This window comes from Lepidochelys kempii, chromosome 1, assembly GCF_965140285.1.
Source record: "Lepidochelys kempii isolate rLepKem1 chromosome 1, rLepKem1.hap1, whole genome shotgun sequence".
Classification (NCBI taxonomy): Eukaryota; Metazoa; Chordata; order Testudines; family Cheloniidae; genus Lepidochelys; species Lepidochelys kempii.
Genome location: NC_136380.1, coordinates 159175139 through 159240376, shown reverse-complemented (window position 1 = coordinate 159240376; position 65238 = coordinate 159175139). Strand labels below are relative to the sequence as shown.

The following is a 65238-nucleotide window of genomic DNA, read 5'->3' as shown; positions in this document are numbered from 1 at the left end:
TCTAAACTGCATAGTAAACCTGGGCTCAGACTGAGGGTTAAGCCCAAGCCCCCTACCATCCACACACAAATCTTTCTGACTTGGGCCAGAAAACCCTCAGGTCCTGAGCCCCAAGACTTGCTGTGATGTGAGTGCATACACAGGCAATTTGCAGTAGGGACACAGCTCAAGCCTGGGTTGCCAGACACGTTTCTGGAGAATCTGCTAACACTATCCCACAGTTCCTTTGGCCTGTGTTTTCCAGCCCTTCTATCTCAAAACTTCCTGTTTGATTCCCAGGAACTGAAAGTGACCTCCCGGTTCAGATACAGCTGCTTCACATTTAACCCTTCCTTTCCATGATGACTGCTTAACTGGAAACACAGTTAACCCTGTCTCACATTAGCTATGGCCAGCACTATGAAGAAGCCATACACCAAGTGCTCTGCTAGCTGGTCAGAGGTACACAGCCAGATTCTGGTTAATTTCTGGTGCGTGGAAAGCAAGACATTCAACTTCAGTTAGAGTGCAAGAAATGAACACGTATACAAAGATACCTCAGAGAGGCTCGCGGCTTTGGGGATTCACCAGACCCCTGTTCAATTCAGTGAGCAAGGCAAGTACTCAAGACTTACTACTGCAAAGTCAGGGATGATAACCACCGCTCAAGGAACTCCCCATCTACCCTGCCTCTTTTACAAGGAATTCAACCATGTACTGGGAACTTAACTGAGCACTGAGCCCTCAGTGGTGCATGACAATCTCTTGAGCAGGGCTGACAGTCCAGAAACTGTTGATTGTGAGGAGAGGGGCACAATTTAAAGGTTTGGAGGGGGGGAACGTGACCATCCCACATGTTTCCTCTGGATCTAGGACAGAGGTTTTCAAACTGTAAGGCGTACCCCCTGAGGGGGGCATGGAGGAACATTTGACGGGGAGGGGCAAGCGACGACACCGGAAGGCTAGGGCTGGTGATGCCAGACAGGTTGGGCCAGTCCTATGTGGCAGGGTTCAGGGAGGGAGCACCACGTCTACCCTTTGACTCACCTCAGTGGTTCAAATCCCCCCCTCACCCCCATGTCATCTCTGGCTGACACCCTAAAAGCACCCCCAGTCACAGGCTCCCCTGGAGGAGAGGCAGCAGCTGCTAGATGAAGCTAACAAAGTGACCCTGGTGTTGACACATGTCCCTGAAGAGGCTATGTCACTGGAGCAGCTAGAGCACATCCTGGATCCATATTTTGAGGACCTGTTTGAGGACAGCCCTGGGGACCAGCCCACAGCGGAACACACAGCCAAAGTGCTGTAGCCAAAGCCTGAGACTTGTATGTTTCTGCCACCATGTTTGTTATTATTAATATAGGAATGGGAGAGATTTCCAGGTTATGACCCTAGAAAATTATTATTACAAGCCAGGAGATGTAGCATGCTTCTGTTTAGTTCCCTAGGATCCTCCCTCCCGCCCCCACCCACCCCCACCACATGAGATTCAAAATGGACATCGGGAAGTGTGGGGGGAAATGTTAAACAAGCAGTTATGAAATTTTTACTAGATACACACTGATTGTTAGAAAGATGAGTTAGGGTGTTAATATTATGAGTCTTGCATACCCTTTCCTGCTCCTTCAGTTCACCATATAAATCGGCCAAGCTGGATTACCTATAGTACGAGTGCAAACAGTACTGGAGATTGTTTTAATTCTTGGCTGTGACAGTGCCCCCCATAAGGCTTTATGGAAATATGCTTATGAATGTGTATATATGACATAACTGGAATATGTTTTATGCTACATATGCCATGTAACATATCTCTGTAGAGGTTATGATCTACTGAATCTATTAATCCTATTTGTATGCATATATCATTTCTGTATTCAACGTTATGAATATTGGCGGTATACTTGTCTGATTCTAAGTAGGTTTTAGTGAAGCAGTTGGTCAGCTTCCTGAGAAAAGACTATTCTCAGTAAGTGCCCAGTCAAAAGGCCCTTAAGCCAACAATGAACTTGGAGACACCAATCCACATCTGGGCTTTCCCAGGAATGCGGCTTGGCTGGTAAGGAACTCAGTCATGCATGGACATGTGACTTGCCCAGCTGACTCCAAAACTCCATTTTGTAGCTGGACTTTGCATAGGAGAGAGGAGGGGGTCTCCACCCACAAGAGAAAGTCTATTTAAACCCCTGGGAGACCCCTCCATTTTGTCTTGAGCTGGCTAAAGAGAGAGCCTCTCCACCCCCAAAGATACCTGAAAGAAACTGGAACAAAGGAGAGTAACTACAGGGGGTATGAGTGATTGCTGGACTCAGCCTAGAGGGAGACTAGTCTGTAAAAGAAAGCTTACTGGAACTGGTGAGGTTTTTATCTGTATTCAGTTTTATTACCGTACTAGATATAGACTTGCGTGTTTTATTTTATTTTGCTTGGTAAGTCACTTTGTTCTGTCTGTCACTACTTGGAACAACTTGAATCCTACTTTCTGTATTTAATAAAATCACTTTTTATTTATTAATTAACTCAGAGTATGTATTAATACCTGGGGTGGGGGTGGGGGGCAAACAGCTGTGCATATCTCTCTGTCAGTGTTATAGAGGGCAAACAATTTATGAGTTTACCCTGTATAAGCTTTATACAGGGTAAAGCAGATTTATTTAGGGTTTGGACCCCATTGGGCATCTGAGTGTCAACTAAGTTGCTTTCAATTAAGCCTACAGCTGTTCGGGGATGTGGTTCAGACCTGGGTCTGGGTTTGCAGCAGGCTAGCGGGTCTGGCTCAAACCAGGCAGGGCACTGAAGTCCTAAGCTGACAGGGTAGGAAAGCAGGAGCAGAAGTAGTCTTGGCACATCAGGTGGCAGTCCCAAGGGGTTTTCTGTGATCCAACCCGTCACAATGGCTGTCTGTATTATGAGTCCAAATGATAACAGAGCGTGGTTGTCTGTGTTATGGATCCAAATGGCTGGCAGTTGGGTCTCTGCATGAATGCAGGGTGCTTGCAAGGAGGCTGAATTACATCTCCATGCTAAATCAGCATCTTGTTGATTTTGCCATGATTTTTCTCCCATTCCTGGCTGGGGATGCATGCAAATTTCCAACAGGGTAGGAACTCCAGATAGTCGGTTCCATTGTGGGTCACGGCGTATTTATTAGGACCGCCTTCCTAGCTCGCAAGCCACTTCCATCTCTAGATGTTCGGGGCAATCACTAGATGCCTAAAAACCTCCTTGGCATAGGCAGATGGTTGTTCTCTGCTGGCCTGGAACAGAAGTTCATGCTTCCACCACAGGGACCTCCAGAATAACAATGTCCTCCAGGGCTTGCTTTGACCAAAAGGATTGTAAAGCCATAGCTCATATGAGCCAGTTCCTCAGATTACCCCCACCCCTGGGAAAAATGGAGGGGATTTATAAATAATTTGTAACTGATTTTGCTATGTGTATTTTACTATGATCTGTGATAGCTTTCAGTGTGGGCAGTGTTTTGTGTGTGAATAAAATAAAACCAGTGATAAAAAGTATAATCCTTTTGACCTTGAATTGAGGCAGTCCCTGGCAGAGAATAGAAATGTAATTTATTCTCATGATCAGACACTAATGTGCTCTTCCATTTTACTTGCCAGGCCCTTCCACCTCTACAGGGCACACAAAAGGATCTAGGAGCCTAGGAGAATGAACTTTCTAGGAGGAAGAGAGTCAGAGACGAACTGATGGGAGACATTTTGGACAGAGCCAATCAGCAGACGGAGTACCAGAGATATAAGGTGCAGGATAGCTAGAAAAAAAGACAGGCTGCACAGCACAAGGAGAGATTGGCAGCACAGTTCTTGGAGCACAACTACAAGTTGAGGGAGGAAGACACAGCACAGTAGAAGGAGCTGTTCAAGAGGTTGCCTGCACTCACGGTTGCCAGACTGCAGGCTCCAATGCCAGCTTTACCTCTTGCTCCAGTCCCACACCTGAGTCCCCTTCACACTATCAGCCTATATAGCCTTTGGACAATTCTGGGGTTGGCTCGTCCATGTCACAAGCAATTAACACTAGTACAAAGAACAGTCAAAGGTACCCTGTGCATTCCTCCACTCCAGCTCAGCTACCCTCATATGCAAGATGCACCAAAAGGACCAAGGACAACAGAGGGACAGAGGACACCAGCAATAGTGAAATTGCTAAGCAGGAAATGGACATAATTTGGGTGTTTTGCACTCTTATACAGTGCATATTTACACGCACTGGTTACTGTTTTTTGCACTGCTTTTGTGTATTGTGTTCTGAGTTTTGATGGCAGGTGGTCTGCCTTTCAAGTTTTTACATTGCTAGTTCTTATTTAAATGCATGTTTAAAATAAAGTGCTTGATTTGCACACAAGTTTCATTAGCAAATTTAATTACATTTATTAAAGTGGAATGTCACCCCAGTGATCTATAAGCTGTGGGTAGCGCATGTCCAGTTTCTATAAAATGCATAAAAAATTCCATCCACCATAGTAAGCCATAAACTGTGTGATGAGGTTCATGAACAGTGTTTACAAAATGCATACTACGAATTCATAAAAACAATCTTCTAGAGCTGCCCTACATGCAGAAACAGCAAGATGAGTGTGGCACAATTAAAAATACTGTTTCATTCCCCTTCATCCATGGGACCATTCAAACATGTTATATGGGTGCACAGAGAATCCCTGCTTTTTGTTGCCCGTGGGGATCCTGCACCAGTAATGACAGGTGCACCTTCTGGCTCGGTGTACCAAGCCAGCAATCCAGCAGTGTTGTGAGTCCATTCCTGGTGAAATGGCTCACCTTTGTCCTCACAGACATTGTGTAGAGCACAGCAGGCTACAATAATGTGGACAGCATAGGTGACACTGGCATCCAAATAGTTTTGAAAGCAGCCCCACCAGAATTTCAATCTGCCAAGCACACATTCCACCACCATCCTACAGCTACTGAGCATGTAGTTAAACTTTCTTTGGCCCGACCCTCTGAAATCAGGGTATGGTTGCATAAGCTATAGTAAAAGGATGTCCTCTAGAATAACAGTGGGTGGAGTGACTCCATTTATAACAATGTCATTCAGCGGGAATAATATCCCAGCTTGTCCATGAAGGTATAGTCCCAATCTCTGGAAAACCTTTGTATCATTCACCCTGCCAGTGCATCCCACATTGGTGTCTATTGGTGTCCATGAACCTGCCTCTGTGATCAACCAGGGCCTGCATTACAATGGAGTAGTACCCTTTGTGGTTTATGTACTCACGTGCAACTTGCAGAGGGCAAACTATTGGCACACGAGTCCCATCGATGGCCCGAGCAAAGTTTAGAAAGCCTATTCTCTCCAAGACAGCAATTATTTCAGGAACATTGTTTATGCCCGCCATCTTTGGATACATCACCTCACAAATCTCTCCCACGACAAACCCCACAGTTGACTTGCCAACACCAAACTGGTTAGCTATGGGGTAGCAGTCTGGGGTAGCCAGCTTCCAGATGGTCATAGCTACTGGCTTCTGGAACAGCATGGCCTCCCACATGCATGTTGTCCTGACTCTAGAGGATCAGAGCAGGCTGATCACACAGCTCCAGGAACATCTGCTTTTTCATGTGAAAGTTCTAGAGCCACTGCTGGTCATCTCAGGTTTGCTTGACAATGTGAGCCCGCCAGTCTGTGCTCACGGCCCAGCTCCAGAAGCACTGTAAGGGGAATCTGCGGTTCTGGCAACAGGCATGAGCAAGATCAGTTGGGTTGCCACTGCCATGTCTGTATTCCTTCTCAAGGAGGTGCCTTTGGTTCGACATTGGTGAGGCCTCATTTGGAGTACTGTGTCCAGTTTTGGGCCCCACATTACAAGAAGGATGTGGAAAAATTGGAAAGAGTCCAGCAGAAGGCAACAAAAATGATTAGGGGACTTGAACACATGACTTATGAGTAGAGGCTGAGGGAACGGGGATTGTTTAGTCTACAGAAGAGAAGAATGAGTGGGGATTTGATAGCTTCTTTCAACTGCTTGAAAGGGGGTTCCAAAGAGGATGGCTCTAGACTGTTCTCAGTGGTAGCAGATGACAGAACAAGGAGAAATGGTCTCAAGTTGCAGTGGGGGAGGTTTAGGTTGGATATTAGGAAAAACTTTTTCACTAGGAGGGTGGTGAAACACTGGAATGTGTTACCTAGGGAGGTGGTGGAATCTCCTTCCTTTGGGGTTTTTAAGGTCAGGCTTGACAAAGCCCTGGCTCGGATGATTAATTATTGGGGGATTGGTCCTACTTTGAGCAGGGGGTTGGACTAGATGACTTCCTGAGGTCCCTTCCAACCCTGATATTCTATGATTCTATGACTGAATATATACCACCACTGAAATGTCCACTAGCGTCTCTCAGATGCTGTGCCTGAATCCTGAAATAAGAGTGAAAGCATGAGCAGGAGAAATTCTTCCACCATTGCTGGAACCATGTTGATGAATCCAGTTGCAGGGAGCATGCACACCCAAAAGTGACTTGGCTGGATGCACTGGTGGGCTAAAAACAATTCTCGTCAAGTCCTGTGGGATGGACAGATAAGGTCTCCCACAACAGACCATGAACCAAGCCCTAGAGTGGGCATAGCTACCAAGGGCACTAAGAGCCCTGGTATATATCCCAGAAACAACAGGGTCTGACTCGGATCTGTGTGGTGCAGTGTGGATGCATTGGCACAGGTATGAGACTCAAATAGCAAGGAGGTGTGGATGCCCAAGCACGAGCTTGGAAAGCATGGGTCTGCAGGCCTGGGTTCCACAGACCGGCATTTACTATGCACTGTAGACATACCCCTTGAGGCCTTATGTACCATGTAAGCCTCTCTGAAGACATGAAGAGTGTCTTATCAAGAGAACTGATGCAATTGTACTATGCAGTAGAGGCAAGAAATGGGAGAGGGAGAGGGGGAGAGGAAGAGATGTATCCCCTATGCACTGTATGGAGCCCAGCTCCACATGGGGAGAGGGGATGTTTATGAGGGGAAAGGCCAAAGGATTTGCCACTGCACAGATCATCCAATCCTTCCTCTGCTGGAAGGGAGGCTGTTCGAGATGCAAAAGCTACTCCAATTGATGGCTAGGGGAACCTCTTCAGAGTGCTTGACTGGTGCTGTGACGCATGAAAGAAGATTCCTTTCCTCTTTCCATCTCTGGAGATCCCTAGCACCCTTCAGGGTGGGTGCACTGGCGGGGGGCAGGGGGAGGGAATTTGACTGTCACAGTTCAGGGCAACTGCACCTCTGTTCCCCCTCTGTGGTCCCATGATGGCATCCACTCTAGGTTTCCAGTTCCTCAGTTATCACCTCTCTTGGGTTGAGATCCAAGTCCCTCTCCCTCCTGCCTGGGATTTTCCAGGCTACACAGTTCCATGCCAACACTGTGATAGCCCAGCAAGCCAGATTGTCTAAATGGTCTGTGCTTTGCTTTCTCTTCAAAGGCAATGAGCAGAGTTATTGCCAGTACCTATAAGTTACCACACAGCCCTTTATAAACAAGCACATTTATTCTTAAGGTGAAAGAATTACAGAGGGTATGTCTATACTACCCGTCGGATCGGTGGGCAGCAATCGATCCAGCGGGGGTCGATTTATCGCGTCTAGAGTAGACGGGATAAATAGACCCCCCGAGTGCTCTCCCATAGACTCCTGTACTCCACCACCATGAGAGGCGCAGGCAGAATCAACAGGGGAGCAGCAGCAGTCGACTCACCACACTGAAGACACCGTAGTGAGTAGGTCTAAGTACGTCGACTTCAGCTACGTTATTCACATAGCTGAAGTTGCGTAACTTAGATTGATCCCCCCCGCAGTGTAGACCAGGCCAGGGAAAACATATAAAAACAATGAAACTTCCTATGCACATGTTAAAAACTTACCAGAGGTCACTCATCAGTCTTATCGAGCATCAGGAGGCCAAAGTTCTTCCACCCCTTCCCAGGAAGGACTGCCCTTCAACCTTGGATAGGAGGTCCTGTCTGTTTGCAGATGAGAAAGAAGGCTCTGTTCATTTAACACAGGCTATTTATCCAAAAATCCTTTCTTTGTCTGTTGGTCTCTGGAGAATCCAGCTTGAACTACTATAAATGAAACTCTGCAGGTGGTGGTATCTCTCTGGAGGTGTTACAACCTGAGTGAATTTGCCTAATCACTCCCTGTTTTTAGTTCCTGGAGGAACTGTGGTCACTCTCCACCATGGAATTACATACAGTCCCTGGCCCACAATGATGCATAAATGTAATAGAGTAAGAGCCCCCAAAGACATTGCAGGAAATTCCCATGTTTGTAACAAATACATTAAACATTAAGGCTAATAAAAATCCATAAATATATGTAAAAACATAGTAGGCTCTCAACAGTCTACTTTTTGTGTAAATAACTTGGTTATGGAGTCTCATGTATGAGATGGAAGAACATGTCTGGTAGTGTAAAAATCATGAGATACATGTTTATCCTTCCATGTTACCCTCAGTGCAGATAGACACAGCATTCCAGTATCATTTGAATAAAATCAGCCTTTACAGATATGCTTTTTCACTGGTGGGCCTGTGTTGCCCAGGCAATAACTAAGAAAGTTGGAATACTTTTATCCTGAAAATACCTCACTTATTTGTCCTTTGTTCCTTGTCCAAAACTGAAGCAACATTCACCCCCAACAAACAGTTGTGCCGCATCTTTGAGAATTGTTTGAGAGTAAACAACCTCAGACGAATGCACAGGACATATCTTTTGCACGCATAGTGCAGGGTGAGAGGTTCGCACACATTAGGAACACTTACAGGCATCGCTTAAAACAGTGGTTCCCGAACTTTAACAACCTGTGAACCTCTTTCACTAAAATGTGAAATCTCGTGAACCCCCTCCTAAAAATGAATATTTCCAGGGATTTAAATTTAAATCTCCTCAATGTGATGCTAACAACCAACAAACTAGAAAATGAGAAGAGTGTCTCACCTCTCACTGAAGCAAAACAGCACTCCAGAGAAAATGACTTAGTATCGAATTACTGAGGCACCTTAACATTACTGCATTGACTACAACCTGGTTCCAGCTGGTTTGGCGTGCAAACACCTTTCCTTCCACCACCAGGGCCATCCCTAGGGGGTGCCCCGAGAGGGACAAATTAGCCTGGACCACCCCCCACATACAGCGTGGCCCCTGCTCACTCTGCCCCTCATGCCACCCAACTTCCCCTGTCTGGCAAGGACAGGGGTCCGAGCTGCCATCTGCGTGCCTGGGCTCCCAGCTGCCTCCCTGCCTGCGATGGGGCTCAGGCTGCTGGCCTCGCGCTGGGGTCTGGGCTGCCAGCTCCACACTCCATGGGGCTCAGGATGCTGGCCCCGCTGACTGCGGGGGCTCAGGCTGCCGGCCCCAACTGCCTGGCCCTCCACTGCATGGAGCTTGGGCTTCCAGCACCTCCACTAACCGGGGCTCAGCTGCACGTTCCGCAGGGCTCGGGCTGCCGGCCCCGCGCTGACCAGGGCTAGGCTGCCTGCTCAGCGCTCCATGGGGCTCGGGCTGTCTGCTCCGCAACTGGGTCACACCTGCAGCCTCCCATGCTTGAGGTCCTCTGGCCACCATTAAAGAAATTTTTCTGAGTAACCCCCTGTAACATTGTGTGAACCCCCAGTGGTTCGCAAACCCCAGTTTGAGAACCACTGACAAAACAATTAGGATGGGAAGGACCTCACCTCTGTCATCATCACATGACTATACCAGAGGAAGCTGTTGAGAGTTCTTCCCAAATATTTTGAATGATAACTCAATGCCTGTTCCTGTTATCCCTCCATTTTTTCAAAATTATTTTATGTCCCTGGGGGAGGCCACATGACTAGTGTAGTTTATGTTAAATTAGAGATGGTCCTGGTTTGCACAATTCAGATCTGTATCTGGATTCATATTTTTACTCAACCAAAGGCCAGGAACATTCACATATGGGGTTTTGGTTAATTCATTACAGGCATAGATCCCCTCATCAATGAAATCTGATCTGGATTTAGATTTGAAACACTACTGATTTCAGAGGGTTCAAACCAAGGGGTTTGGTTTGGGCCCATTTCTATTTGTAATTTGGGTTACAGGGCTTTTAACTGCTCATGGCATCTATCCATCAGCTTAGAGGAATATAATGTTTCCTCTTTAAATTCATTCTCCTCTTCCATGTGCTTCAGATCCTTCCATATGAAGTCAGGGTTTTCTTCACCTTTCCACCCTAATGCCAACGAACAGCTAAAAAGGTAACTGTCTGCCTAAACCACTTTGCATGCATAACTACAAATATAGTTAGACTTCATAAAGCTGCCTAGACCATATGAGATGACTGGATGGCTAACATATGACATTGAATTTCAAGGAAGCTTTCAGACACATATCCCCAGACCCCAAACTGTCCTATTTTCAATCCAAGTAGGTGCTCCTTGAAAATCTTTGAAACTTAGTTGAATTTTGGACATTTCTGGCCTACATTTTCAAAAATGTCCATTAATTATGGATGCCGAACTTGAGACAACGATATGTTTAAATTCAGGGCATCCAAGTCACTTTATGAAAATATGGGCCATCTGTTTTTATGCCCTTAATTGCTATCAGTGCCCACTGAAATGTTTCTGAAAATATAGCCCAGTGAGCAGCAGCTAGGATGTATAATGCAAATATATACTCTATCATCTGGAATCGTGTTTCCCTTCATTAGCATGGTCATGAGGGCTGGTTCAAGCAAATCTAGGGTCCCCTGCACATTGACTGTGGCCCACATTTCCAGAGCCTAATGTTCTGAACATGCCTTCCTGCCTCCACATGCTTCAAACATTGAATTGTGCAAACCGGGGTGTTGGAGACGGAAATATGTTCACTCCTATGAGGGACCAGGGGGAAGAGAATAAGTAGTGTTTCTAGAAATGAGGAGTATGTTTATGGAAGAAGTTATAGAAAGGTAGATGGAGGTTTCTTGTTACACTGGAAGAGGGAAACCCATGGTATGGCCAAGCCAACTGTGGTTCTGTGCGGATTCCAATTATTATCACCATAGGCACTCTGCGCATAAAGGGATTTCATGCCACATGGTGCTGGAGCATGAGAAGTAAACATTCCACTAACATTGGTAGCCTGGCCCCCAATGACCTGTGGGCCTCCTGTAGCCACTGGTTTGGTAGCATTGTCTGAACCACACCTAGTTGCCACCACCCAATGCAAGGTTGCATTCTTAGTCTTAACTAGTAATGCAGTGAACAATCATTAGAGCACTGATCAGTATGAGTTATATCTGCAATACTGTCAGCTTGCACAAAAAATATCTGAGCCTCTGGTTTATTTTTTATTCTTCTCTCAACCAGTTTATAGCCATTACTTTCTGGTTGATGTTATCAAAGATCCATTTCTCTTGCCCTTTATACTGCCCCCTGATATGTTAAGCAATTTGAACCTCCTAGTGATTTGTAAGCATTCTGGCATTCTTTGACAATATAAATAAGGGTATAAGAAAGTTTCCATACCTGACAGGTATATCATAGACTCAAAGGCTTTAAGGTCAAAAGGGATCATCATGATCATCTAGTCTGACCTCCTGCACATTGCAGGCCACAGAACCTCACCCACCCACCCCTGTAAAAGACACCCTAGCCTCTGGCTGGATTACTGAAGTCCTCAAATCATGGTTTAAAGACTTCAAGTTACAGAGAATCCACCATTTACACTAGTTTAAACCTGCAAGTGACCCCATGCTGCAGAAGAAAACAACCGCTCCCCCAGTGCCTCTGCCAATCTGACCCAGGGGTAGATTCCTTTCCAACCCCAAATATGGTGATCAGTTAGACCCTGAGCATGTGGGCAAGCCCCACCAGCCCGACAGCTGGGAAATAATTCTCAGTAGTAACTCAGAGCTCTCCCCATCTAGTGTCCCATCACTGGCCATCGGGGATATTTGCCGCTAGCGGTTGCAGATCGGCTACATGGCATTGTAGGCAGTCTCATCATATCATCCCCTCCATAAACTTGTCAAGCTCAGTCTTGAAGCCAGTTAGGTTTTTTGCCCCCACTGCTCCCCTTGGAAGGCTGTTCCACAACTTCATCCCTCTGATGGTTAGAAACCTTTGCCTAATTTCAAGCCTAAACTTGTTGATGGCTAGATTATATCCATTTGTTCTTGTGAAACATATCAATCAAACAACATGCACGCTTGGCTTTGATCAGCAAGATCAAGTCTAAAGGTGGGTACCTCTTCCCAAGGAAGAATTTATTTAAGTATTTGAACTGACACATTAGCGACAAAAGCCCAATTAATTATAACCTGGAAATAAACTCTTGTGGAGACTTCTCCTTTCACACTCCCTGTCCTAGATCAGATGCTGGTGGGCATGTTGGGCTTCTCCTCTCCCATTCCAACCACTCTCAGCTCCTTCCTCCACCCCTTCCCACTCTTCTTCTCTTTTGAAGAGCACTGCATCCAACTCTTCTCTCCTCTCCCATTCAATGCTGCTGTTATCAACCATCCACCCAACTCCTCCCCATCAGCCTTTCTATCTGATTTTGACTCCTGGCTCTTTCACTTCCTCTCCTCATAATCTCCCACATTTATCTTTGGTGACTACAGCTTCTATGACCCCATCCCATCCCACCTCCTCACTTCCCTAATGCTGACCCTCATTTTTTATATTACCCTTGTCCTCAAACTCTCTCTCCTCTGGTTCTTCCCTTTCACAATACAAACTTGCCTTAGTCTCTCCCAATTTAACAACCGCCCTTGACCCCCACTTACCTTCTTCAATTACTATCCCAGCTCCCTTCTTCCCTCCATTTCTAAGAACGTTGACACATTGTCTGCAATTGCTATCAGAAATTTCTCTCCTCCCATTGCATCCTAGACCCTGCTCCAGTCCAGCTTCTGGCTCTTGCACTCCACTGAAATGTTTCTCACAAAAGCCTCTAATGACTGCTAATCGCTTTCTAGCTAAAGCTCAGAATCAGTACTCCAGTCTCATCCTCCTTGACCTGTCAGGCACTTTCAGCACTGTCGATCATGCTCTTCTTTGTCAAACTTTGTCCCCCTTTGGCTTCTGTGCCTCTGTCCTCTCCCAGTTGTTGCCGTACCTCTCTAATTACTCCTTCAGTGCGTCTTTCAGAGGATCCTCTTCATCCTCCTTCCCCTCCAGCTTTCTGAGGGGTTTCCAAAAGGCTCTGTCCTTGGTTCCCTTCTCTTATCCCTCTATGTCTTCTTTCTGGGTAATTTCAGCTGCAAACGCAAATTCAGTTACCATATCTCAATGCTGACAATTCACAGATCTACCCCTCTACTCCAGATTCGCCTCCTTCTGTCCAAAATAAAATCTTGGCTCGTTTTTCTGGTCTCTTCTTGTGGCTGGCCAGCCAGTTTAAAATCACCATGGCCAAAATGTAACTTTTAATCTCTTTTCCCCAAGCCTTCCCAGCTATCTCCTTTCTCAACCATTGTGAACAACATCACCATCCTGACTGTCCCTCAGGCCTGAAACCTGTGCATCATCTTTGACTCAGACCTCTCTCTTGGTCCTCATCTCTAGGATTTATGTACAGCTTGCTCGTTCTGCCTGCATAGCATCTCTAAAACAGGGCTTTTCCAGTCCATCCACACAGCTAAAACTCTCATACAGACACTCATCATTTCACATCTCTATTATTGCAACATCCTCTTCACTGACCTTGACAAATGCACTCTTGCTCTACTTATATCTATTCAAAATGGTGCTGCAAAGTTAATTTTCCCAGCTCATCACTTTGACCATACTACTCCCTCTTTCCTTTTTGTCAGTAGATATTTGATCTGTCCTACTCTGCTTTTGCTCATATAAAAAATTAAAGCATTTCCACCTCAATGAAGTTTTCATATGGATGTCATTCAGTTTTTCTTTGGCACCTGCTCCCAAATACTCACATCTCTCAAATAGGTTATGCATCAGTGGCTCTTGGGAGCATCCCCCTAGGTCAGAAAATTGGTCTTTTAGTTTTGCTACAGTATCAGATTTGTAATACATGTATGGTCCAAAATGATATCCCAAAATAAACCAGTTATGCCCCATAAATATCATTGTTGACAAATGGGATGAGTTTTCAAAACAGATCAATCATGATATTTAACTTTGACAAATCATAATTCCATATTCTTTAATGCGGAGCTGCAAAGCCATATCTCAAAATGTACTGCTAACAACACTGGACTCGATGTGCAGTGCCAAACCGCAGTGCCAATAATCTTATGTGCCCATAATTCTCTTTGAAGTCATGAATGCAAATGAATACAGGATTGGACCCACTGTAGTTAGGAATAAATAAAATAGACAAGTATTAAACTACTGGCAAAATAATTTATTGATCTTTGTGTTCATCGAAAAAAATTGCTATTTCATCAGTTATTTTCAGAAGCTTCTTATCATTTCACCACATGAAAACAATTCACTTCTTTCTGCAGGAGCAGGGCTATCCATTTCTCACTCTCCCACATCTGGGTAAACAATCTGCTGCTAAGTGGTCCTAAGTTTGTGGACAGTTCCAACTGAACGACTGCTGGCATGCATCTGATTTAGAACTGCTGATTGTTTCTTTGGTACCCGTACATGGTGATGCAGGATCTAGGGAAAATGTTTCTGTTGCAATTACTTATAATTTATATGATTGTAGTGCAAAAACAGTGTGTTTTTCAGACTTTAGTATAGCATCATGTGTTTATAAAAACTAAATCAAGCCAGACACATTTGATTGATTTTGTTGTTTTTTTGACAGAAAAATGAACAGAAAGTAAGAGGGGAAAACAATAGATGGAGGACTATGAATAAAATGGAGTGTGACAGTCTTTGTACCCACACAGGCTCTGAATGGGTGAATATGGGGCTGATAGGCCAATCAACCCATCTGGTTGCACCTGGAAGGCTGGCCAGGCCCAACTAAACTTGAGTCACAGCTGGGGAAGGAGCTCGGTAGTTAGTATAAAGAAAGGAAATCTGAAGCAGAAAGAGGGTACTATCAGGGTCAAAAATGGATAAAGGACATATGTAACAAAAAATTGAGAGAACTACAAATTTTTAATCATGGGAAACCAAATTGGAGCTGGACAGTTAAACCCCCATCTGTGGAGTTGGAATTGTATGAAAAAACGAAGGAAAGAAAAAAAATCTTACATTATGATCAATGACATTTCTGAATCTATTTATGAAAATGGGGCCAGCTTTACCAAGTCAATCCAGATTCTACGGATCAAAAGATGACAGCGCAAGTAGAGTGGGAACAGCTTTCTGTGTTCCTAGTCTTGGAATCCAGAAATCTACAAGGATATTGAATTATATGACCATTCTCATGGCTGAACTAATGGGGAAAATGTTGGCACTAACCTGGATAAGAGATAGGCAATCAGCTGCAGCTGTCATTTTATCTGATCCTTGTCAGGTATTATGACAATCGGAACAGGTATTTTGGAAAGCAGAAATGTCATAAGTGAAATAATGTTCCTAACTACAGAATTAAACCAAGCAGGTATCTGTGTAACAATAGCATGGATTCTTGTGTATATTGGAATATCTGGAAATGAGACAGATGACAAAGAAGCAAAACAAGCTCTAAAAGTGAGAAGGTGGGTATCAAGAAACTCTTAAGCAGACAAGAATTTTAAAGTGTAGTCATGAAGGAGCTTTGAAAGGAATGGCAAGAACAATGGACTAAGGAAACAAAAGGATGAAGTTTTTATGGTGTATGCTCAGAAACAGAAGATAATACTATACTCCACAGCCAGGGTACAAAAAAAGAAGTAGTCATTTTTAGTGTTAATATTTAACGCACAATGACCTACTAAGCTATTTGTGTTCAAGAGACATAAAGATGTGCTGTGTATTGCGTGCAAAACCAAAGAAACTGTTGATCATGTTCTATGGCATTGTGGGCAATATTCTATGGAACGAAAGTTTCTTTACAAAAAATTTAGTTGACTTGAAATCAAAGATTTTTCTCTAAAAGGACCAATGAGAATGTCAGGAAAATGAAACAGTGCTTTGCTGTGTTTCCTTAAGAATACTAGACTGAATGAAAGGATATTAATAACATGGCTAAAAATGAATGAAGAAAGTTGAGGTCATAGCCTCATGTAATGAGGCTGCTCTGTCAAAAAAAACAAAGACAAGGAAAGAAGCTGCAGGGAGAAACTCTGCAATCACTCTCTGGGACTAGAGAGACCAGGAGGATGAAGAAGGAAGGCCAGGGGGACAGTTGGCCCTGAGATCCTCTCTGGAATAGGGAAGTCTGGCACAAAAGAGAGGAAGCAGCCCTGGGGATGGAGCAGGTTGTGTTGGTGAGGAGTCCTGATAAAAGGGCAGGATCAGGACTTCCAGGGAGAGAGCCCTGGGAGGTATTTAACTCAGGAACTATATAAGGGAAACGTAAGAGGTATGAAAGGTCAAACTCATGGAGGGCAGAAGTTGGGTTTAGTTATACTTTTGGTTTGGGATTTGTTGGGGGAATTCCAGGGGGAAAGTCCTGTGAGTCCTGGCCCTGAAAGAAGGGTGAACTTAGAGAGTTCTGTGGGAGAGGCGTGCTGACAGACTATGGTAGGCAGAAGTCCTAGAAGGCAGCAGCAAGGAGTCAGAAGGAGCAGACTGATTGCTGGTTATTGAGTCCCTGGACTGGAACTCAGTGCAGAGGGTGGGCTTGGAAGCCTTCCCACCCCAAGAAGGGGATAAGGACAGTTGAAAGCCCTGAGAGAAGGGATATAAGGACCACAGGGCTCAAAGTGGAGAGCTGAAGACCTTCTGTTGGACATTGGACTCTTATTTGTTCAGTTAGACTTTCTGTTACCAAAGGATGGGACTAAAACATGATGCAGCTGGAGGGCCGAGTCATGAGAAGAGGCCATCACTGCAGGACCAGTGACAGTTGGTAAGGGGTGCTCCACAGGAGAGAACTGCCATGCCACACTCAGCCACGAGGGCATGCTCTAGCAGAGTTCACTCTTCCACATGGTATACTTTACACCCTCTGACACTCAGTTTAGACTCCCCAAGACCTAGTTGCCTCTGCTCCACCTGAGTATAAAGGAGTTTAAGTTGGTGATATTTACACACTGAGGAACTGATATTTACAGGTTGTAAATTACAGTAGACCTTATTCTAATTTACATTTTCTTCTGACTTCTTAATATGCACCAACTCAGATTCCCTTACACAAGAATGGAGTGGGTATAAGAAGATCTAGGGAGAGTCTGAGTACAAACTGCTCTAACTTACACATCCTCACAGGGGACTTCTGGATTTGATGCATACTTGAATTTTTATAAAGCATTTTATACAGTTTCTCACACAACTTACTCTTTGATGAGGTTGGATAGGAAGACTTCAATGTGGATCAGAAAGCGGCTGAAGGGCTGTAAATAAAGGGTATTTATAAATGTCACTATACTGAGTTGGAGAAGTTGTCTAGTGGGGTTCCACAGGGATAGGTGTTACTGCAATTCTTATTTAAAAGCTATAGTAAACTGGAAGAGGGAATAAACAGCATGTTAATTAAATTGGCACAGTGAGAGAAGTACAATATGCCATTGAGGACAGAAATAACAGAAGGATAAGGAACATGATTCAACTTGGCAAAATAAAAGCATTGCCAACAATGATCCCAAACAGAGATACTCAAGGGAAGGAGAACTCTGTAAAGCATTAATAGCAACAGAGATTTAGTGGCTTTAGGATACATCAAATTAGACATAATGTCACCGTGCAATTTCCTGAGAAGTGGCTGCCAGTAGTGCAGACGCAGAGTGTGTCCTTTCTATTAGACAGAAGGCACTCAGCCTGGAGATGAAGATTTTTGACTTCGGCCCCTCTACATCAGGATTCTCTTGCAGTTGGTTCCCCAGAAGAATCACAGGGAGGATAACAAAGAAAAGAGAACATGGAACTAGGCCTCTGCTAGACAATCCCATTTTCCCTCCCACAGAGAACATTGGACAGGGGGACCATCAGGTGAAATAACTATGCTGACTCTCTGTTCCCCTCTCAAGGACTCGGTATCCCAAGCAGTCCCTCCAAAGTTTTCCCTAGACTGAGGCCCCACCCTACCCCATCCTCTGTGCCTTCCAGGAATCTGTGTATTTTTGTGCCCCTCAGCAGGCCCTTGTGCCCCTTCCCCTTTCCATTTTGTCCAAGGTGGATGATTTGCTTGGGGGAAAAAGACTGGGCTCAGACCTCAAAGATGTCTTCTCCTTCTCCTTTCCCTCCACCATATGTCCCCATCCATGGACTGAATGCTCCCTGGAGAGTTTCTTTAAGACTGGGATTATTTAATGTCACACATGGACTAGATTTTCAAAATTACCCTCATGGAAAAGAGCAGTAGAGAATAAACATTCTGAATTGCTCACCTTACAAGAGATGGGTAGAAGTGAAAAAGCATTACCAGTGTATCCTTTTATCTCTAAGATGGTTGAGACCAGCTTTGCATCCCCAGTTGGAATGGCCTACTGCCCAGGTGACCTACTAGTTGGATTTAGGCATTCAGGAGGTGTGGCTTTTACATGCTAAGATTAACTCAGCAGTTGCCTCCCATTCAAAGCAATATGGCCTATCTTTGGTCTCCAATATGTCTCTATAGGATGCCTTAAACAGAAGGTGGAGTTGGCCATTCTGAGAACGTTCAGGCTAGGAGGCACAAATAGGCATGAACACCTATGCCTCATGTATGTCTAGGGTGGCTTATTGAGATCCAGCCTGAGAAAGAAACCTACTTTAGGCTTCCCAGGCTTTTATGCCTTAATCTCTCCAAGCATCTCCTGGAAGTCAATAGACTGAACAACATGGCCCATTTCATCCACCTGGGAGCCAATAACCAGAGGCTTCTGTCATGGCATATAGAACTGTCTTTGAAGCTTAAATTCCTAGCTCTTGCCAATAACAGGCAATCTCATGGAATCAGAAGCTCCAGGGGCTCAAAAGCAGTTACTTAGAAAAAAAATTGGGGGGTTAAATATTTCACTTGCTGAAAAATGCAGTTTCGGTCACGTGGAAACGATTTGTGAATTTGGCACAAATTCACCACATAATTTCATCCAAGAAAAGAAAATTGGGATTAAATTCACAAAACAACCAGAGGAGGAGGTATTGCTGCTGCCCTTTATAACTTTTAGACCAGTGGTTAGGGTCCTCACCTGGGACAGGGGTTCGAATTCCTGCTTCCAGGTGAATGCCCTACCTACCAAGTTGTTGGCTATACTGAGGTGAGTTTCTCTTAATTTCTCCTGTTGAAGCTTTTCCACTTTGTGTAAATATTTAACTATTCATTGGAGCAGGGACTTAAACTTTTGGGTTTCCTACAGCCTCGGGGAATGCATATAGAGTGCTATAGAGTCATTCTCAGGCACACATTTTCTCTCTAGGTCCAATGATTATTCAAGTAGTGAAACAGCTTTAACAGGAGAGATTGAGAGAGTGACCCCATCCCAGATCAGCCAATAGTCCAGAGCAGGGATTTGAACCCAAGTCTCTCCCTGCAAAGTGAGTGCCCTAATTACTGGTCTAAAAGTTATGAGGGAGCGCAGGGGCACAGCACCTTCTCCTCCAACCATTCTGTAAATAGAGCCCTTTAAAAATGCCTGGCAACAAAACATTTCAGCTGAAATGACATGTTTTGTTTGACCTGAAATGGATTATTTCAAATTGCTGAAAATTTTGGATTTGTTTAGATTCAAATTGATTTCCTCCCTCCCCCCATTTTTTTTCAGAACTGCCAGCGAACTGTAAAATCAGTTATTCACCCAGATCTGCTAAACGAAAGGTGTCTAAACTGTAGAAGATGCCATGTGGAAGAGGCATGATCATCAACCTAAGATGCCATGTGGAAAAGGCACGAACATCAACCTAATGTTTGTTATTCTCTCTCCTTAGATACAACAGATGTTACTGTTGTGTTGTTATTCCAAGAAGGATGATCTGCTGACTGGTCTGGATTTCTGGGCTTTAGTCTATTAACAGCCTTGCAAAAACGAAACATATGACACTAAACTGGAGTCTTGTTCTTCTTTCTCTTTTACGTAATCACTGCTGCTGAGGTACCAGTATCAAGGCAGTAAGTCTCTTGTTACTTATTTGCAGATATTTCCCTCCTGACTCTCTTTTCTTCTCTTTCCCCTTCAAAATTAAACATTCTCCAATAGAAGGAGAATTGAATATCTTAGGAAATAGGTAATGAAACAGTTTTCAACCCCTAGGTCACCAGTTCAAATTATGACCAGGTCAGTAGCCTGAAAGATCTGATGATTTCATGGCTGCTCAATCATTCATGGGATACAGCTGTAGGTAGGAGGAAGGGCAGTGTAGATACAAGTCTAATAGGTTATACTGGTAGTAAAATAACCGTGCCTAATAGGGTACAGAATGTGAGTGAGGCCAAACAGCAAAAATTAAGATGTTTGTACACTAATGCAAGGAGCCTAGGTAACAAAATGGAGGAACTAGAGTTACTGGTGCAGGAAGTGAAACCAGATATTATAGGTATAACAGAGACCTGGTGGAATAGTAGTCATGACTGGGCTACAGGTATTGAAGGGTATGTGCTGTTTAGGAAAGACCGAAATAAAGGTAAAGGTGGTGGAGTAGCACTGTATATCAATGATGAGATAGAATGTAAAGAAATAAGAAGCGATGAAATGGATATGACTGAGTCTGTCTGGGCAACAATTAAATTGGGGAAGAAAGCTATTAGAGCCTCCCCTGGGATAGTGCTTGGGGTGTGCTATAGACCGCCGGGATCTAATTTGGATATGGATAGAGCCCTTTTTAATGTTTTTAATAAAGTAAATACTAATGGAAACTGTGTGATCATGGGAGACTTTAACTTCCCAGATATAGACTGGAGGATGAGTGCTAGTAATAATAATAGGGCTCAGATTTTCCTAGATGCGATAGCTGATGGATTCCTTCAACAAGTAGTTGCTGAACCGACTAGAGGGGATGCCATTTTAGATTTGGTCTTGGCGAGTAATGAGGATCTCATAGAGGAAATGGTTGTAGGGGATAATCTTGGCTCAAGTGATCATGAGCTAATTCAGTTCAAACTGAATGGAAGGATTAACAAAAATAAATCTGCAACTAGGGTTTTTGATTTCAAAAGGGCTGACTTTCAAAAATTAAGGAAATTAGTTAGGGAAGTGGATTGGACTGAAGAATTTATGGGTTTAAAGGTAGAGGAGGCCTGGGATTATTTTAAATTAAAGCTGCAGAAGCTATCGGAAGCCTGCATCCCAAGAAAGGGGAAAAAATTCATAGGCAGGAGTTGTAGACCAAGCTGGATGAGCAAGCATCTTAGAGAGGTAATTAAGAAAAAGCAGAAAGCATATAGGGAGTGGAAGAAGGGAGGGATCAGTAAGGAAAGCTACCTTATTGAGGTCAGAATATGTAGGGATAAAGTGAGACAGGCTAAAAGTCAAGTAGAGTTGGACCTTGCAAAGGGAATTAAAACCAATAGTAAAAGGTTCTATAGTCATATAAATAGGAAGAAAACAAAGAAAGAAGAAGTGGGACCGCTAAAAACTGAGGATGGAGTGGAGGTCAAGGATAATCTAGGCATGGCCCAATATCTAAACAAATACTTTGCCTCAGTCTTTAATAAGACTAAAGAGGATCTTAGGGATAATGGTAGCATGATAAATGGGAATGAGGATATGGAGGTAGACATCACCATATCTGAGGTAGAAGCGAAACTCAAACAGCTTAATGGGGCTAAATCGGGGGGCCCAGATAATCTTCATCCAAGAATATTAAAAGAATTGGCACAAGAAATTGCAAGCCCATTAGCAAGAATTTTTAATGAATCTGTAAATTCAGGGGTTGTACCATATGATTGGAGAATTGCTAACATAGTTCCTATTTTTAAGAAAGGGAAAAAAAGTGATCCAAGTAATTATAGGCCTGTTAGTTTGACATCTGTAGTATGCAAGGTCTTGGAAAAAATTTTGAAGGAGAAGGTAGTTAAGGACATTGAAGTCAATGGTAAATGGGACAAAATACAACATGGTTTTACAAAAGGTAGATCGTGCCAAACCAACTTGATTTCCTTCTTTGAGAGAGTAACAGATTTTTTAGATAAAGGAAACGCAGTGGATCTAATTTATTTAGATTTTAGTAAGGCGTTTGATACTGTGCCACATGGGGAATTATTAGTTAAATTGGATAAGATGGGCATCAATAGGAAAATTGAAAGGTGGATAGGGAATTGGTTAAAGGGGAGACTACAACGGGTCCTACTGAAAGGTGAACTGTCAAGTTGGAGGGAGGTTACCAGTGGAGTTCCTCAAGGATCAGTTTTGGGACCAATCTTATTTAATCTTTTTATTACTGACCTGGGCACAAAAAGTGGGAGTGTGCTAATAAAGTTTGCAGATGATACAAAGCTGGGAGGTATTGCTAATTTAGAGAAGGACAGGGATACCCTACAGGAGGATCTGGATGACCTTGTAAACTGGAGTAATAGGAATAGGATGAAATTTAATAGTGAGAAGTGTAAGGTCATGCATTTAGGGATTAATAACAAGAATTTTAGTTATAAGCTAGGGACGCATCAACTAGAAGTAACGGAGGAGGAAAAGGACCTTGGAGTATTGGTTGATCATAGGTTGACTATGAGCTGCCAATGTGATATGGCTGTGAAAAAAGCTAATGTCGTCTTGGGATGCATCAGGAGAGGTATTTCCAGTAGGGATAAGGAGGTTTTAGTACCGTTATATAAGGCACTGGTGAGACCTCACCTGGAATACTGTGTGCAGTTCTGGTCTCCCATGTTTAAGAAGGATGAATTCAAACTGGAACAGGTACAGAGAAGGGCTACTAGGATGATCCGAGGAATGGAAAACTTGTCTTATGAAAGGAGACTCAGGGAGCTTGGCTTGTTTAGCCTAACTAAAAGAAGGTTGAGGGGAGATATGATTGCTCTCTATAAATATATCAGAGGGATAAATACCAGAGAGGGAGAGGAATTATTTAAACTCAGTACCAATGTGGACACAAGAACAAATGGATATAAACTGGCCACTAGGAAATTTAGATTAGAAATTAGACGAAGGTTTCTAACCATCAGAGGAGTGAAGTTTTGGAATAGCCTTCCGAGGGAAGTGGTGGGGGCAAAAGATCTATCTTGCTTTAAGATTAAACTCGATAAGTTTATGGAGGAGATGGTATGATGGGATAACATGGTTTTGGTAATTAAATATTCATGGTAAATAGGCCCAATGGCCTGTGATGGGTTTTTAGATGGGGTAAGATCCAAGTTACCCGGGAAAGAATTTTCTGTAGTATCTGGCTGATGAATCTTGCCCATATGCTCAGGGTTTAGCTGATCGCCATATTTGGGGTCGGGAAGGAATTTTCCTCCAGGGCAGATTGGAAGGCCCTGGAGGTTTTTCGCCTTCCTCTGTAGCATGGGGCATGGGTCACTTGCTGGAGGATTCTCTGCTCCTTGAGGTCTTCAAACTACAATTTGAGGACTTCAATAGCACAGATATAGGTGTGAGGTCTTTTTTAGGAGTGGTGGGTGAAGTTCTGTGGCCTGCATTGTGCAGGAGGTCAGACTAGATGATCATAATGGTCCCTTCTGACCTAAATATCTATGAATCTATGAATCTATGGGGTGTAGAATGAATTGTTGTTGGTCCATTTTCTATTGGGCAGGCGTCTGCATCTCAAAAATCACTATAATTGGCACACTTCTTGGCAGTCTAAGCAATGAGGCCAAGGACCGAACTAACACAGAAACACAGCTATCTGCTCAGTCTGCACTGTTATCCTTCCAGAACAAGATTAAAGCACATTGGTAAAGCGGCCTGGTGAACGAAGTAAAAACTAGAGCAGAAGAGAGTGAGGGTACAGCTGGGTAGTTTTCATAAAATTCCTGTGGAAATTTCCTCCAATTCTGTGAAACCACATAAAGCAAATTTCCATGCCTGCAGTTCCTGAGTAGTTGATGTTTTATTTGAATGTGGAACTTGTTTAGAAGTTAAAGCCTCTTAAAAAATATATTTGTCCATCCAGCTGGTGTAACGGATGTGACATCACCGGCTCAGGGTACTGGTTCCTCCTAGAGCCCGTGAACTGCAGCTACTACCACTAGCCACCCAGTCCCCTATTGTGGTTTACGGGATAAAGTTGCTTTTTTCTCCCTGTAGTTAAGTTTACTCATATCTTTCAGAACAGTATCCTCTTGCAGACCTATGAAATTATTTTTGGAATCTATTATGCCTCTGTTAAGGATGAGACTTTTCTTGACTTCGAGCTATTCTTTACACTTTTCTTTTCTTTCTTAATTGCACTTTCTTCTTTCTATTTGTCCCATTCAAATTTCTCCTGAAACAAAGGGTCTGAATAAAATCAGAAAAGATATAGTTTCCTGCTTGTGCCATTCTGGCTGTCGGGTTCAGTGAAGAACCAGGCCAGTACTCAGCAATGGCAAAACTGCACAAGTTTAATTACATTGGGGTGCAATTCAAGTCCCTACATTTGCAGCCAGAGGAACCTCCACACGCAGACCTCTCCTCTCCCCTCTTGAAGGTGGAGTAAGCACTCTCCCTTCCGCCATCCCCTGTACCCCACACACGGTGCTCTGGGGGAACTTGAGGACTGAGGTTGAGGACCTTTATTAGGAGATCTGGGGCACCTGTGGCTAGAAGGAGGCCCCACTAGTGCAGCTCCATTAGAGTCATGTTGCCAGAGTGATAGAGATCAAAGCTGGTGTTGATGCTTGGGAAGCTGAAGGGTTTCTGGGTAGGTTTCAAAACCTGTTCTGTAAGAAGCAAGCCTTGTCCCTCTAATGGGGCAATGTTGGAGAAATTTCAGTAGGGGTTCCTTGTGGAAATTTCCTTCCCTTCAGTCTCCTCCCCCAGATTTTACCATAGAGAGGGTGATCTAGCTCATTCCCAGATATCGCCATTTGAAACTCACAAAATAAAGATAACCTTAAAAAACTCAAAGGTAATTGTGCATGGAGGGAAGCAAGGACAAGACTAGAGGGACCAACTCTGAGCACTCACTACATTTGATACCCTTGAATATCAGCACAACATACTGATTATGGTTGAGGGGTTTATTATATCATGAACCCGCCTATCTAAGGTACTCTGTGACCTATTTTTTCAACCTACCTAATTAAGAAGGGGAAAATATGATGCATTTGTTGTTCTAGTAGCTAATACTTTGAAAGTTTGCCTGGCCAGAGAGTATTTTAGTACATACGTACCACTGGAAACAATGGTATCATCCCCAAAAGGTAGCATTGGCCTTTAATATCTGCCACATCACATTCTGTAGTTAAAAAATGGTGGCTGGTAATGTTCTGTGGATGCGGCAATAAGTGGAATTTACTGGATCCAGCTGTGGAGCAAAAGTTGTGATAAGTGAGGGGCGAAAAAGTAAAAATCAAAAAATTAATCATCTAGATGTGCACATTCCTTACTAAGTGGTCTTGTGCCTTTCCTCCCCCTTTGATATGTTTCTTGACCCTTATGCCGAACCTAGGCTGTATACTCTTCAGGGCAGGGACTGTGACTTTTTCTTCTTTTTGTGAAGTGCCTAGGCAGATCTCTAAGTCCTCAGTAATAATAATGGAGAAGGACTTCAGGGGGACTGTTTGTATAATGGTTGTAGAAGCAGGGGCCTGATTTGCAAACTAATATCACCTAGTTCTTATACAGCACTTTACCAAAGAGGTCAGTATCATTATCTCCATTTTACAGCTAGGAAAATTAAGGCACAAATAAGTGAAATCACTTGCCCAAAGGCACTGAGGAAGCCAGTGGCAAAGCCAGAATTAGAACCCAGATGTCTAGGTCCCAGTGGCTCTATCCACTAGACCAATGTTTCAGTACAGGGGACTGGGGTGGTATGTTACTTTTCCTTTGCCTCATACAATCAGTCCTTTCTTTTATTCATAACCGCACACACTTCAGTTTGGGCAGTGTTAGGGTCATGCTCTCTTCTTGTGCTGCAATGCAAAGGAAAGGATCTTCCTCTGAAGTGCCTAGCAGAAAACAGTAATCTCATCCTGGCAAGAGAGAAAAAAATGGATACTCCAAACTTCAGGTTCATTCATGTGATAAACTACACACTCAAAACAGTAAAATAAAACATTTCCCCCTTCAGTTGGGGATGAAGAGAAAGATAATATTATAGGGACCCTAATTTGCGCCTTTGAGGATTTTTAATCTCCACTGACTAGTACCTTGCTCTGTGGTTAGGTTCACACGAATCAGGTATTTAAAAAAAATATATTGTTGGCTGTGTTCAGTCATGCACGCACACCAAACACCTGCATCAAGAAAGGGGGTCATGTCTTGTTTAATTTTCAAAAATTGCAGTATTAAGCCTTCGTTGTTTGCTTTATAGATAGTTAGGAAGTAGAAAGACTCCAGTCCACTCAACCTGTAACTTATTTTTATGGTATTAGTATTATTTTTCATACCCCTCTTCTTGTAAATTAAACTACCTTAGTACTGGAAGTAGAGCATTTTTAAAGAAAAAAAAATATCAGAAACCTCTAAATTATCTGAAATAGCTTTGCTGTATTATCATTTTGTGATTTTAAGTCTGGTGTCTTGTAACCTAGAAGGGTTAGAAACCAGTGCTGTATTTCTTTAGAGGGAAGATCCCCAGCACTCTGTGGTATAAAGCCTTCTTTTCTAGCACTTGTGGGTCATAGGATATTAGACCTCTCAGTGGGGCTGAATGATCTTTTCCAGAAGCAAACATCTGTGTTGTAGAACCCCTTTCAACAAGGGGTCCCTGGTCGTGCAGCTCTGATGGAATCATGCTATTGTGTTCATGTGTTTGAAGACAGAGTGAGTATGGAGGCCAGAGCAGCTGTGGATGCAGAGGGATTCTGTGTGGATGCCTGTAGCCTAAGAATCCTCATGGCTCAATGGTGGATTCCACAACCTATTTTGTGAAAGAATGGGGGTGGGTAAACCCCATCCCCCGTGACAACGACGGATTCTTCTCTATGTGAGGCGACTCCTCCCCCTGCATTCTCTCCTATAAGTTTTAATACAGGAAGTGGTGGCAATAAGAACTCTATTTACTCCAATGGCAGCACTACCAGGTCCCTCAATTGTTCCCCAACAGTATATTTAAAACATTTAGTTCAATCCAGTTTTAGATAACAGAAGGCAGGATTTTTAGAAGCACGCAGTTGACCTTACTCTGTTGCCACTGAAGTTAAGTTTTACCATTGCCTTCAATGGAAGCAGAGATAGATCAATGGTACAACTCCCTTTGACTGCAATGAGAACAGAATTAAGCTAGTGCTGACATTTTTGAAAACCCTACCCACAAAGCACAGGGTTTGTTGATGTAAAAGTATATTTTCTATGCCACTTCACTTTCTTTATAATATTTCAATAAGATACTTACTAAAAAACAAACATAAAACATTATTTTAATCCTAAACATACCAGCTAAAAATAGTCATGCTGTATATACAAAGCATACAGACTGAAACATACCCTTTTGTGAGCAAAATTCCCACCCCACTATAAATAATATCAAATTTGCCAAAAGATTCCAACATGAGACAATAACTCAAAAGAAATAAGTGTAAGTTTATTGGACTCCAACATTTCTTAGTCAAAATCTAAGTAAAGAAAACACACAGTAGAAAAAGTCATACAAAGCAGCAATGGATTTACATTACATTAAAGGAAGAGTTATTCTACACTATTAAATCTCTGTCCTAAAAAAGTAAAAACCTATTAATTAAAATCCAACACTGATGTAACTGAACCAATATACAATGGCTACATGATATACAGGATTATAAAAACAGCTTTTATTTGTCTTAATTCTATAACACTTTAAAATGACAAGTGATTTTATGTAACTTTAAATTGGAAAATACTACAGTTTGCATGTTTATGCTGGATTATTCCAACTTCCACAAAGCGTAGGAGACTTTTTCCGAACTCTACAAATGATCCCATTTTTCTCGTTATTTTTAAAAGGGACACTGTCAAGGTTAGACTCTGAAGTTTTGGTTTTGTAACTATTCATAAGTTTTCAAATATTATATTTTAAAGGGTGTTTTAAATTTAACACACTGCTACAATGGTGGAAACCCAAACACAATATTTGTGCCAGAGTATGAGAAATAGAAAGGGAAACTGATTTGTCTGTTTTAACTGTCTCAGAATAGCAAAATGCAACAGATCCACAAAGCTCAGATCCATATTTCACACACATTGCCAAAGTTTGATGGTATCCCTACCTGGGATTTTCATGCCCAAACATCTTAAATGTTAACAACTGGGGTTTAAAAATTATATTAGCTTTATTAGTATCAAGTATTGGTAACACAGGTAAGGACATTTTACACTATGTTTATCTTGATAGTACAATTTTTGTCACAAGTCATTTTAAACAAACAAGAATCAGTAGGACTTCAAAACAAAACAAAAACCCAAATACTATCAGGCTGAGTTCAACACAAAATTTTTAACACTGATTCACTAATTACAACATAAAAGAAAACTATCTTGCTTTGATTTTCATCTAGATCTTCTGGTAAGAAAATGTAAACAGACAGTATAGGCACATGCCAGATTTTATAGGCACATGCCAGATATTTGCACCATAACTGCTAGTGCTCAGGAGTTAGGGCCATATTCTACACCCTTGTCCCACATGAGGAACGTCCACTGATGTCAACAGAAGTTTTAGGCAAAATCTTAGGCCTTGTCTACACTTACCGGGGGTTTGATGTGTGGCGATCGCTGCATCGGCGGTCGATTTAGCGTGTCTAGTGAAGACCCGCTAAATCGACCGCCGATCGCTCTCCCATCGACTCCTGTACTCCACCTGAACGAGAAGCACAAGGGGAGTCAACGGGAGAGCATCTCCAGTTGACATTGCGTAGTGTGGACCCCGCGGTAAGTAGATCCAAGTACATTGACTTCAGCTATGTTATTCACATAGCTGAAGTTGTGTAACTTAGACTGATCGACCCTGTAGTGTAGACAAGGCCTTAGAGTACAATACAGATCTGGAAGAAACCTGCACTTCTGCACTTCCTACTTGGGCAAAAAGCCCTCATAGATGTCAATGGGAGCATTGCTTAAGGAGGGAATGCAGGAGCAGGTTCCCTACAGCTGTGTATTTTGGTTCACTGGCGGGTTGTAAGGCTATAGTTGTGTTCTGAAACGAGACTGACAACTCAACTGCCATCTCTGAAGTTTAACTGTCTATTGTTTACTTTTAAAAATGTTACAAAATTAGAGCAGCAATACCATTTCATGTCCTTTCTCTATTTTGGTAAAATTGCAGAATTACACACTAACTATATATGTAGCCTTTATTCAGAAGAACATTCACTGATACAATTTTTGTTTCTACCATTTAAAAGTCCACAACATGTAATTATTTCCATTGCTTACTTTGAGTGGTTGATTATGGCCCCAATTCAGCACACCACTTAAGCATATGCTTAACGTTAATCATGTTTTAAGGCCCAATGACTGCAGTGAGACTTAAGCATATGCTTAGCTGAATCAGTACCGACATGAACTAGTTTTACTTCACAGGCCAATCCTGTTCCCACTAAAGTAAACAGGAATGGTCACTGACTTGAGTTGGAACAGGATGAGCCTCTGTCAAATTTTGTTGATGGAGGACAAAACAAACCAAGAAAGAATTAAATTCTAAAGTATATATTAAAACATCTGCATGTTTCTGTCATGCCATATGAAAAAGAGCACAAAACCTCAAAGTTTAAGCGAAATCATACAAACTTTCTGCAATTGTTAAATAATCAGACAAAAAGCCAAGGCCTTTAGTATCCAATTCACACAGTTGCAAAACTAAACAAAATATGATGAAGACAGGTTTTTTGTATCAATAATTTGCCTGTTATTCTTGTTATGGCCAAACTAGACATTCTTTAAAAGACCTTTATTGTAACTAACAATTTCTTCCATAATTTAACTTTTCTAACATATATTAAAATTACATGGAGTAGAAGAATATTTATCCATATCCTCCAAAGTAAACACTTCTGTCTCAGGGCTTTTTAAGATACTGTATAGATACTAATAGAAAACCAGAATTGATGTATAAATATCTCATATTTAAAACTTTATTTAGAGATCCTGTATTCCTTTACTGGACAACAAACAGGAACTAATTTTAAAAACAAAACAAAACACAGAACATGCTCAAAATTAAAAACAAACGTTTTTAAAAATAATCTAACAAACTTAAAAAGGAAACTAGTTATATCCACTTTTTTTCTGATTTTTACAATATATATTACACTTGGGGAAAAAAAAATCAAGACTTCTTCAAAATGTAGCACAAGGTTGTTAAATGTGTGCTATTTATAATCTTAGTATATACCAAAAATGCATCAAAGAAGTGCTTCAGTTGAAAATTATGGTTATTTGATAGCTGAACTGGTCATCATATTTTCTCTTAGAAGGGTATACTCATTCTTAGAAGGCTAGGTACAGACTGTCAACAAACTAAAAAGGAAATATCATGCTGTTTTGTACAGGAATCAATGGTGAAAACTTAGGCACCAATTTTAATACCTTGCTTTCACATTTTGTCCACATAGATTTCTTCTCCTAAAAGACATTTAATGTAAACACAAAACAATTATTTAGCTGTGCTAAATATATTTAACATGGCTTTATTTCATCTTGCTTTTGTTTAATAAACAAGGTTGAGTAATTATTATTTTACACTGAAATTATTTCTTTTCATTAAATGGTTTAGTTTTGTTAGTTGGAATTAAAAAAAGGAGTCACATCCGGAAGTGTCACCTATAAAAGTTTACATAGGAACCTTGTTTCATAGAATCATAGGGTTAGCAGGGACCTCAAGGGTCATGTAGTCTAACTGTAGTTTCGATTGCAGTTTTCATCTAAAAATATTTTCAGATTATTAGTGTAATCATATTTTCACATAATTCATCTGGAATAAGGAAAAACACCTATAGGTAGGTGTTAGTGTGTTTAGTAGCAGTTTTAGATTTTTTTTTAATCCTCCATGTTGTAGCAAAAGACTTTGTAGCTAATTATTGCAGTTTGCTGGTAGCAGAAAGTCTGAGGGTCATATTGTGCCATCCTTTTAAGCTGAACTTCCCAATGAAAATAAAGTGCTGTTTTAAAACAAACAAAACAAATGATGGCAAATATGGACTTTGATTGAGCAAGGTATCTAAGTACATGCCTAACTAACCACCCACTGAAGTCAACAGACCCACCCAGCAGCTTAAAGTTAGGCACCCATGCTCAATCTTGCTGAATCAGGCCCATTGGTCCTGAATATTATCATTGTTGTCCACACCTTTATATTTTGGGCCTCAGCCTACATTCCTTGTGACTTCTGTGGGAATTCTGGATGCTGAAGGAACACAGAATCAGAACCTTATAGGATTAAGGGCTTGATCCTGCTCCTACTGAAGTCCGCAACAAAACTCCTGTTGACTCTAGTAAAAGCAGGACTGGGACCTAATTACACAGTACTGAATGCAATACTTTCTTTTTTCTTTTCCCATTTGAAGGTGGCCTGGATCCAAAATGGACTGTCAAGTATTTCATCCATTTACATTCTCACGGTTTATTCTAATCCATTCCACTCAATTAAATTTAAAATACCAGCAGCAGAAAGATGGTTTTAACTCTGAGCTCCTAAACAAGAGAAGCACATTGTCAAAAGCAGGTGGAAAACTAATTCTGGACCCTTGCCATAGCTTCTGGCAAATATTGGATACTAATGATGCCAACTATTCCAATTGTGACTATTTTTAACCATTATTACCATGATTTTAAACAAACCCAAATTAACACTTCTAACACAAAGTATCACAAACAATAGAAAGTGTCAGAAAAGAAACAAATATTCTATACACTGTATTTACAAAAGCTGATGATTGTAGTGTGGTGCTTTTTCCTCTGCTTTGAACCAGATATGTATGTTTAATACAAAATTTAAATACATATTTTATTCATTTATACAGGTGTCTATATAAATATTTACATTTAATTTTTTTTAAAAAAACATATCTTTGTGCTAATGGCCATATTTACGGCCACACACAGGAGTTTATTTCACAACTCCTTCCCCCTACAAGCTTCTGCTATTCGAAGTAATATATTCATACATTCTATTGTACTTAGAATTACACACAACAGTACAAACCAGAGGAAACAAAATTGTGAATTGTCTGACATCCATTCAATGTTAGTTCATATTTATAAACAGTACTGTTGTTTGCATTATAAGTGCTGCTTTATTACAATGCTTGTAGTTACTGAACTATGTACAGTAAATTAGCCTTTGGGGCGTTCTATAAAGCAGCATACATTTTTTTCCAGAGTCTTCCTTAGAAGCTTCTATTTAAATGGCTGAAAGCAGGCTTGCTGCTCCTTTATATATAAAATCCAAGTATTAATATTGCTGATCTTAGATTCTATTGTATTTTGCACAAGTTCCATATAAGAACAAAACAATTCCACATTACTATAAAAAAACCAACAACATTAATTCCCAATAAGTGTCAGGATAACTCAAATTTGAGGTTTATTTGTTATTGCTAAAATATTACTAAAATCTAGATTACTAAAGAAAAATATTCCATCCACTTCTTTCTTAACTTCAAGTGCAGGGCTAATATTTATAGGGAGCTCAGGTGTTCATTATACTCAAAACAAGAAGTTGGTTACAATATAACACCACTATAAACTCACAGTTAGAATCCACATTTTTGTTCCTTTTTTGTTTTTAAAATGTATATATATATATATATATATATATATATATAGACACCACCGGATGAGGATCCATGCATACAATCAAGATGTGATCGGATTTCAATGTTAATGAAATTAAATTATACTGTTACTATAAGATCCCAGACAACAGTACTTTAAATTATACAAATTTCTATCTACTAACATCAAAGTTAGTTTACCTTAATCTTCAAATCCAAGCAGCATCATAAATCCATCTTTACTTTTTTGATGGTTCTTGTCCCCTTAGATTTCTAGTTTATATGGCATACTTCTGAAATATCCTGGAAACGGTCTCCATTTAACCAGCTTTTTACACTACCTGTTGAAGATCTCTAACTAATTGTGTGTCTGTTCATGGCTCCAAAGACTAAATGCAGTCTTGAATGTCCTGTGACAAAGTTTACACATATATTGTCTTTTGAATGTGATTGCTGAAAGTGGTGGAGCATGATAAAAGAGCGTGTCCGATTCTTGTGGAACAAATAATTTCTCAGTAGTAGTTGGGCTCTCAGACAAACCTGTAGGACTATCAGGCTCTAAGGGCTGGATTTTGGGTAGAGGTGGGGGTGGAGGCAGAGGTGGCGGTGATGGGGAGTTAGCTGGTGGACATATCTCAGAATCTTTATTCACTGATTCCTCTGCAGCCTGTGACATATGAGACTGGAAGTGGCTCCACAAACGGAAGTTGGTCCGGAAGGCCTTGTTGCACACATGACAAATAAATGGTTTTACAGAGCACAAAAGCTCCTGATGACGCTCCAACTGCTTGTGTACAGTAAAAATTTTTCCACATTTTTCACAGGGCCACAAGCCAGTGACTTTATTAGAAACTATTTCCTTAGCTTCTCTGTTGGTTTCAGTGACCTCATCCTCTATATCGTCTGCAGGCTCTTCTTTTACGTGAATTTTAAACTGTTTGGAAACACTTAGATCTTCAGGAAGGCATGAAGAATCTTCAGAATCAAAATTAATTTGTTCTGAAGAATCACTGAATACTCCATCTTCCTTCGCAGTAACAAAATTGTTCATTTTATTAGGTTCTGATTGAGAATGCAATCTTGAAGCATTAGTTATTTCACCATTGTGATCAAGAATAGGTAAAGAAAAATTCTCTGTTGGGGCCATGGTATTTTGATTGTGAACTTCAACTTGATGACGCCAAATACTAAAGGAGGATTTAAAAGTGCGCATACACTCAAGACAAGTGAGCTTCTTATATTCACACTTGCTTTCATGTTCATGCTTCAGCTCTGGAGAAGAAAATCTAAGGCTGCAATAAGGACAAACTGTTGCATTTCTACAAAGTCGCTCATGATTTCCCTGTTCAATAAGAGAGGAGAGCTTAGCATTACAAAGACGACACTGATAGACCTCTTTGTTTTCAACTGGACTTGCAATATGAATGTGCTCTTTTTGCTTAGAAGCCTTATTTCCTCCAATTGGTTTTTCCCCGGGATGCATTTTTATGTGCTGTTTAAATTGAGAGAGAAAACGATAAGCTTTCCCACAGTAGGTACAAATGTAGGCTCCTTTGGATCTTGATCTTAAGTTCCTTTTGATGACTTGCTGTGCTTGTGAACTGGACTGTCCCTGAAAACCTTGTTTGCCACGTCGTAGTTTAACAATCAGTGCTTTTTTAATCTCTCTCTCTCTCACAATATCAATTAATTTTCTTTGGAATTTTTCATCCAAGACAGCATGTGAACTGGAAGCAGGTGAGGGATTCTTCACAATTCCATGCTGTGTCTGGCAATGAGTCCATACTTTGAAGTTTGTGTGAAATCTCTTGTGGCATATATCACAAGCATATGGTTTCTCTGGATTATGATACATATTAACATGACGGTGAAGGCCTGCTGTAGATCTGAAAATCTTAAGGCAGTGCTTGCATTTAAACTTTTTGTTTGGTCTCACTTCTTCCAATTCACTGTATTCATCTTTACTAACATCAGAATCTGGAAAGTCAGCATCAAGACGCGTAGGACTTGAACTTTCCTCAAAATTATCCTCTGACCCAGGAGAACCATGCTCATTCACTTTCAATTTTTTAAATGGTAGCCTTCTATCTGCTTGAAACCTCCTTTTTGCTGGAAGTCTATTCATATCCCTATTATCATCCTCAGTTTTAAAAGGAAAGTCTTTACTGGCAGATGTTGAAGCATCTCCTACTGTAACTCTTATTATTTCAGAAGGCTCTGAAAGCGGGCTGCTAGGTTCAGTTTTTATTCGTACATCAGTTAGAGGAGAAGCTACCTCCCTATCAGTCGACTGAGAGGCACTAAAGGACCTAAGGCGGTGTGGGTGCATTACCTGTGTCTTGTCATCTAGGACAGCCTTTTCTGAAGACTCTTTCAAGGATGACTTTTGAGATATAACATTAAACGTTTTTCCCTGTGAGTCACTAGTCACCAATGATGATTCATGTGAAGCTTTTAAATCAATAGAAGATGAATAAATAGGAACCTGACTGTCCATGGACAATGACCTTCGAAGGAGACTTTTTACAAGTGGGCCACTCCGGTCAATACTTTGGTTTTCAGGACCTGATCCACTAGATGGAACCACTAGTCCTAATTTTGAGTAGTATAGCAAATTCCTATCTTCTCCTTGACCATTTCCTTTTCCTGTCTCTCGCAACAAAAATGTAGATTCTGATGAAGCATGCAGAGATAAGATTGGAGGACGTGGTCTTTTTAATGACATCTCTACAGCTTTTCCTCTTAGAAGCTGACCACTCACGCCTGGCTCATCACATGAAGTTTCTTTCTCAGCTAAAGGCTTTTGTGGCAATTCTGTGTTCCTCTTTACCAAGCCACTACTACTTTGGTCATCCACAGTTCCAGAAGGTTCATGAAGTTTGGTGTAGCTCACAGGACTGTCTTTTAGCCACCTCCTGTCACTTAATGATAAACTGTGAAGGGGTTCAATTGGTTTTGTTACTTGTGGTCTATTGTTTGTTTTGATGGCAATGGAGTGTGAGGGCTTAGAGCTATGGCTTAAATCATGTGTTTGACTGACATTTTTAACTTGTGCTTCATTTCTGCTCTGACAAACAATGACACTTCTCTTCTGAGAACTGCTTTCATCTTCTTCTTGAAACAATATTTTTTTAATGGGACATGCTGGAAAAGGAGCTTGAGGACTCTTAGAAACAATGTTAGTAAGAAAGGAAATGCCAAGGCTGTAGCCCAATTCTTGAACAGCTGCGAGACTGCTTTTCTCAACAAACAAAGACGAAGAGTAAATGTAGTTTAATACATTATCAAAAGCATCTGGTTCACAGAAGTCAAGCTGAAACACTGATTGGGACTCATTCTCTTTATTTGTGAAGAGAGTCTGGAAGTATTCACTGCTGGCAGCCAGAACATTTTTATGAGCTCTAAATTTTTGGTCTCCCACTATTAGAAGAACATCGCATAGCTGTCCTTTTAGACGTTCCTCATTCAAAGCACTTAAGAGAGAAATGGCATGTGCTGGGTTTATGTAATGCAAGAGCCCCTCCATGATTTGGATTTATCTGAAAAACGAAAATAAAGATAGTTATGGTCTGTTTTACACACACTTTTAAAATATAACATGAACCTATATAACGGCTTAGTTTCTGATTATAGTCCACATAGCTATTTTTTCATTAACATTAAAGAATTTTAAGTTTTGGGGCTATGCATGGGAATTAAAAGAACAAAAGCAATCTGAATTCATAACTCTAATAGATACACAGGCACGAAAAAAAGCAATTTGTGATTCTGCTTTTCCAATGCACCTTAAATAACCACTCTCCATTAAGATTATATCTGACCAATAAGGGCAGCTATGTTCTCTTCCTGTAGCTAGCATATGCCTACTTCTCTTTATACAGTAATACTCAATAAGTTGACTGAGCATGAAGGAAGTTTTTTTTCCTACCAATACTTCTGCAAAGACATATTAAAAAAATATTGCTAAAATTCTGAGTCTGAGACTTACAATATGGGTTAATTTTCAAATGTAACTCATTTTTGAGGCTAAACAAACTTGATAGTACCCTTTTAATTGAACAGGCTAAAGTTTTTTGTTGCTTTTTTAAAAATGATGGGGAAAAACTATCCTGCTTAATTGTCTCTGATGAAGACTGGTGTAATTAACTCTCATATTTGCTTACATTTAAGGGCAAAGCAAAAAGTATAGATTAACAACTTTGGAAGTGTATTACTAAAAAAAATTACTTGTAATTGAGTGGCCATGTATCCTGTCTTTCTGGGAATTTCAGTTTTACAATAGAGTCCAAGTGTTTTTCTGTCATGACTTCAATATATAGTGTACCAACCAACTACACTCCCTGGTTTGACCCACAGCAACAGATGAACTTGGTGCCCTGGTGCCTTTGAGCAGGGTCCTAGAATGGCTCTTCCTTGCTGTATTGTTGCATGCCATGAAGTTGTATTGCTCAAATCCTCAGGTGACACATGTATGGATAGCATTAGCTTTTTTGAGACAGCATCACTCTGGAAGTTCATGTTGAGTTGCTTGCCCCCTATAGCCCCTAGATCCTTTTGAGGGTCACTGGTTTCTGGGATACAATACCTCCTTCTACAGGTAGGACTTGTTTGGCACTCTCTTCCTCAAAGCAGCACCCTGGAACCTTAGTGATTGGCTGAACAAGAAGTAGGACTGAGTGGACTTGTAGGCTCTAAAGTTTAACATTGTTTTGTTTTTGAGTGCAGTTACGTAAAAAAATTATTCTACATTTGTAAGTTGCACTTTTATAATAAAGAGATTGCTCTACTGTACTTGTATGAGGTGAATTAAAAATACTATTTCTTTTTTTTTAATCTTGTAATCAGCGCTGGAGTTGTAAACAAGGAATTTACAATTCTGTAAGAGAAGCGCCACACAATGCAGGGTTGCTCAACCCTGTGACTCAGCAAAACCCACCAGGACATGTCTGGGCTACTGTTTTCCAAGCACATGGACTGAGGATATATAATAGGGGACAGTGGCGTCATGCTTTTGCCTTTCTCCTCCTCCACCTACCCTGGAAGCAACAAGAACGCTGGGAAGACAAAAGACTTGAACTGAGTAGACTGGTCCCAAGCTTAAAGGGGAAGCCTGTGTATTAAGAACTGTCACTTACCTACAACATCCAGTAGGGTGAGAAAATTTGCTTGACCCAAATGCTGTCTAGTTTAATAAGGTTTAAGATTTAGACTGTACACTTACTTTTTATTTTCTTTGGTAACTATCGCTGATCTCACCTGACAACTTCCTCCCTATAGGGCCCTGGTGTCCACTTTCAAGCCCAACTGGGAGTCAGCTCATCAATCACAGGTACACTGGCCTCTTCCATCTTAAAGGTCTAGTGTCACCCTATGACAAGTGATTTTATATTTACTTGAATGATATATTTATAACATTGATGAAAATGTTAAATACCATTAGACCTAGTACCGATCCCTGTGGAACCCCACTAGAAACCACCTCCACTCAGTGACGATTCACCATAAAAGACTACTTTGAAATCTGTCACTTAGTTCTTAATCCATTTAACAGGTGCTTTATCAATACTGTGCAGTGCTACTCTTTCAATCAGAATTTTGTGCAGTACTATGTAAAATGCTTTACACAAGTCTAAGTATATTACATCTAGGCAGTTATTTTTATCAACCAAACTTGTAATCTCAAGCAGTGAAATCAGGTTTTCCATAAAACCAGATTGACTAGCATTAACTATTATTCCTATCCTATCATTCTTTATCTATCAAATCCCCTTTGAAACTCAAAAAGTTTTACATTGGCCTCATCCAGGGCTTGAACCTACAGGTGTTCAGTGCACTGCAGGAAATAGGACTAATCAATCCTATAGGTATTATGTCAAATACACACCATAGTCTGCCTAATACCATGAGCAAAACAGTAGAATTCCATTTCGTCATCTGAACTGAAACTATGTCCAGTACAGAGCTAGTGTCTGTGAAACTCTCTCCCTTAAATATTTCTAATATTAAGCCCATCATTGAAATATGCAGGTGGCAAAATCAAGACGATTGACACCAGATCATGAAGACAGCAACAACTAATAAAAGACAATTCTGTTTCAATATTCCTGGATTGATAAGATCCTTAACAAAAACTATTTATTCCTATATGTTCCAGTATTAACGTGCCACAGAGATCATTAAGCAAATCACAGTGTATTTGGTCTCAGGAAATCCTTGTGCAACAATGCACATCCGAGGGAAAGAATTGGCAAATATTCATCTAAAAATACACTATGTAAGTTTGCTATCACTGTGCAAACTGCCCCAGGACACAGGGGCCTATCAGGTTATCTATATTATAGTACAGTGTTTAATTACTTGATCACATACTACTTTTCCCACAAGACTTCTGTCTGACTGAGTGCACAGGATGGATAGTGCTCACTAAATGAACAATTATTCAATATTTTTATCTTCAGCATCCAATGTGTGGCCCCTGCTTTATTTACGGTACATCATCCAACACTACACTGAATACAAAATTATTAATTTTCTCATGTTTTTCTGTGGTTCTGATCACCATAGTATGACTGCTTCACACTAATGAATTTATCTTCACAATACTCCTATGAGATGATGTGGTAGTATTTTTTCCATCAGTAAAATGGTGGATGGAGGCACAGAGAAATTAAGACCAAGATAGTCAAGCATCCACTAATTTTGATTGCCCAATTATAAACAACTAGGACCTGATTTTACAGAGTACTTAGCATTTTCATAGCACTTTACATGTTTCAAAGCACAGCTCCCATTGGCTTAGGATACAGTTAGGAGTGGTCACCACTTCTGCAAGTCAGACCCCAGTTGTCACACACTGAATATCCAGAAAATGAGGAACACATACTTAATGGCCAACTATGAACATTTTGGTTTAAGTGGCTTGCCCAACATCACATAGGAGCTCTGTAGCAGGGATATAATCCAATTCTCCAGGGCAGCATTCAACTTCCTCAGCCATGGGACCACCTTTCTCTTTCTGCAGTTCCCTACCTCATTCATAAGCCCCCTCTTTTTCAGTTTAAACTGATTTTTACCAGAAAAATCCTGGGTTTTACAAAAAATATTATTCATTTTCCCTCCAATTTCCACCCTACTTTTGTATCATTCAAATATATAAAAAATAACTTGTTTTATTAGAAAATTAAAACACATTGCATGAGATACATGTATTACGATAATACATTAGTCTGTGTGTAAATGCAAAGCTGCCTGTTGAAGTATGGCTATGTATTAGTCTATAACAGTGGTTCCCAAACTAGGGGCACCGTTTGTTCAGGGAAAGCCCCTGGCGGGCCGGGCCTGTTTGTTCACCTGCTGCATCCGCAGGTTTGGCCAATCGCAGCTCCCAGTGGCCGTGGTTTGCCACTCCAGGCCAATGGGGGCTGTGGGAAGCAGCGGCCAGCAAGTCCCTTGGCCTGTGCCACTTCCTGTGGCTCCCATTGGCTGAAAGTGGCCAACCGCAGCCAATGGGAGCTGCGATTGGCCGAACCTGCGGATGCAGCAGGTGAACAAACAGGCCCGGCCCGCCAAGGGCTTTCCCTGAACAAGCGGCACCCCTAGTTTGGGAACCATTGATCTAGAAGATACAACAAACAAGCATACACACAACTCTGAAGTGCGTGCACATCTGAACGTACTGATGAATCTCATGCTCACCACGTACACATTTCAAGCTGTTAGCAGATAATGGTTTAAAGACCTGAAACACTAAAATGGGTAGAAAATGAAAATCTGTATCAGAATACGTTTCAGAGCACAAGGAAGTCCTCTAAAGTTTAAAAATAACAAAAACAGGAGAAAATGAAGTAGTTGATTGTATACACTGCAAATGGTGTGGCTCAATTATTAAACACAAATATTTATAGGCTAATAGTTTTAAGTCAACAACAGTAAACTGTTTATTCAAATGAAAAGTTTTATGTGGAGATTAGAGATGTATTGTTTTCTTAAAGTCAGAGGTAGCATTGTGTTTTGAGTTCTGTTTTAGTTCTGCAGCAAACCACATTGAATTCCATTCATCAAAGCATTAATCTGCTGAACAGTTTATTCCCCTGTCCACCAAAATAAATCCTGATATTTACCCAGAAAAAATTATTAATAGTTTTTTTCACCAATTTTCACCTCTTTTTGTTGGTGTACTAATAAACACGGATAAATTCCCAGGAAAAGTTAAATAAAATGAAAACTGAAAATGAAGGCCCTACTCATCCACTACACACCTTCCAACTTCTGCACTAACAGAGGCAGGAGTCATGCAGATAACAGTTTCATTTCACTATAGAATTCTGATCAATTCTCTGGGCTATGTCTATTCTGTGCACTGAATGAGGTCCTTGCTGTCTCTGTTACCTTCAGGAGAGTGATATCAGCTTGGGTCATCTAGGGGAGACGGTGGCAGTTTTCATTGCAGTCCGAGCAATTGAAAACAATAGTCCATGCGACCCCATCCCATTGTGCTTTTCTGTTCCCTCACGGTTTCCCAGACATGCTGGCATAGGTGCTGGAACTAGGAGTGCAGGGGGTGCTGCAGCACCCCCTGACTTGGAGTGATTTTCATTATACATAGGGTTTATAGTTTGGTTCAGTGGCTCTCATCCCACTATAAAAATTGTTCCAGCACCACTGAATGCTGGTGGTTTGGGTGGCAGGGGTAGGCACTGAGCTTAGAAACCACAAGCCTCAGGCCACGGCTAGCAGCAGCGCAATGGGGGAGGGGTAGAGGAGGGTTTGGGAAATTTTCTTGTGCACTCTCGTCGCCCGCAACTTCCCCCACTACACTGCCTTTGCCAAGGTTTGCAGTTTGGGAAGGGCAATGGTGGCCCCCGATCGCCACACAAAGTCCATGTTACAAAGGGCAGGTGGCCAATGCCACTTATGTTCCTGCCGTGGGTTGCCCACCCAGTGCTGCAGACAGTCGCTTGGTGCCCATGTCCCCAGGCCCTACTCATCATGCCTGGTACAGCAAGCCAGTTTAATGAATACCTTGCATCAATTAAAATGTTCTGCCTTATACTTCAGTGGAATAAGGAGGATTTTTACGTATTAATTGTGCACTAGACCCTGATTATGGATTGACAATGATTGCTTTGTACTTTCATGTCCTACAGCTGAAAGTATGGCCTTTAGCTCGTCCTCCAGACCGGCGGAGAGGCTGTCTCAGATTAGAAGAAGACAAAAGACAACACGTAATGACATGTTTAATGAGATTATGCATGCCTCTGGGATGGCTGACACTGAGCAGAGAGCATGGAGGATTTCTCTATCTGAAAAACTGGACATGGACATTGTGAGCAGGAGAGCAGCTCAGGAGCATGAGCATGGCATGGCACACAGCAGGAGATGCTAGGGATTCTGAAGGACATGTTGAGGCATCTCGTAGACCTTCACGAAAAACACCTTGAGGTTAGACTCCCTCTACAGCCCCTGCAAAACAGCATTCCTCCATCACTGTATTCTCACCTCCCCCTCATGCTCCAAGAGGCCAGGGGGAAAAAGCTATATTCTTTCCACTCCACACCAGGGGAGGATACTAGGAATAAAAGGCGCACAAAGAATAATCTTTGACAGGCAAGGCCACGGTATTTAAAAGAAAAGATCACAGTGTTTTTCCCCTCCAAATTTTATTCTAATGACTGTCCCAGGTTACACTATTTTCCTGACAGGTTTCAGAGTAGCAGCCATATTAGTCTGTATCCGCAAAAAGAAAAGGAGTACTTGTGGCACCTTAGAGACTCTTCGAGATGCTCATATAAATTTGTTCATCTTTAAGGTGCCACAAGTACTCCTTTTATTATTTTCCTGATCTTTCACTTCCAATATGTTTGTGCAATAAAACTACAGGTCCTGAGAATGAAATAATCTTTATTACTTCACACCACGGAGGAAGGAGAGGTACAAGGAAACTACAGAAACAGAGGGCATTTGCTGGAGACAGAAACCCAGCAGGCACAGCAAGGTTCACAGTAAGGGAAGGCATAATTCAAGAAGCAGTGCACATTACTAGGGGTCATTACTAAATCAGGTTTTCAAAGCCTCCCTGAGACACAGTGCTCCATGATGTGCTCCTCTTATTGCTCTAGTATCTGGCTGCTCAAAATCAGCAGACAAGACTATCTGCCTCTACCCCCTACTCCTGTGGAAACTTCTAACCCTTTGTCTCACAGATTTTATGGAGCACACAGCAGACAGCTACAACTAGGGGATATTGCTTTCACTGAAGTCTAAGCTAGTAAACAGACTGCACCAGTGACCCTTTAAATGGCCAAAGGCACATTCAACCACCATTCTGGACCTGCTCAGCCTATTGTTGAACTGTTCCTTGCTGGTGTCCAGTGTCCAGCTTCATGAGCCATGAGAGCAAGGGTAGGCTGCCTTTCTCGGGATCAGTTTTGGCATTTTAAAGTCACCAATGGTTATTTTGTGTTCTGGAAAGGAAGTCCCCACTTGCAGCTTTCTGAACAGACCCGTGTTGTTAAAGATGCAGGCATCATGCACCTTCCCTGACCACCCCACGCTGATGTAGGTAAAAGGCCTCTGGTGATCCCCTGATGCTTGCAACACCATTAAAGAGCATCCCTTTCTGTTTATGTACTCTTTGGCAAGGTGGTCTGGTGCCAAGATAGATGGCACACACATCCCTATCGTCCCACTGCAGCTAGGGAACCCCACTGCAGCAAAACCACCCAGTATGTTCTGCACATTACCAACAGTCACTACCCTTCTTACCAAAAGGCAATAAATGGTCCTGCATAGTTGGATCACAACAGCCCTCACAGTGGATTTACCAACTCCAAACTGATTCCCCAGTGACTGGTAGCAGTCTGGTATCAAAAGCTTCCACACAGTGATTGCCACTCACTTCTCCACTGTCAGAGCAGGTCTCATTTTAGTGTCGTTGCATTGCAGGGCTGGGGAGAGCTCTGCACACAGTTACTGGAAAGCGGCCTTGTGCATATGAAAGTTCTGCAACCACTGATCATCATCCCATAACTGCATAACGATGTGATCCCCAGTCACTGCTTGTTTCTTAGAACCAGAAACGGCACTCCACTGTGTTCAGTGGACTGCCAGCAGCAACTGGGAATTGTTTCATTCTATGGCTTCCAGCAGGGCTGCTTGAAGGACATTGCAATGTTACACATGGTGACTCCTCTCCTGACTCTGGAAATACTGCAGGATAAGATGCGCGGTGTTTGTAATACTCACCACAACAGTGCACAGAGGTGCAGGATCCATGCCTCTCAGGAGATGGCGTACACGCAGCTATGCCGTCCTTTCGAAAAAAGGCGTGAAACATTATACGTTGCAGTTTAGATCAGGGAGGGATGGAGAAAGCTTCATCCTAGGATACTGAAGCCATATTCCCAGTCCTCCCTGAAAAAATGTTTTGGTCCCATGAGGCATTGCAATCCCTTCCCCAAACCCCCTGCGGAGAGTTGCACTGTGAGATAGCTACCCACAGTGCACTGCTCTCAGCACGGATGCAAGTGCTGCTAGTGAGGACGTGCTTCACAGATATAAGAAGTGTGGTGTGGACATGCACTACTGACTTAATTATTGTAGCGGCTGGATGTCGACTTCAAACTTAAATTGACTTAAGATTGTAGTGTAGACATGCCCTTAGTTAGCTCTAGTGAGGGACAGATGTGGCCTGTGACTGACACTAGTAGTAATAAGTTATTCATATTAACGTGGTTGTGGCTAAAATGTCCATATCACCAGAAAAGATGACTCTCCTGTTATTCATCAGGACACTCGAGATGCACAAGAAGGGAGTTCTGTTTATTTTGCTATGTAAATATTCTATGATAGACACCACTCTTATTAAATTGCAATATGGAGTAGATACAACCTGATGCTTTCCCCGTCACCAGTAATGCGATATTTAAAAAAAAAAAAAAAAAAAAAAAAAGAGAGTCTCCTTCTGGGTGTAAAGAGAAACTTTGAAGCTATATAGTAAGTTTGGGGTTGTACTATTTGAACTATAATTTAGGAAAGGATTTTGAGGGATTTGGAATGAAATTTATTGTTATTATTCCCTTCAGTTTAGGGATTCTGTCTTTCTCCAAAATGTAATGAAATGGGAATTCAGCTACTATTACTATGTGAATTATTACGGAAAACATTCTTAGGCTTTTAAGTATGCTGTCAGCAGAGATTATTAGTATTTGACCAGTTGAATAAAAATGAGATTTTATAATCTCCTGGGAGAAAGGAGATTGCTATATTATAGAGGAGATAAAAGCTATGATATTCCAAAGACAGGACAGGTTCCCACTACAGGGTTATCATCATATGGGATCCTTTTCTTCTCAAAAGCCTTTCAGGTTGCCCTTTAAATTCTTCAGAGCCAAGTACATGCATGAAGTGGGCATTTTACAGCTGGCTGCTTCTGTTTCCATCTTGTAAGTACCTGTTATCCCCTCCCCCGCCCAATCTTTCCCTTTTTATTGCTGGGTGAGCAATAAATCATTACATCCTCTCAGCCTACTGCTCACATCAGACTCCTGAACCTCTACATGTCTCTTTCTACCGACACCGTCTGTCATAAATATAAAGGGAAGGGTAAACACCTTTAAATCCCTCCTGGCCAGAAGAAAAACCCTTTCACCTGTAAAGGGTTAAGAAGCTAAGACAACCTCGCTGGCACCTGACCAAAATGACCAATGAGGAAACAAGATACTTTCAAAGCTGGAGCGGGGGGAAAAAAAGGGTTCTCTCTGTCTGTGTTGTCTTTTGCTGGGACCAGAGCAGGAATGCAGGTCAGAACTCCTGTAAAGGGCTAATAAGCAATCTAGTTAGATATGTGTTAGATTCTGTTTTGTTTAAATGGCTGATAAAATAAGTTGTGCTGAATGGAATGTACATTCCTGTTCTTGTGTCTTTTTGTAACTTAAGGTTTTGCCTAGAGGGATTCTCTATGTTTGAATCCAATTACCCTGTAAGGTATTTACCATCCTGATTTTACAGAGGTGATTCTTTTACTTTTTCTTTAATTAAAATTCTCTTTTAAGAACCTGATTGCTTTTTCATTGTTCTTAAGATCCAAGGGTTTGGGTCTGTGTTCACCTGTACAAATTGGCGAGGATTCTTAGCAAGCCTTCCCCAGGAAAGGGGGTGTAGAGTTTGGGGGGATATTTTGGGGGGAAGACATTTCCAAGTGGGCTCTTTCCCTGTTATTTTTGTTAGAGGCTTGGCGGCAGCAGCAATAAAGTCCAAGGGCAAAAGGTAAAATAGTTTGTGTACCTTAGGGAAGTTTTTAACCTAAGCTGGTAAAAATAAGCTTAGGGGATATTTCATGCAGGTCCCCACATCTGTACCCTAGAGTTCAGAGTGGAGAAGGACCCTTGACACCGTCCAATCCATGTGAGAAGTAACAAGTCAATTTATATTTATAAACATAACAGTTTTAAATCTCTCTCTGTATACGTACAAAGCAGCATTCTACAAGTGTGACTTATATTAGAACCCCCAGGTAGTTTTGGGAGGGAATAACTCAGATCCTGATATATTAAGCCACACACAACTTGGTGCAGAGCACTTTTCCACCTCAGCTTAATGCATAGCAAATCAGAATTGGGGCTTTCAGGAGTATTTTTTTTTTAAAGGGGGAAAAAAAAAAGCAAGCAACAGAGACTTCAAGGTGACATGTAAAGGATATTTAAAATACTGAGCTTTTAACTTTTTTTTTTTTTTGCTTCTTTAGGATATATTAAGAAGAAACCAGAAAGGTTGAAAAATAAACTTCTTATAAATCTTAGAACATGGTTTCAATAGATGTTTACTGTGAGTTCCAATACCTCAGTTGAAAGTGTGTCGAATCCTCATCCAAAACATTTATCATTTGAAGTTAAATAGGTATAAACAAAAACCAAAGGAGCTTAAGCAGTCTAAAAATTCCTTCTTCTCTCAGTTGCTCAATTTTCACTCTTGACTTTTATGATGTTGTCATTTCATTAACACTATAGGCATCACTGAGTCTTCCTTAATATACAAGACCTGAAATTCTAATATTAAAACAAGCAGAAAAAACAGACCTTATTTTTGCATCATGAATCCACAGAGGGGCACAAGCCCAATTTTCCCTCCTCTGTAGGTACCCTTTAATGGGTGTGTCTCAAGCATATGGGGAAGGCTACTCAATAAAATCTGAAGCAATCTATCATAGCTCAAATTACATCATTTTCTCTCTTAAACTGACACTACACATTAAAGCAGAGCTGGGCAAACTACAGCCCGTGAGACCATCCTGCCTGGCCCCTGAGCTCCCGGCTGGGGAGGCTAGTCCCCGGCCCTTCCCCTACTGCCTCCGCCCTCCCCTGCAGCCTCGCTGTGCCACCAGCGCTCTGGCCTGCTGCTCCTACCGGGCAGCGTGGCTGCAAGCTCTTGCTGCTGTGAGTGGCATGATAAGGGGGCGGGGGAGAGAGGGGAGGGGATTGCCTGAGGGGCAGGGGTTCCCGGGGGGGGGGCAGTCAGGGGGTGGGAAGTGTGAGGGAGTGGATGGGGGCGGAGGCCAGGCTGTTTGCAGAGGCACAGCCTTCCCTACCCGGCCCTCCATACAGTTTCACAAACCTGATGTGGCCCTTGGGCCAAAAAGTTCGCCCACCCCTGCATTAAAAGGCATGTCTACACACCAAAGTTTTACTGTTTCAACTATACCAGTATTGTTACCACAGTACAACACACCCTCTGCCTCCCCAGTCTGAGCAAAGTTATACTAGTATTGCTTATTTCATATGGGAAGGGGAATAAGCTATACCAATCTAAGACATTTTTTATCTTAGTATAACTATATCCACTCTAGGGTTTGTACCTGTATAACTATGTTGGTTAAATCAGTCAGTCAATCATACCCCTAACTGAAATAGGCACAAAAACTGTGTGTCAACCAAGCCTAAGGAACTACAATCTGAGGGATGAGAGGATTCTGGGAAAAACACCTCATCTCTCTCTCTTGCGATTCCTCCCCTTAAGTGATGTAAGAGCAGTTTGATGGGTTCCAAAGGAAACTCCATCCAGCTGTCCTGAGCCAGAGGCAAAACAGTGGTAGCCGTGACAGATGATATGGATGGTAATGGGAAGATAGCTGGTGGTTTGATGCTGGAGTAAATTGGGAGAACCTAATCCTTATGACAGGTGTGACAGGGTAGGGCCAGATGGCTATAGGAGAGTAATTTTTTTTTTTTGAAGAAAAAAGATATTTTTTTATTTGCATAACACACTTACAAAGTAAAAACAGCAGCATATACAATGTGTAACACAGCAACCAATCACAACTGTTTTCTCATTAGCTTCAGGGGAGGGAAGTGTTCAAGCTTGCCTGGGCCCAGAGCTGGGGGCCAGGGGGCTGGGGGTTTCCTCGACTCTCGTGGTCTTCCACGCTTCCCGAGTTACCTGGTGGTCCAGAGCGAGGGGGCTTCATTGACTCTCAAGGTCTGCCACCCCCTTGAGTTACCTGGCGCCACGCCCGAGTGTCACCAACAATTCCCCCCTCTGAAAGCACCCAACAAAAGGGGCAGGCTGGACTGTGGGTTCAGAAAAACGGCCAAGCTGAGGGTTGCCGTGAAGCTCCAAGGCGAGCAAATCCACCAATAAGCACAAGACCCACCAAGGTAGAGCAGGAATTTTGTCACACAGGTATATGAGGGACATTCCCCTCCACTTCCAAATAAAAGTTAATTTTGAACAAGCTCCTTTGCATATTTTCTAAACAAGTGTTCTTTTCCATATGAGTGGGAAATAAACATGTATTGGCTCATAACACTTGTAGTTCTGTATTAGGATAGTGACTACAATCAAATATCAGGCTTCAGGCAGGCATCTGCAGGGGCCTCCCTCCGCACCCCCCAATTGGCTTGATGCATTTTTTTTTTTAATCTCCTTCCTCTGATGCAACTTAAATTGGTCATAGCTCGAGATGGGACACTGGTGGACCAGTGCCCTGAGGTCATGCAGAAAATGCCTGGCTGGCGTGTCTTTCTAGATGCCTGACTTGCTCACGCACCCAGGGTGATACAGGGTCATACAGATCCCAGATTTGGGTCAGGAAGGAATTTTGCACCAGCTCAGTTTGACAGGAAGCTCAAGGGGTTTTCACCTTCCATTGTAGCATGGGGCATGGTTCACCTGCTGGGATCATTTGGGCATCTCTCATTTAATCATTTCCCTGCCACTGCAGGGGCCTCAGGCACTGGTGGCATCTGCATCTCTCCTGTTTTCTGCCTGTGGCTCATAGTTTAGTTAGCCCAAAACATTTCAATCTTGGGGAAACTAGTTGTCATAAATATAAACGGAAGAGTAAACACCTTTAAATCCCTCCTGGCCAGAGGAAAAACCCTTTCACCTGTAAAGGGTTAAAAAGCTAGGATAACCTCACTGGCACCTGACCAAAATGACCAATGAGGAGACAAGATACTTTCAAAGCTGAAGCGGGGGGAAACAAAGGTTCTCTCTGTCCGTGTGTTGATTTTGCCGGGACCAGAGCAGGAATGCAGGTCAGAACTCCTGTAAAGGGCTAATAAGCAATCTAGTTAGATATGTGTTAGATTCTGTTTTGTTTAAATGGCTGATAAAATAAGTTGTGCTGAATGGAATGTATATTCCTGTTCTTGCGTCTTTTTGTAACTTAAGGTTTTGCCTAGAGGGATTCTCTATGTTTGAATCCAATTACCCTGTAAGGTATTTACCATCCTGATTTTACAGAGGTGATTCTTTTACTTTTTCTTTAATTAAAATTCTCTTTTAAGAACCTGATTGCTTTTTCATTGTTCTTAAGATCCAAGGGTTTGGGTCTGTGTTCACCTGTACAAATTGGCGAGGATTCTTAGCAAGCCTTCCCCAGGAAAGGGGGTGTAGGGTTTGGGAGGATATTTTGGGGGGGAAAAGATGTTTCCAAGTGGGCTCTTTCCCTGTTATATATTTGTTAGATGCTTGGTGTTGGCGGCAATAAAGTCCAAGGGCAAAAGGTAAAATAGTTTGTACCTTGGGGAAGTTTTAACCTAAGCTGGTAAAAATAAGCTTAGGGGGTATTTCATGCAGGTCCCCATATCTGTACCCTAGAGTTCAGAGTGGGGAAGAAACCTTGACACTAGTCTTTGGGTTTCATATAGGGGGATTTGGGTGAAATTTAGTGGCCTGTATATGTAAATCAAATTAGATGATCTGATGGAAACTGCCCAGGTTGAATTAATATGCAAACTAGATACCATTAACTTGGGTTTGAATAGAGACTGGGAGTGGCTGTGTCATTACAAATATTGAATTTATTTTCCCATGTTAAGTATCCTCACACCTTCTTGTCAACTGTCTAAACTGGCCATCTTGATTATCACTACAAATATTTTTTCTCCTGCTGATAATACCTCATCTTAATTAATTAGCCTCTTACTCCACGTTTTCATGTTCTCTGTATGCGTATATCTTCTTACTATATGTTCCATTCTATGCATCCGATGAAGTGGGCTGTAGCCCACAAAAGCGTATGCTCAAATAAATTTGTTAGTCTCTAAGGTGCCACAAGTACTCCTGTTCTTTTTGTGGATACAGACTAACACAGCTGCTGCTCTGAAACTTTAAATTCTAGGAGATGTAGAAATTGTGTTCTTACTCTGTGTCCAGTATAACCTGAATACATTATAACAAAGGACCCTACCCGGCTCCTACAGAACACAATGAGAGTTTTGTTATTGACTTCAATGTGAACAGAATTGGACCCAAAGTCAGCTCCTGCCACCGATAAATATCAGTTGGTGCTTTCAATTAATGTTAACGAAATTATGCATGTACATGAAAAGATGAGAAATACCACTGTAAACACTACCCTTTAATATAATACCTCCAACTAATCTAATAAAAGTTTTACAAATTAAGAAAAAAGTATCCTAAAATTAGGAAAAAAATGCATACACATATTTAAAGGCATTTTTGCCAGAGATTTCTTAAAACTGCTTATTTTAATTGCTTTTGAAGATAATGTAGAAAAAGAGGAGGAGAGTGAAGTAGGTGCCCCAAAATGCTTTTACCTTTCTTAAAGAATTCAGTTTAAGAAATGTACATGAATTGCCCTACGATCAGAGCTCACATTGAAGTATTTTTGAAACCTTCATTCAATGTAGACTGTGGGAAACAGGTTTCCATAGGGTGTACTCTCAATTTGTGACAATTTAAATAAAGGGGCATTTTTAACTAAATTAGGGAGCAAGATTTTAATGTTTCATTGAAGCACTACAACAAAATTCTTCAACATAAGAGAGAGATTTAAATAATCCAAAATGACGGAATTCTTCATCCATTCCAGATGAGTAAAATTTGGTAGGGGAGATTAATCACAATATTATGAAAAAGAAAAAAGAAAAAACATGGGAGAGTGGAGCAGGTGCCTAACATAAAAACAAGCTTTTGTTTCTTGTTCCTTGAATGACTCAGTTTTTGAGATGTACATGATCTGCTCCAGAATGACATGACACATAAAAGCTTCATTCAGTGAAGACAGTACAAAATACATTTCCCTTCTTTCAACTATGTGAAAGAAAAAAAAAAAGACCTGCTGTCCCAAATTTCATAATCATTGGGGGGAGGGGGGAGCGACTGCTTTATGGAGACTGGTCTTACACTGACAGAGAGCCATTAGGGACAGAGTTGAGGAGGAGATCTCTTTTGAACTGAGGATGGATTTTAAAGCAGAGTATGTTACACCCTTTTCCATCTGTGATGAAGGATTTTGCTGTGTTTGTAGAGAATTAGTTTTCTGAGATCCTCAGATGGAAGGTGCAAGTACTATTATTTTTTATGAAACAATTCACTAAATTTAGAAGGTGACAGCCTTCTGAATGAGCCTTCACTCACTGTTAATAATGGTACTTTGCAGATCTGGAAAGTCAACAGTTTTCATTTGTGTATTTCAAAACTGAAGAATATTATAAGTCACTATTAGCAACTACTATTGTTAAGATTTCAAAACTTCAGTGATAATAACTGTGACTCATAATTATTAATTGCTCATAACTTTGTGAAAATTTCTCCATTTGGCCTGAAATTTAAAATTAAATTCACTGTCCCCCTCACCATACCTGTCCCCAGACTCAGTCTTCTCGTTAAGCTTCAGTATCCTTATCCCCACCCACCTTCTTGGTTCCTTGTCCCAATCTCTTTGTCCAGCCAGTCCCAGTTGTCTTCCCAGACCTGGCATCCCCATCAGATTTGTCTCTCCCTCCTATCTCCATACGCCAATCCCCTGGTTCCCAATCTTGTTCCCCAGCCTCCGCCACATCCCAACTCTCAGTCCCAGTTTACCTCTCCCCACTTGCCATCCTTCAGTCCCATGTCTCCCCAACCCAGGCTCCTTGTCCCTATCTATTCCTATCTTCCCTCCTCTCACTTCCAGTCTAGCTCTTGTACCCTCTAAATTTGAATCAGGTAGCTTCCACTTCAACACTGCCTGGGCCCAGCAAAGGGGAAAGTATTGATGGCACAGGAGAAGAGAAATGTTCCCTGCTTTCCGTTCTGATGCACAAACCTGGGCCCCAGCTTTGGCAGAGTCTGCAGCAGCTCACACCTGCAGGGATGGGGAAAGTCCTGCTATGCCCTGGGCTGACATGCAGACAGAATCTTTGGCATTTGACTGTGAAGCTCTAGCAAACGTCTACTGAGCACATGCAGACTACAATTCTTCAACGGTTAATACTTTGGCCCAATTTAGGTTATTTTCTTGGGAATGGAAAAAGGAACCTCCCTAACACAAAGGCCTCCCCCTGCCTAATTTTGAATTCCTGCTCTAATGGATTGGGAGTTTCTAAAATAAAAGGTCACAAGAACTTTAACATGTACATACAACTTATTTTTGTCTTGCCTCATTCTCAGAAACAGCTAAATCATTTTGGCTCAAATTCCTGCTGCCACAAAATCATTCATCTTGAGAGAGAAATCCAACACAAAATATTTCAGTTCAAACTGTTAAAGTGTAGCAAAGTTACAAGCAACAAAAACAGGGACTTATAATGGGGAAGTGTTGGGCAATCTTTATAGACAATGCTACCAGCTCTTCCTATATTGTAGCATTTGCTACTCCTGCTTTAATAGTTAAATTGATTTTATTCATACAACTCTCTCTCATCCCCCCCCCACATTAACATTGCTATTGAAACCTTAAACTTTAGATTATTTTAACTTCAAGCTTAATAAAAAAACTACATTAATGCAGTGTTAATTGTACATACACACACCAATTCTACATCTATTCATACTAAATATGACAATGCCATCCATATGTTAAATTTTACAACCATCTGAGAAACTGCATCTTGTCCTTTTCACCTGCAGTCTATTACTAATCCTTACATTCTGAGACTACCAAAATGAAAAAAAACCTGAGCAGTTTCAAATAGGCTTTTTTTATTTTTAAAATAGCATCTATCACAAGAGTTTCCTTTTGCCCAAAATGTAGCCTGGTCTTCCAAATTTACACTACTATGGGTTCCTAGATAAATTACACTCCTTGACAGGTGACTTTAAAATCCAATATCTCACACAATCAGGAAAAAGAAAAAAACTGTCCTTATGCCAGTGGAAAACTGTGATTCCAGGCTTTCCAGTGTTGTACAGTGTTCATTTCATCTGACTTGTCATGAAAATTGGCCTTGAAAAAATGCAGTGTCCTACCTTTATAGAAAAAACTATTTTAAATCATTTTAGAGGCTTTTAAAAAATATATTAGTACTTCCCCCCCTGCCATCTTTCTCTCTCTGAGGCCTGTATAATTGGATTAATGGTATTAAGACAACCCTGGAGTTACAAGCAAAGCTTTACCAAAAAACCGAAAAACAAAACACCACACCACACCATTAAAAGTTTACAAATATATAAAATAGCTTTTCTGTAAAATATAGAGTACATGATGGTGTGTGGTGAAATAAAGGCTTTATTTACCTGAGCTTGGAATGCAGCTTTGCTACTTTTGAACAATGAAGCCATCCCAAACTCAGACCAATAAATACATTACACGTTAATCTTTTAGTATTTGTGTGTGCCTTAGAGCTAAGTTAAGTTTTTTGGACAAATAGTTTATTCAATGAAAAATGCAATTTTGAGTGACCTCAAGCTATTTGTGAATGCGATAAAGAGTTAATCGAATAGTTTTCACCAAAACTTTTTTTGGGAGGACTTAGGTGCCATTTGAAAAATGTCTGGAGATGGTGTTATTGTCTTTAGAAGTGGTAATTTGTAGTCATTCGTAATGACAGGAACAGTCATTGGGGCAGAGAGAGAAAGAGAGAATGATTCTATAGCCTGGTCGGTAGGGCACTCATCTAGGAGTTCGGAAGTTCACAATTTGAGGGATGTTGATAGATTGGAGAGGATTCGGGGAGGAGCCACGAGAAGGATTACAGGATTGGAGAACAGGCACATTGAGCCTCATAATCACTGAATGATGTAGGCACGAATATAGACCAAAAAAGTCCAATCTACTTATTTTAACAAAGATGGTTCAGGTGCGACCCTAAGAACCCCTCCATGCCAACTGGTAAAGGGTTCACTGTTCTGTAACAGTAGCCCGACAGGCCTGACAAATTCATGACACTCAACACATTGCTGTGATAATAATTATCTATAAAGACTGTCATGTGAGATCATAAACAAAAGCTGGAATCACACTGATCCTCAATCACCGAATGATGTAGGTACGGATATTTATGAAGTCGTGCATATGTATTAAACATATGTTTAAATCAAGGCAAGGTTGACTAACAGGTTTTGAGTAAGATAAAGGAAGCTGATTCATCTGTCTCCCTGTTGGCTATGTACAGTAAGCATTGTAAACTAACACAATGGAAGCCAAATCTGCTTATGGAGTAAATGGGGATGGGAAGACCGGTACTAGAGTCTAAACCAAGGGGCTAATCCTGATTCTGGGGACACAACAATGAACTCTGGGAATATAAAACAACGAAAAAAGGACACATCATCGACCATAGACGGAGCAAAAAGGACAGTGCTTTTTGCATTTGTGAAAGGTGAATGCCAGCCATGTTGGTTGGTTGATGCTGGGAGACTGCTTTAGGTGAGAAAGTGCTTTAAACAAGAGTTTTAGCCTGTTAAAGTCAAGTTTAGCCTCCAAGAAATGTCTTTGTTTTATATGTAACCATTGCTCTTTCCATTATCCTTTCTGACAAAGTTCCTCCTCTACCTTGGTGGGTCCTGTACTTATTGGCGGATTTTGCTCGCCTCAGAGATTCACAGTAGCCCTCACTTTGGCCACTTTTGTGCCTCAAACCTGCTGTTCACTCAGATAATCTCATCATTGGCCAGCATGGGAAAAAAAGAATAAGAACAATCCCTGCTGATCCACCATGTGGGTCGGGGAACAGCTCAGAGACCTTCCCCTCTGGTGGAACCTTCTGTGCTGGGTCCCAAGTTGGGAGGTTTGGGGGGAACCCAGGCCCGCTCTCTACCCTGGGTTCCAGCCCAGGGCCCTGTGGACTGCAGCTGTCTAGAGTGCCTTCTGGAACAGCTGTGCGACAGCTACAACTCCCTGAGCTACTTCCCCATGGCCTCCTCCCAACACCTTCTTTGTCCTCACCACAGGACCTTCCTCTTGATGTCTGTTAACGCTTGTACTCCTCAGTCCTCCAGCAGCACGTCCTCTCGCTCCCAGCTCCTTACGCGCACACACTCACTAACTGGAGTGACAGCCTTTGTAAACCACGTGTCCTGATTAGACTTAATTAATTCTAGCAGCTTCCCAATTGGCTACAGGTGTCCTAATAAGTCTGCCTTAATTAGTTCTAGAAAGTTCCTGAGTGTTCTGGGATAGTCCCTGTTATCTTACCCAGGAAAAAGGGACCTGCTTAACCTGGAACTAATGCATCTACCTTCGACCATTCTCTTGTAGCCATCTGGCCTGACCCTGTCACATATCTCGCTCCCCGCCCGACCCCCCTGCTCAACACCACAGGGTTAGGCCACGTGGGACATCAGGCAGTGTACTCGCGATAAGCCATCTGCGTTGCCATGGTGGCTTCTGGCCCGGTGTTGAATTGGAAAGGTTGTAAAGACAGGAACCATCTGGTCACCCTTGCATTCTTCTCTTTATTTTGCTGCATCCACTGGAGAAGTGCAAGATCAGTCACAAGGGTAAACCGTCATCCCAGTAGGTAATAACAAAGTGTTTCCATGGCCCATTTCACAGCAAGGCACTCTCTCTCAACCACTGCATACTTCTGCTCTCTCGGGAGGAGTTTCCTGCTGAGGTAGAGGATTGGGTGTTCTTTGTCTCCGACCATCTGTGATGGGACAGCTCCCAATCCTACTTCAGACGCATCTATTTGTAAAATGAACTCTTTGTTCAAGTCCGGGGCTATAAGCCCGGGGTTACTGCAGAGAGCTGTTTGTAGATCCGTGAATGCATTCTCTGCAGTGTCAGTCAACTTCACCATGTCCGGACCCCGGGCTTTTATCAGGTCTGCCAGGGGACTCACTCTGGTAGCACAATGGGGAATAAATCGCTGGTAGTACCCCACCACCCCCAGGAATGCCCGGACTTGTTTTTTCCGATTTGGCTGGGGCCAATTTTGGATAGCTTCCAGTTTGTCCAGTTGGGGCTAGACCATGCCACTTCCTACAATGTAGCCAAAGGTATTTAGCCTCTGCTAACCCTACAGCACATTTGGCTGGATTGACTGTAAAGCCAGCCCATCTTAGCGTGTCCAGAACCGCTTCTACTTTTTCCAACTGGGTCTCCCAGTCTGGGGTATGGATAATTACATCATCCAGGTATGCAGCTGCATAATTGGTATGGGGCTGCAGGAGCCTGTCCATAAGACGCTGGAAGGTGGCGGGTGCCCCATGCAGTCCAAAAGGAAGAACAGTATATTGAAACAGACCCTCTGGTGTCAAGAATTCCGTCTTTTCTTTTGCATCTTTGGTAAGGGGAATCTGCCAGTATCCCTTTGTTAAATCAAGGGTGGTCAAAAATCGGGCATTGCCCAGAAGATCAACTAAATCATCGATGCAGGGTATGGGGTATGCATCAAATCTGGATATCTCGTTCAGCCGGTGGAAGTCATTACAAAAATCTAGTGGTGCTATCGGGTTTAGGCACCAACACAATCGGGCTCGACCATTGACTGTGGGACTCTTTAATGACTCCTAGTTCCAACATCCTTTTTACCTCTGCCTTGATCTCCTCCCTTTTTGCTGCTGGGACCCGGTAGGGCCTTAAAGTTACTTTTGCCCCAGGGTCTGTGATAATGTGGTAATATGTTTCGGTGGTCCGGCCTGGTTTGGTTGAAAATACGTCCTGATACCGGTTGATCATCTCAGTTAGCTCCTTCTTCTGGTTTGGTGTTAGATCAGGGGATATCCTGATCTGCTCCTGCATGTTATTTCCCTGGATTGGGGCCTCTTGGGCTACCACACATGCCTCTCCCTGGTTCCAAGGTTTCAAGAGGTTAATGTGATAAATTTGTTCTTGTTTCCAGCGTCCTGGTTGCCACACCTTGTAGATTACTTCCCCCACAGGTTCAACCACCTCATAGGGCCCCTGCCATTAGGCCAGAAGCTTGCTTTCTGCCATGGGTACCAACACAGTCACCTGACCCCTGGTTGGAACTGTCGGACTTTTGCCTGGAGATTGCAGTGGGTTTGCTGGGCCTCCTGCGCCTTTTCCAAATGTTCCCGTACAATAGGGGTGACCCGGGCTATCCGGTCTCGTATCTGCAATACATGTTCTATTATACCCCTTACTGGGTTCCTCTTCCCAGATCTCTTTGGAGATATCTAGTATGCCATGGGGATGGCACCCGTATAATAACTCAAAGGGGGAAAACCCAGTTGAGGTACCTCCCGGATGGCAAACTTAAGGTAAGGTAGTAGGGTGTCCCAATCCTTCCCGTCCTGACTTACCACTTTCCTTATCATTGCCTTGAGGGTTCAGTTAAATATTTCTACCAGCCCATTGGTCTGCAGATGATAGACTGAAGTCCTCAGGGTATGTATATGGAGCAGCGTACAGAGGTCCTTCATTAGCTTCGACATAAATGGGGTTCCTTGGTCTGTTAATATTTCCTTCGGTAGCTCCACTCGGGCAAAGATCCCCACCAACTCTTTGGCTATCGTTTTAAAGACTGTGTTCCGCAGGGGGACGGCTTCTGGATAGCAAACAGAATAGTCCAAAACAACAAGTATATATTGGTGGCCCCGAGCTGTCTTCTCCAGGGGTCCCACTAGGTCCATCGCTATTCACTCAAGGGGGACCTCTATGATGGGTAGGGGTACTAAAGGTGCCCTCAAGTGAGGACGGGGACTGTGCAGCTGACACTCCGGGCAGGAGGCACAATACCTCTGTACTTCTTCATGTACCCCGGGCCAGAAGAACCGTCGTAGGATTCATGCCAGGGTCTTCTCTACTCCTAAATGCCCCCCCAAAAGATGACCATGTGCAAGGCTTAACACGGCGTTCTGGTGTTTTTGAGGTACTAGGAGCTGCTGTACCTTCTGCCCCCGTACTGGTGCAACCCGGTACAAGAGATCCTTCTTCATTATGAAGTAGGGTCCTGGTCCCTGCGTTTTTCCTTCCACGAGGACCCCATCTATTTTGCTCACCTCCTTCCTAACGTTGTCATACCGTTGATCTTCAGCCTGGTCCTGTCCAAAATTTTCTCTTCTGGGGCTGGTCTGTCTCAGTTCTAGGGGGCCAGTCTCTGTTTCCTCTCCTGGTTCAGAGATATTAGGGTGGGGGTCAGGCTCGGGCATTTCCTCCTCCAGGGCAGCCTCCTTTCCAGCTACCTTGGTCCACCTGCCTACAAGGACGATCCTCTGTCCCTGGGTCAGGATCCGAGTCCCCAAGGCCTTAGCTGCCCTTCTTTCCCTTTTCATCTTTCTACCCCGCCTGGGAATGGAAAATAAATCTGGTGATATTTCAGAGAAGACTGGGGGTTGACAATCTACTGTGGATGCCTCACTAACTTCAGGATTCCCCTCTTACTCCCAATAGGTGGACTGGAGAAAGTCTCCAAACTCTGGGAAGTCCCTCCCTATCAGCACCGGGTATGGGAGTTTAGGGACTACACCTGCTGCTACCTCAGTAGTGTTCCCCTGGATTTCAATTTTTACTGGGATGGTGGAGTAGTAACTAACTGTTATCCCCGTACGTTTAGCCTGCAGCAGATGACTACGCTTCACAGGCTTCCCTGAGATAAGCGTGATAGCACTCCCCGAATCAACCAGTGCCGTGGTCTCTACCCCATTTAGTTTCACTGGTCTGGTGTACATATGTGGGGTTAGTGAGAGCCGCACAAGGTGGATTAGGGAGCATGGATCTGCCCAGTTCCCCAGGTTACACTGCATAGGCTCCTCAGCATTGGGACACTGTGCAGCTATGTGTCCCCACTCCCCGCAGGCGTAACATCTGTATGGGGCCCTAGGCCTTGCCCAGTCTCTTGGTTTGGGCCTTCTAACATCACAATTCTCTTCTCTCTCAGTGCTCCAACTCTTTGTGGCTTCTGGTGGGCCTTCAGCCCCTCTCTTTTTCCACCTGGGCTCTCCTGGTGGCCCAGTCACCTGAGCTCTAGGGCTTGGTGGTGCTAGTTTAACCCGGGGTGCCTCTTCCTTAATCATAAAGCCTTGGTACAACCACACCTTGAATACTGCGCTCAGTTCTGGTTGTTCCATCTCAAAAAAGATGCAATAAAATTGGACAAGGTACAGAGAAGAGCAAGAAAAGTAATTAGGGGTGTGGAACAGCTTCCATATGAGGATAGATTAAAAAGACTGGGACTGTTTTGCTTGTAAAAGAGATAATTAATAAGGGATATGATAGAGGTCTATAAAATCAAGAATGGTGTGGATGAAGTGAGTAAAAGTGTTATTTACTTGTTCACATAACACAAGAACCAGGGGTAACCCAATGAAGTTAGTAATACAGCAGGTTTAAAACAAACAAACAGAGGTACTACATCTCACAATGCAGAGTCAACCTGTGGAACTAATTGCCAGAGGATGTTGTGAAGACCAAAAGTATAACTGGGTTCAAAAAAGACTTAGATAAATTCACAGAGGCCAGGTCCATCAGTGGCTACTACCCAAAATGGTCCGGGATGCAACCCTATGCTCTGGGTGTCCCTAAGCCTCTGACTGCCGGATGCTAGGACTAGACGACAGGATCACTTTTTAATTGCCCTGTTCTGTTAATTCTCTCTGAAGCATCCGGCATTGACAACTGTTAGTCCATTTAGCTCAGTGTCATTTCTTCTATCGGTATGACTCACTATGGTCATTCTTATGTTCATATCCCAGGTGAGTAGCCTAAACGCTGAACTAAAAGTTATAAGAAGGGCATTGGTACACAACCATCACCATCTACTCCTCCTCCTGGCATTTTATGAATCCTTTTAAAAATACCCACAACAAAGAGTTCCAGGTCAAACAACATGTTGTATTTGACTCAAAACACATTTTTTCGATATGCTGAAATTTTTCACAATTTTCAGTTTCATTTCAATCCAAACTGAAATTCTTTCCCCCAATGTTTCAGAACTGCCAGCGAACAGGAAAAAACAACCACCAGTTATCCGCCCAGCTCTGGTGTGCATGACTAGTCAGCAAGGTTAGCATAATCGGCAAAAAGAACAGGAGTACTTGTGGCACCTTATAGAATAACAAATTTATTACAGCATAAGCTTTCGTGGGCTACAGCCCACTTCATCAGCAGTTACTCTTAAATTTTTACATTAGCATAGCACTTTTGTGAGACACAGCAGGGAGAATCTACCATATACAAATGTGTTCTCTTTCTTCATGGTTCAGATGAGAGAAACACGAAATGTGATCTATAGCTTCCATATAATACAGTGTAAACCACGCTGTCACGGAAGCCCATCGCCCTCTACATTCGCTGCACTGAAGCCAATGCAGCAGGGATAGCCCAGGGTGCCACGCAAACAGGGGGTGACTGGGCCCCACGCCAGGCACGGATGCCCTAACCAGCAACACGGCAGCTCTTGCACCCGCTGACGGCCCCGGTGCGGGAGCTCCCTGCTCGGGCTGGCGGGAGCAGGTGAGGCACGAGCACTCTCACCACCTATAGTGACATCACTACACTCAATAGTTCCCCTCCCCACGCAGGGCCACGCTCACGGCATTGCGCATGCTCAGAGCAACTCCCTGCAGCCCCTGTCCCCTCACAAGCACCGTCAGCCCGCCTGCGCAGTGAAACATTTGCGCCTGAGCGCCCTGCGCCTCAGGGCGAAAGGCCACATTTTGGCTACCGCGCACGCGCAGCTAAGCAAGCTTGAGGTTCTTTTAGCTGCACTACACATGCGCGAAAAAAGGGACTGCGAAGCCCCCTGCGGGCACCAGACAGGCGCACTAGAGGCTTCGATGAGTCTATGTGGCGGATGTGTGCACGCGCAAGGGGCAGGCTTAGTCCGTCTCCGGAAGTGGAGCATGCGCGAATAAGGGACGGGCTAATTTTGTAAGTGGCGCAGGCGCACTGAAGAGTTTGGGGACCGCAGCCCCGCTCGGTGGGGGGGAAAAAAAACACCTCAGAGTTACGTCAGGAAAAGACGCCTTTGTGCACGGGGAGACCCGCGCGGCGCGGGCAGCTCCCGAAACGGGCGCGAGACGGGGCCGCTACTCACCCTCTCCGCCGTTAGCCGCACCCCACCCTGCTGCCCCCCTCGGCGCCTCCCTTCACGATTCGCCCGAGCGCGCTGCTGCCACCGCCGTGATTCCATCCATCTTGAATTTGACGTCATCCCACACCAGGGATGAGGTCATCGTAGGGAACGCTCGTCACGTGCGCAGCGTTGCGATTGGCCGGCGCCAGAGTGGGGGGTGCGGGAGAGGCGCTTGCGCTGGGGACTGGGTGGCAGTTAGGGGGAGTTACCGGGGATCCCCCCAACCGTCAGCTCCTCCTCGCGCCCTTCCCCTGCCGCTTGGCGCGGCGGCCCTGCGCGGGACGGGGGAGGCGCCTCTCGCCAAGTCTCACCCGGGTCGCTGCGTCGGGTGGGAGCCGCCTTCCCGCTACACGCCGGGCCTGGCCTGAGACTCGGGGGCTGAGAGCGGAGCATCCCCCCGTCCCCTGGGTGCGCAGCACGTCTCGCAGCGCCGGGGGTGGGCTGGGCACCACGGCCGGCACCCGGGCTCAAGACTGAGCGGGGGATGCAGCAGCGCGGGAGCTGCGGGGGGACCGGTCAGCCCCGGGCGCGGCCCCCGAGCCGCGCCCGGGGGCAGTCGGGGGTGGGCAGTAGGTCCAGTAGGTGGGTAGTAGAGTCCGCTTGGGCCGCGGTGGGCTTGCCCCCAGGAGGATCCAGCCCCTGTCTGTGGCGGCCTTGCCCGGGAGGCCCCAAGGGGCCGAGGCCGGGCTCACCCAGCACAGACCTCAGCCCCTGTTTGGTTGGTAGGATCTCCACAGCAGCTGGGGTTCAGGGTTAGCCGTCCACTACATTAGAGAGGGCAGGACATCGCCACTCCTGTAGCTGCGGTCTCAGGCTCGCTGCAGACTCAGGTCACGTTCTCCAGGGTTGTTGGTGTGTGTATGTGTGTGTTTTTTTTTTTTTTGTAGCCCTGAGGACTAGAGATGTTGTTTACCTTTTTAAAGTGAACCCCGGTATTTTGACATGATCCCAGAAGCTGGGGCCCGGGACACATGTCTATAATGCCTGAGTTATGTTTTAATGAGGCTCTGTTTTTACCGTGTGTGCCTCCTCCTACCTGCCCAAGAGCCTCACTTATTTAACAGGAGTGGGGTGGCTCCTGTCTCTGGGTGGTGCCTATGCTGTGTGGATAGGTAAAAGAATGACCTCCAGTACTGTATATTTAGCACCTTTAAGGTATGATTCGAAGCGCATTGAAATTAGTGGAAAGATTTGTATTGGCTTTGGATCAGGATTGTAGTGAACATTTAATAACAACAACAACAAATAGCTGCTAGCCCACATAATATAATAAATAATGGTCTGGAAAATTACGTCTGATAAAATGTGCACTATTATTATCAAAAAGAAAAGGAGTACTTGTGGCACTTAGAGACTAACCAGTTTATTTGAGCATGAGCTTTCGTGAGCTACAGCTCACTTCATCGGATGCATACTGTGGAAAGTACAGAAGATCTTTTTATATACACACAAACCATTTCCTTTTGTACTTCTGTACTTTCCACAGTATGCATCCGATGAAGTGAGCTGTAGCTCACGAAAGCTTATGCTCAAATAAATTGCTAAGTCTCTAAGGTGCCACAAGTACTCCTTTTCTTTTTGCGAATACAGACTAACACGGCTGTTGCTCTGAAACCACTATTATTATGTTTGTCTTTTGACAAAAATCAAGCCATTTTGAGTTAGATACTTGAGTAATAATCTAGGTGGGGTGCCCAACCTGTGGGCCGTGAATGGCCACCAGAGCATTTCATAAGGCCCACTGCCTGCTTCTACACAATGTACTAATGGCTAATTCATTAGTGTTTTGTCATTATGTTTACATCATTTTAGTTTACACAAGTGTGTGAATAGACAATACTGTACATAGAAACAACCTACCTACATATGTACGAAACAAGCTGAACTTAAAATATAAATCAATACAGGTGACTTTAAATCTTATTAAAATATGTAGAATTTGTCTGGCCCACACAAGATTGTGCTTAGATTTATGGGGCTCTCCTGTGTAATAAGGTTGGGCACCGCTAGGTGCCTAAGTGAAGGCATCCAAGTTGAACAAAGCCAGACTAAACAAAGCCATATCCATCTTCCATTGGTTTCAATAAGAGCAAGATCTGGCCCTTTGTCGCTTCTAACACTAATAAGTAATACAGAAGCTGCAGGTAGAAAGATATCTAGTCCACATACATGTTTTTCGCTTAACATACCCGTCCCACCTCCCCTTGTAATTAATATTGATACTTTTTCTAGGTGGCAAATGTTCTTAAATAGATACTGGGATCTTAGTGGCACATATTCTTAAATAGACGTTAGGATCCACTGAATGCGTCCGATGAAGTGAGCTGTAGCTCACGAAAGCTTATGCTCAAATAAATTGGTTAGTCTCTAAGGTGCCACAAGTACTCCTTTTCTTTTAGCGAATACAGACTAACACGGCTGCTACTCTGATACCTGTCATTAGGATCTTAGTAATTAATAAATAGTTTGGTGCTGCTCTAAAAGAGCAAATTATTTCAGAAAGCTATAATAATTTGGCTTCCAGTTTACTTTGCTGTTATTCTTTAGATATTTGTTTATGGTGGTGCCCATTTTAACAGTGAGATTATGACTGCCACAATCGAGCTGCTGAAAGTGGTATGCATGAAACCAGCAAGCTTGTTTTCTTCTTTCACCTTTTTTGGGTGGATTAGGTACTTATTTATCTATTCCAAGTTGAAATACGATTCTTATATATTCGATTGTTTAAAAGGACATCGGACTACATGCAGCTAAGTACTTTAGCATGAGCATAGATAGTCTCACTGAGTTAGCTGGAATTGCTCAGATACTTAAGTATCTTGCTGACTTAGAGACGTGATCATTTTCGTTGATGCTAACAAAACCGAGGCAAGTGATTGCCATATATACTTTTTGTTTGTTTGTTTTTAAATTGTTCTTGGGCGCATCTGTTTTCTCAAATTTATTCATTATTCAAAATTGTTTGAATGATTTCTCAATTCTTGCGTTAACTTTTTTTGAGAACAGTTTTGCAAATATTTAAAATTTGAGATGTTTTGGTAGGATTCTTAGGTTTTATCATATGTTTCTGTGATATGAAGGAAGTAGCACAACTTTTAGAATCTGATGCAGATATTCATGTTTATGAATTAAAATCTTGCTTTCTGCCAGCCAATATTTAGTTAAAATTTACTGTATCTGTGAATATTCGTGTCAGTAAGCTCATTTATTGGAATATAAGCAAAAAGTAAACCCAAACAGAACTATAACATATTCAGAAATTTGAGCAAATACATACAGCTTCCCCTCCCCAAAAATATTCACTTGCACAAATGAAAAAAATGTTCAGTTGCTTCAGCTACAAGTGCAAGTACATAAAGTAACTCTGGGTTGTTTGATTTTCACGTTTCATTGTATAGGGTCCAGACCTGCACTCCTAACTTGGGAAAAACTCCAGTTGACTTCAACTAACTTGTAATAATGTAGTCTACTTCTATTCCTACAACACAGATTGACTGGTTTCACTTTTTTTGGTGTACAACCAATCAGACAATGCATATATTGTGAAATACACAAAATTCATAGTACTGGAATGGGGGTAACAGATATTAACTAGGACTGTCAAGCGATTAAAAAAATTAATCATGATTAATTGTATGATGTAAAAAATGTGATTAATCACACTGTTAAACAATAATAGAATACCATTTATTTAAATATTTTTGCATGTTTTCTACATTTTCAAATATATTAATTTCAATTACAACACAATACAAAGTGTACAGCGCTCACTTTATATTTATTTATTACAAATATTTTTGTAAAA

General features: G+C 42.5%; 1 protein-coding gene across 10 annotated transcripts; it reads right to left on the bottom strand.

Moving 5' to 3' along the window:
* Positions 1-12281: 12281 nt before the first annotated feature.
* Positions 12282-61586, bottom strand: ZBTB21 (zinc finger and BTB domain containing 21). 10 transcript variants are annotated; one of them, XR_013636365.1, is made up of 7 exons: positions 61395-61586; positions 46563-46769; positions 43969-44035; positions 37981-38092; positions 30539-36263; positions 13822-13930; positions 12285-13207 (listed from the first exon to the last, which is right to left on the bottom strand). XR_013636365.1 is itself a non-coding variant. In XM_078854461.1 (5 exons), exon 5 carries the CDS (start codon positions 36248-36250, stop codon positions 33083-33085), a length of 3168 nt encoding a protein of 1055 aa, XP_078710587.1. In that variant the 5' UTR covers positions 36251-36263; positions 37981-38092; positions 43969-44035; positions 46563-46769; positions 61395-61586; the 3' UTR covers positions 26896-33082. The 10 variants fall into 10 exon arrangements, 1 of the variants encoding a protein (XP_078710587.1); XR_013636367.1 differs by having other exon boundaries at positions 13886-13930; XR_012160793.2 differs by having other exon boundaries at positions 12294-13930; positions 30539-30574; positions 32926-36263.
* Between the last annotated feature and the right edge of the window lie 3652 nt (positions 61587-65238).

Bases quoted from the DNA above. Each gene is read 5' to 3' on its own strand.
- ZBTB21 (XM_078854461.1), bottom strand. From the start codon at position 36,250: ATGGAGGGGCTCTTGCATTACATAAACCCAGCACATGCCATTTCTCTC.